The 72,089-nt window shown below is 36.9% G+C and overlaps 1 protein-coding gene across 1 annotated transcript; it reads right to left on the bottom strand.

Moving 5' to 3' along the window:
• Positions 1-28,032: 28,032 nt before the first annotated feature.
• On the bottom strand, positions 28,033-32,334 carry LOC135612648 (multiple organellar RNA editing factor 8, chloroplastic/mitochondrial-like). Its single transcript, XM_065109191.1, has 4 exons — positions 31,894-32,334; positions 30,957-31,054; positions 30,808-30,873; positions 28,033-29,160 (listed from the first exon to the last, which is right to left on the bottom strand). The coding sequence occupies exons 1-4, from the start codon at positions 32,265-32,267 to the stop codon at positions 28,292-28,294; spliced, it is 1,407 nt and encodes a 468-aa protein (XP_064965263.1). The 5' UTR covers positions 32,268-32,334; the 3' UTR covers positions 28,033-28,291.
• Positions 32,335-72,089: the final 39,755 nt, after the last annotated feature.

A 72,089-nucleotide genomic window follows, 5' to 3' on the forward strand; every position in this document is an offset into this window, starting at 1 on the left:
GGAACATGTTAGAAGATTGGACGTCGGGCCGGTGGATCGGTCGACGTATCGACATAAGGCTTCGGGTCGTGGATTTGGGTATCGGGCCAAGAAGAGTAGACATTCCGCCAAGGATATCAGAGTTACAAAGTCAACTAGCCGATTGGGCAATAGGCCGTAGGCGAGGACGATGCGTCGAAGAATCGGACGAAGCGTCGAGGGACCAATGACATGCCGAATAACTTGATTAATGCTTAGTATTAATTGTCTAGATCAAAGTTTGTTTTACATGTATAGGATTAACTATGGTGGCAGTAAGATATGCAGCAAGAGTTACGCTAGAGTCAAGACCATGATCACGTTGGGGGTTCGAGAGTTCGACGGAAGTCCGGACGGTCGTCGGAGGTTCTACGGGAACAAATCTGAGAAGTCCAGGAGCTTGCCAAAGAAGCTCATCGGAACTCGCCAAATGGATCATCACAAGTCCAGGAGTTTACCAGAAGTCCACCGGAGCATCGCCGAGGGTTCGTCGGATGTTCGCTGGAAGAAGCGATTGACGCATCGAAGCAAGTTGTAATATTAATGTCTTAAATATCGTAGTTAGCATGTAGATTAAGTATGAATAGGAGGTGATCCCATTAATTTAATCTAGAGGCAATTGGGCTCTTGACAGACCCAAATTGGGCCAAACGAATCAACTCATTCGGACCCAGAATTCCTGGCCGATGGTGGCACCGCCTAGGAGCTCAGTCTCCCAAGAATGCTAGGTAGTGGTACCGCCTTTATCAAGCATTGACACCGCCTAAGCTCGGTCTCCGACTAGTGTCAGGCGATAGTACCACCCAGTTCTGGCGATGGTACCGCCAAAACCCCGGAAATCTAGGAGATGACACATTTGAGCTCCAAATTCAAACTGATTGGGACCTATATAAACCCCACCCTTTCTGCATGAAAGGGCAATCGAAAGCTTACATTTATTCTGAGAATTTGAGAGCTTAAAAGTATTGTAAAAGGCTAGAAGTTTTTCTTCCTCTTTTCATCTAAGTTTTGATCATTCAAGAGAGGAGTGAAAATCTTTAAGGGTTGTCTCCTAAGCCCGTCAAAAGGACTAAAGCTGTAAAGGGTGGTTGGCCTTCGCCTATTGAAGGAAGACCTCTAGTGGACGTCCGTGACCTCATCGAAGGAGGAAGCCAAAAGTGGATGTGGGTCAAGATTGACCGAACCACTCTAAATCTCAGTTTGTATTTACATTCTGCTCTCTATCTTAATTACAAACTGCCTCCGTTGCTTTACTTCAACTATACTTTTGGTTGATCTTAAGTTGAAGAATTTTTCGAAATGGTTTTCATCGAAAATGCTTTCATCGTACAAATGTCGTTTTAAACCAACGAAAGTTTTTTGCTGTACTAATTCACCCCTCCCCCCCCCTCTCCCCCTCTTAGTGCTTTTGATCCTAATAACTTCAACTCATCATGCATAATTTCAAAATTTAAAATCATCAAACATGATCAAATCATTTATTTTCAAAACATTCATCATTATTTTTAACTTATTCAATTTGTCAAATCAACAAAATTCCTTTCAAGAGATTCAAAATAAAATGAAGAGATTTATTGATCACTTGAAATGCTAGTGATTTCCTTTTTCACCTTTGTCGTTGTAAATAAGAAGGAAGAAGGAAAGAACATAATGGAGTAAATGTTCAAGTCATCACAAAAATACAAAGGTGTCATATGAAAATCATGACATGAAAGATATTAATATCAAATTATGAATGCCACAAGACATGATTGATTTCAATAGATCTCTTCTTTCATAAATAGCAAAAAGAAGCATAGGAAATCAAATGATATAATATATTGATTCAAGCATAAGAAATTTCAAGTTATAAATCTCAAAAAATCAAGATAAATCTCATTCAAATTCAAATCATCAAATCAAAATCATTTTCAAGAGATTCATAAAAAAAACATAGATAGATTCATTAATCTCTCCTTGAAAACTCAATAAGATAGGGAATGAGAAGTTTTCAAGAAAAATATATTTTCTATTTTATTTCATACAAGTATGCCTTTGTTATTTATGCCAAATCAAAACATGCATCATGTTTAAAACCAAAAAAGCAACTTTCATTACGACAAAGATCGATAAGCCATAAATTAGAAGAATCATCATGCATAATTTTGAAATATAAACTCATTAAGCATGATCATTATGCATCATTACTTTGGGCATGATACCAAAACATAGTTTCAAGTTTTAAGATATAACATGCACAATTTCAAACTATAAACTCATTAAGCATGATATCAAACCTCTTAACATTTTCATGAAGACATCAAGCATGGTTTCATTAGACATAAAGCATTTTCAATCAAAATCGGAAATCATCAAGATACACATTATTTCTTCTTAAAAACATACATAGGATTAATCATTAGATTTAAATCTAACATTTTATTCCTTTATCATAAAACATGTAATTTTCATGATCATTTTTTCAAAATAAAAAGAAGCATGATCTAACCTTTTTATAATTTTTATATTTTACTAACTAATTTAAAAATAACTCATGAAAAAGCATCAAGTAATTTCAAAATAAGGCAAAGGGGTTTTGGTTACCATGTCATCGAAAATCATTAAGGCATAGTTTACCACCTTGCCTTTGTTGGTTTATTCTTCATCTTCAGATAAACTTGATTCGTCTCAAGCCACCTTGAGTGTTTTCTTGTTCTTTTGTAGCTTATTCATTTTAAGTTTATTTTTGTTCTTTGATTCTTGTTTTAAATTTTTTTTAAGCTTTATTATGAGGAGTTCAAGGTCATCATCATTATCACTTGAGTCATCACTCAAGTGGTATTCTATTGTTCAAAGTACCAAATCCTTCCTGTTCTTTGGAAGGTATTGAATCTCGGATTTTGATGATGAAGTCAATTGTAAATTATTTGATCTAATTTATATATTGAGAAAAGTGTGTAGGATTAACTACAATAGCAGTAAGACGTAAAGCAGGTGGTGTGTCAGAGTCAAGATCGAGATCTCGTTGGGAGTTCAAGAGTTCGTTAGAAGTCCGGACGTTTATCAGAAGTTTTGCTGGAACCAACCGAGAAGTCCAGTAGCTTGCCAATAAAGCTCATCAAAACTCGCTAAGAAGATCGTCGTAAAGTCCAGGAGCTTGCCGGGAGTCCGCCGGAACATTACCGAGAATTCATTGGATGTTCGTTGGAAGTTCACCGGAAGCTCACTAGAAGAACAATTGACGCACCAAAACAAGAAATACTATGATTATATCTTAGTTATTGTAGTTAGATCGTAAATTAACTTAAGATTGAGAGGTAATCCCACTAACTTAATTAGAGGCCAATTGGTTCTTTAACAGGGCTGAATTGGGCCGAATCGAGCAGCCCATTTAGCACTTGAAATCTTGGCCGGCGGTGGCACCGCTTGGAAGACAGTGTCCCAAGTTGTCTGGGTGGTGGTACTACTAATAGTGAATGCTGCCAGCGGTGGTACTGCCCCTGTTAGGTGGTGGTACCATCCAATGTCAGACCAACGACGGTAGTACCGCCCAGTAACGGTGGTGGTACCGCCAGTACCCCAAAATCTAGGGATGTGACATTTTTTTGCTTCAATTTTGAAGCCATTGAGGCCTATAAAAACCTCACCCTTTTCTGTATGAAAGGGCATGAAAGTGTTTAACATATTCTTGAATCTCTAGGGTATTAAGTGTTGTAAAAGTTAGAAAGAGTCCTCCCCTCCCTCTCTTAGCTTTGTAAACATCCAAGAAAGAGGAGTGAACCTTGTAAGGGTTATCTCCTAAACCCGAGAAAAGGAGAAAGTGATCTAACAAAGTGTTTGGTCTTTACATATTGAAGGAAGGCCTTTAGTGGACGTCGGTGACCTCGACGGAGGAGGAATCCGAAAGTGGATGTAAGTCACATCGACTGAACCACTCTACATTCTGGTTTCCTTTTCATTTGTGTAATTTACATTACTGCAAGCCTCCTTAATCTTCTCTTTGCACTTTTACGAAAGCTTTCAAATTCAATTTCTCTTCGAAACGGATTGAATCAAAATGATTTTTGTCAGAATCAGTTTTAATTGAAACGAAGACTTTTAAAATCGGGAAAGTTTTCTGCTACACTAATTCACCCCCCCTCTTAGTGCCGCTCTTGATCCTAACAATTGGTATCAGAGCAAGGTTCACTCTCATTTGGTTTTAAACCCAAGAGAGATGACATTTACTAGCAATCTAGAGGGTCATTCAATTATATGTCTGCCCATATTCAATGGGATGAATTACACATATTGGAAGACTAGAATGAGAATCTTTCTAATTTCAATAGATTTTGAATTATGAAATATTATAGAAAATGGGTTTCAAAAGTCTTCTCTTCTAATGAATGATTGGAATGGGTTGGAAAAGAAGATTTTCACTTTAAATGTCAAGGCTATAAATGCCTTGTTTTGTGCATTAGATAAAAACGAGTTCAATTAAGTGTTGATTTGTTAAACGACTTTTGATATTTGGCACAAACTCGAAGTGACTCATGAAAGCACTAGTAGAGTGAAGGAGTCAAAAATTAATCTTTTAGTGCATACTTATGAGTTATTTCGGATGACACTGAGTAAGACCATTGGAGACATGTACACCCGATTTACGGATGTCGTCAATGGTTTAAAAGGACTTGGTAAAATTTTCTCGGATTTTAAACTTGTTAACAAAATCTTAAGTTCCCTTCCAAAGAGTTGGAATCCTAAAGTAACGACCATTCAAGAGGCCAAGGATTTAAATAAATTTCCTCTTGAAGAACTAATCAAGTCACTGATGATCTATGAGATAACTTGTAATGCTCATGAAATGCTTGAGAACAACCTTCCAAAGGACAGGAAGGATCTAACACTAAGAACTCAAGAAGACCACTTGAAAGAAAATTCAAGTGATGAGGACCTTAATGATGACTTGGCACTCTTAACAAGAAAGTTTAAAAAATTTATAAAAAGGAATAAATTTAAAAATGATAATAAAAATAAATTTGAACCCAAGAAAGATCAAGTAATATGCTACGAATGCAAGAAGCTGGGACATTACAAGAGCGAATGTCCCCAAGCAAAGAAGAGACAACCAATGAAGAAGAAGGCTCTTAAAGCAACATGGGACGACTCAAGTTCATCTGAAGAAGAGGAGCCAACCAACACCAAGCAAGTTGCTCACTATACACTAATGGCCATTGGAGATGAGATAACAAGTTCATTCGACACAAATTTATTTTTCGATGAGCTTTTAAATACATTTCATGAATTATTTGATGAATGTAGAACCTTGAGTAAAAAGTATAACTTGTTAAAAAAGGAATATGCTTCTCTTATTAGTGATTTTAATAGGCTAAAAATTAAGCATGATGATAGTTTAGCTCCCTGCACAAAATGCTATGAAGTAGAAACACTTAGAAAAGAAAACTTGCTACTCAAAGAAACCTTTAAAAAGTTTGAGGTTGGTAGCAAGTCCTTGAACATAATCCTTAACAATAAGGGTCACGTTCATTGAAAAGACGGAATTAGATTTATGAGTAGCTCTCACCAAAATCCAACCACCTTTGTTAAAAGCCCTACTTTGCATATTTCACCCTGAAACAAATACAACTTTTGTTGCAAATTTAGGCATGTAGCTTATCATTATCCATTTAAGAAATGTAGTCCACACAAATTGATTTGGGTTCCTAAAGGAACCGTAAAGAAATCCATGCAAAATGACAAGTTTGTTAAATCTCGGATTTTGATGATGAAGTTAATTGTAAGTTGTTTGATCTAATCTATATATTGAGAAAAGTGTGCAGGATTAACTACGATGGTAGTAAGACATAAAGCAGGTTGTGCTAGAGTCAAGATTGAGATCTCATTGGGAGTTCGAGAGTTCGACGGAAGTCCGGACATTCGTTGGAAGTTCTGCGGGAACCAATCGAGAAGTTCAGGAGCTTGCCATAGAAGCTCATCTGAACTCACCAAGAAGATCATCGTAAAGTCCAGGAGCTTGCCAGGAGTCCGCCGGAACATTGCCAAGAGTTCGTCGGATGTTCACCGGATGCATGTCGGAAGCTCTATGAAAGAGCAATTAACGCACCGGAACAAGAAGCACTGTAAATTATGGCTTAATTATTGTAGTTAGAGCATAAATTAAGTTAGGATTGGGAGGTAATCCCACTAACTTAATTATGGGCCAACTGGGCTCTTAACAGGGCTGAATTGGGTCGAATTGAGCACGCACTGCAAGGGTCGACGGTGGCATAGCCTGGAAAGCAGTGCCCCTAGATGACATTTGCTGACAACCTAGAGGGCCATTCAATTACACGTCCGCCCATGTTCAATGGGACGGATTTCACACATTGGAAGACTAGAATAAGGATCTTCCTAATTTCAATGGATTTTGAGCTTTGGAACATTGTCGAAAACGGTTTTCAAAAGTATTCTCTTCTAATGAATGATTGGAATGAGTTAGAGAAGAAGACTTTTACTTTAAACAAAAAGGCTATGAATGCCTTATTTTGTGCATTAAATAAAAATAAGTTTAATCGAGTATCGATTTGTGAAAGGGCTTTTGACATATGGCTTTTGACATTTGGCATACACTTGAAGTAACTCATGAAGGCACTAGTAGAGTGAAGAAGTTAAAAATTAATCTTTTAGTGCATTCTTATGAGTTGTTTCGAATGAAACCGAGTGAGACCATTGGAGACATATACACTCGATTTATGGATGTCATCAATGGTCTAAAAGGACTTGATAAAGATTTCTTGGATTTTGAACTTGTTAAAAAGATTTTAAGATCCCTACCAAAAAATTGGGACCCTAAAATAACGTACATTCAAGAGGCCAAAAATCTAAATAACTTTCCTCTTGAAGAACTAATTGGGTCACTAATAACCTATGAAATAACATGTAAAGCTCATGAAGAGCTTGAGGACACCCTTCCAAAGAACATGAAGGATATAGTTCTGAGAACATAAGAAGATTACTTGAAAGAAAACTCAAGTGATGAGAACTTTGATAAGTCTTGGCACTATTAATAAGAAAATTTAAAAAAATTATAAAATAAATAAATTCAAAAATGATACTAAAAATAAATTTGAACCAAAGAAAGAACAAGTAATATGCTATGAATGCAAGAAGCCGGGACACTTTAAGAGTAAATGTCTCCAAGCAAAGAGGAGGCAATCAAAGAAGAAGATGCTTAAAGCTACATGGGACGACTCAAGTGCTTCCGAAGAAGAGGAGCTAATCAACATCGAGCAAGTTGCTCACTATGCGCTAATGGCTACTGGAGATGAGGTAACAAGTTCATTAGACACAAATTTAACTTTCGATGAGCTTTCAAATGCTTTTTATAAATTATTTGATGAATGTAGAATTTTGAGTAAAAAGTATAATTCTTTAAAAAGGGAACATGCTTCTCTTATTAGCAATTTTGATAGAGTAAAGATTGAGCATGAAAATAGCTTAGCTCCCTATACAAAATGCCATGATTTAGAAATACTTCAAACGGAAAACTTGCAACTCAAAGATACCTTGAAGAAATTTGAGGTTGGCAGTAAGTCCTTGAGCATGATCCTTGCCAATAAGGGTCACGTTCATAGGAAAGGCAAAATCGGATTTGTGAGTAGCTCTCATCAAAATCCAATCACCTTTATTAAAAGCCCTACCTTGCATATATCACCTCACACTAAATGTAACTTTTGCTGCAAACCTGGACATGTTGCGTACAAATGTCCATTCAAGAAATATAGTCCACATAAATTGATTTGGGTTCCTAAAAGAACCTCAAATGACTCAACACAATATGATAAGTTATGTAGATCAAAAAGCACCCAAGATCAAATGGGTACCTAAAAATCATATCTTTTTATAGAAAAATGTACCACCATAAGCTAGGAGCAAGAGATGGTACCTTGATAGTGGATGCTCAAGGCATATGACCGGAGATCCATCTCATTTCTCTAAACTCACTAAACTAGACGAAGGATATGTCACATTCGGAGATAACAACAAGGGTAAAATCATTGGCAAAAGAACCATAGGTAACAAATCCAACCTTCTTATTGAAGATGTATTATTAGTTGATGGTGTAAAGCATAACCTTTTGAGTATTGTCAATTATGTGATAAAGGATACATTGTTAGATTTGAATCTAATGCTTGCATTATTGAAAAATTATACAAAAATATATCTATGATTGTATTAAAACAAAATAATGTATACACTATTGACATCAATGATCTTTGCAATGAAATGTGTTTTTTGGTTTTGAATGACGATGCTGGGCTATGATATAGGAGATTTGGTCATGCTAGCATAAAACTAATCTCTCAAATTTCATCTAAAGAACTTGTAAGAGGAATTCCTCTTATCAAGTTCATCAAGGATAATGTGTGTGATGCATGTCAACTAGGAAAACAAATAAAAGGTAGCTTTAAACCTAAAAACCAAATAAATACCTGTAGACCTTTGCAATTGATCCATATGGACTTGTTTGGACCAATTGCTACATCAAGCCTAGGAGGTAGCAAATATGCATTTGTCATTATAGATGATTTTAGTAGATACATATGGACTTACTTTGTAGCACACAAAAATGATTGCTTTAGGTATTTCTCTAAGTTTTATAAACTTGTTCAAAATGAAAAAGGTTTTATGATTTCATCAATTCGAAGTGATCACGATGGTGAATTTCAAAACTGTGATTTTCAAGAATTTTGTGAATCTAATGGATACAACCACAGCTTCCCTACTCCAAGAAATCCTCAACAAAATATAGTAGAAAGAAAGAATAGAAACTTACAAGAAATGGCTAGAACTATGTTAAATGAACATAGCCTACCCAAATATTTTTGGGCCGAAGCCGTAAATACGGCATGCTATATCATGAATAGGGTTCTAGTAAGACCATTACTTTCCAAAACTCCTTATGAGTTGTGGAACAATAAAAAACCCAATGTTTCATACTTTAAAGTTTTCAGATGTAAATGCTTTATATTGAATGAAAAAGATACCTTAGGAAAGTTTGATGCAAAATCCGATGAAAGAAATTTTCTTTGTTATTCTTTCATTTCTAAAGTCTTTTGTATCTTTAACAAAAGAACTTTGATTATAGAAGAATCAATTCATATGGTTTTTAATGAAATTTCTGAAGTTAAAAAAAATAATTTTGATGATGATCTTAATTTTGAAAATTTGAACTTGAATGAATCCCTTTCTCCTTCTAGTAACTTAGATACATCTTCTTCCGAACCTTCTTTACCGAAGGAATGGAAGTATATAGATGCTCATCCTAAGGAGCTAATAATATGAGACACATCTAAAGGGGTTCAAACTCGTTCCTCTCTTAAGAATTTCTATGCAAACGTTGCTTTTCTCTCCTAAATTGAACCTAAGTGTATTGACGAGGCCTTGAAAGATAATTCATGGGTCATCGCAATGCAAGAGGAGTTGAATCAATTTGAGAGAAATGAGGTGTGGAAGCTTGCTCCTAGGCCAAGTGACCATTTAGTTATTGGTACTAAATGGGTCTTTAGAAACAAGTAAGATGAATTTGGTATTGTGGTTTGAAACAAGGCTAGATTAGTGACCAAGGGTTTTAACCAAGAAGAAGGTATCGATTATGAAGAAACCTTCACTCTTGTGGCATGATTAGAAGCCATAAGGATACTCCTTGCCTATGCTAGTAGTAATAATTTTAAGTTATTTCAAATTGATGTTAAAAATATATTTCTTAATGACTTTATTTCCAAAGAAGTTTATGTTAAAAAACCTCCCGGATTTGAGAATGATAATCTCCCTAATCGTTTATTTAAATTGACTAAAGCTCTTATAGATTGAAACAAGCCCCAAGGGCTTGGTATGAGAGACTTAGCTAATTTCTTATTAAAAATAATTTCTCTAAATGCAAGGTCGATACTACATTGTTTATCAAAAATTTTGAAAATAATTTTCTTATTATTAATTATGTTGATGATATCATTTTTTGTTCTATGAATGAATCTCTATGTGAGTCATTTGCTAAAAGTATGAGTCTTGAATTTGAAATGAGTTTGATGGGGGAATTAAGTTTCTTTTTAGGCTTACAAATCAAACAATTAAGTAATAGTATATTTCTTAGTCAAACAAAATATGTTTTAGATTTACTAAAAATGTTTAATATGGATATCTCAAACGCTATCAACACTCCTTTGAGCACCTCCACTAAGCTAGAAATTGATGAAAGTGGAGAAAGCTTTGATAAAAAAGCTTATAGGGGTATGATAAGAAGTTTACTTTATCTCACCGCAACTAGATCGGATATCATGTTTAGTGTAGGACTTTATGCTAGGTTTCAATCTAATCCTTAGATATCTCATCTCAAAGCAATTAAAAGAATACTTAGATATCTTAAAGGAACAACAAATATAGGATTATGGTATCCAAAATCTGAGCACTTTGAGCTAGTTGCTTATGCTGATGCGAATTTTGCTGGATGTAGATTAGATAGAAAAAGCACAACCGGAACATGTCAATTTTTAGGACATACACTTGTTTCTTAGCCTTACAAGAAACAAAACTCAATTGCATTATATACAACCAAAGCTGAGTACATTGCAGCTAGTGCATGTTGTGCACAAGTTGTGTGCATGAAAAACACTTTAGAAGATTATAAGATCCATCTTAAAAATATTCGCATAAAATGTGATAACACAAGTGCAATATGTTTAACAAAAAATTTCATTCAACACTCTAGAACTAAACATATTGATATTAGGCATCACTTTATATGATATCATGTTAATAATCATGATGTAATCTTAGAGTTTATTGATACAAAACATCAATTAACCGATTTTTTTATAAAACCTTTAAGTGAAGAATAATATGATTTTATTAGAAAAGAATTAGGAATGTTAATTTGTTCGAATGCATGAATATGATGTATATCTTTTCAGGACTATCTTCCTTTAATAGATATTTCATGAGCCTATTTCATTTTTATCTTCCTTGGTATCAAGTTTACTTCATACCCTAGCTCTGTCACTTAATTATTTTTAATACATGGAATTAATTGACAAATGCATCTCTCACGGATTTATCTCTTGTGAATTTTTATTGAGAAATGGATTTGATGTGATGATCCTCTCATTATAAAGGCTTATTCACAGAATTTCTTTTATCCTTCATATGATGATTCTTTCACATGAATTCTTTCTTAATGAAGGAAGAATTTTTATGATTCTTTTTTATGAGATGAACACTTGTAAGAATGAGGATTTGATTTCACATGAATATTTTAATCCTTATGAAAATTGAAGCATGATTTAATAAAACTCTTTTATCATTTTTGTTTTGATTCAAATCATTTCACAAAGTTGGTTCTTAATAGATTTTCCTCCTTACTTTCCTTCTTTATGTGAAGTTTTGATGAAAAATAAAAAGAGAGAAGTTGAAGGAAGCTATCTCTTTAATGTTTATAACTTTTAATGTTGAGAACTTATGAATGATACCATGTCATGAATGTTTACCAGACTTGCATTATTGAATCGTTCTCCTTTTTATTGATGACAAAGGGGGAGAAATAATACCAAAATATGGTAAATTGATGATAAATGTATGCAATGTATTTCATCATATATACTTAAAATGTTTGCTTGATAAAATTTGATAAGATATCTAGAGCTTAACTGACTATTTTATAATTGATATCTTGTCATAGAATGATGAATTGCTATCTTTGTCATATTTTATATTTGAAATATCACACTTGAAAATGGATGTCATGCCTTGACATCATTTTGAGAATGTTAGATCATGATAGGAATCATGATGTGTGTATTAATAAGTTTAAATGAACTTAACTTATCAATTTGTTTATTGAATTCGAAGATCTTGAATTCAAGAATGTCTTTTCTCAAGTATGGCATATAAATAGGGGGAGTTAAGGTTAACTCCGTCATCAATTGATTATCATCATCAAAAAGGGGGAGATTGTTGAATCTTGGATTTTGATGATGAAGTCAATTGTAAGTTGTTTGATCTAATCTATATGTTAAGAAAAGTGTGCAGGATTAACTACGATGGCAATAAGACATAAAGCAGGTGTTGTGCCGGAGTCAAGATCGAGATCTCATTAGGAGTTCGAGAGTTCGATGGAAGTCCGGATGTTTGTCGGAAGTTCTGTGGGAACCAACCGAGAAGTCCAGGAGCTTGCTATAGAAGTGTTAGGAACGGGGTCGACACTAAGAGGGGGGGTGAATTAGTGTAGTGGTAAAATAACGTTGGTTTAAAAACTTCATTGTGATAAAACCGATTTCATAAAGATGTTAACTTGAAATTGTATGGAAATGTAGTGAAGGAGGAATTCAATTTGCAATAAAGATAAATAGTGAGAAGTAAATGCAAACAAGATTTTAGAGTGGTTCGGTCGTTGTGACCTACATTCACTTCGTCGATTCCTCTTCCGTCGAGGCCACCGACATCGACTATCAATCTTCCTTTAATAGGTGAAGATCAACCTCCTTCTTACAACCCTCTTCTCCTTTTCACAGGTTTAGGAGTCAACCATTACAAGCACTCACTCCTCTCAAATTATTCTAACACTTAGGCTAGAGGAGGATTCTCATAAGAGATTTCTATAGCGTTTTTTTCCTTTTTTAAATTCTCGGTGCTTGTGTGTGTTAACTAGGGATGAGAGGGGTATTTATAGGCTTCAAGTTGATTCAAACTTGGAGCCTAAAAAGGTCTCATCCTAGGTTTCCTGGGTACTGACGGTACCACCGTCGTTCTTGGGCGGTACTATCGTCGTAGGATCCGGTACTAGGCGGTACCACCGCTGAACAGGGGTGGTACCACTGCTAGCAGCATTGCTACCGGCGGTACCACCACCCAGCCTGGGCAGTACCACTACCCAGGAATCCTGGGGTGTTGTTCCTCAGGCGGTGCCACCGTCAGCTAGGGTTTCAGCACCCTGGTTGGGCCTTGCATTCGGCCCAAACCAATCTCGCTTTAGGCTCAGTTGGCCCCTAACAGAGTTGATGGGATTACCTCCCAATCCCAACTCCAATTATGTGCTAACTACGATTCCTAAGACATAATCTAAGCAAGATAAGTCTGATTTCTTCTACCAAGCTTTCGGCGATCTTTCGGCAAACTTCCGACGATCTCTCGGCAATGTTCCGACAGACTCCTAGAAAGCTCCTGGACTTCATGAAGATCTTCTTGGTGAGTTCCGACAAGCTTCTTTGGCAAGCTCCTAGACTTCTCAGTTGGTTCCGGTAAAACTTCCGACGAACGTCCGGACTTCCGATGAACTCTCAAACTTCCAACGAAATCGTGTTCTTTTCTCTGGGACTTCATTTTGCTTTATGCCTTACAATCATAGTTAATCCTGCACACATAAAAACATACTTTGATCTAGACAATTATTACTAAGAATGAATTATGTCGTCTAGCATGTCATTGGTCCATCGACGCTTCGTCTGATTCTTTGGCACATCATCGTCTCTTGCGGCCTATTGCCCAATTGGCCAGTTGACTCCGCAACTGCAATATCCTTGGTGCAATATTCACTCTTCTTGGCCTGATGCTTGAATCCATGACTCGAAGCCTTCTGTCGATACGTCGACCGATCCTCCGGCTCGACGTCCAATCTTCTGACACGTTTTCCTTCGGCCCAACATGATTCTTCCTGCTTTAATTGTCTCTCCCTAATCAAAGCATCCTACGTCACTCAAAATATAAATTAAATCATAAACACTTATTAATTGATTTTATCATCAAAATATGAGATTCAACAATCTTTCCCTTTTTTATGATGACAACAAATTGATGACGGAGTTAACCTTAACTCCTGGAGTTTAAACAAACTCCCTCTATCAATATACCATATTGATAGAACCTTGAATTCAAACTAAATTCAAGTCATTGCAAATTTCATCATGAATATTTGCAACATATGATCATGCATGACATGATCATACTTCTCCCCCTTTGTTATCAACAAAAAGGAGAAGTTCCAACTATCAAGTGTTTGAGGTATAAATTCAAATCATTGCATGAAAAACATAATATCAAGTTTTATCATCATGCAATTTGAAGCTAGAAAATTTAGCAAGTATTACATCATGCAAGCTATCAAGTCTTAGATATGCAAGGTAATAAGATAGCTAGTTTACAACATATAAGCTAGCAAAAATTTTATAACATTTTAAAATATGCAAGCTAGCAATTTTGAGATGTTCAAGAAAGCAACTCTTGCTTCTTGAAATATAAGTTTTTCTAGATGTGCAAGTTAACTTTTTTTTGCTTCTTGAGATAGGCAAAATAACACTTCTTGGTGATGTTTAAGATAGCAAGTTCTACATCATGCAAGCTAGTAAATCTTATAATATTTTATAACATTCATAATCACTAAATCATCATAAAATTTAATGATGTGCAAAATTATAAATTTTGCAAGTTTGCATTTATGCGTCTTGAGATTTGCAAGATAGCACTTCTTGCTTCTCTATTGATATGAGCAAGCTAGCGAGTTTGCTTCTTTTGTAATGTGCAAGTTTCCAAATTTTGTATCTTGAGCTAACAATATTTCTCCCCCTTTGTCATTGTCAAAAAGAAGGGAATAATACAGTTTTGTAGTTCTTTTTTTCTTTTACAATGATTTTCAAATCATGACAAAGGTAAAATATTCATTCTTATTTCAAAATGTCATAATTGAGATAAACCTTGAATTCAAATAAAAGCAATTTCAATCATGATTCACATCATATGTAATACATCACATACATCATCATAATAAAAAGCATAAGTATTGCATGCATCATTCCAAATCATAAATATTTCACATCATGATGGTATCAATTTGTCAAATTACATCCTACCATGCATGATCATAACTTCTCATTTGTATGCATCAAAATAATATCAAGAGTATTTTCATGCATAATTTCATATCATAACATGAAAAATATCAAGAGAATTTTGGTGATGAGATACACAAATAATGAAGACAAATTGTGAATATCAAGAGACACCATGATTCATTTTAACAAATCTTCTCTTAAATAAATAATAAAAAGAATTCTTAGGAGATCAAATGATATAATATCTTGATTCATGCATAAGAAATCTCAAGTTATAAATTTTAAAAAAAATCAAGATAAAGCTCATTCAAATTCAAATCATCGAATCATAAAAATTACTTTCAAGAGTTTCAAAATGATATAAACAACTTTATTAATCTCTTAGTTAAAAATTGATAAGATAGAAAAAAATAAATTTTCAAGAAAAATGCTTTTCTCTTTTTAGTTGTTTCAATTCACATGATTTATTTCACATGCTCAAGTTTTTCGTATCAAAACAATACATCATGGTTTAAAATCGAAAGAGTAAATCTCATAATAGAAATCATCAAGATCAATAAACTATAAATTACCTAAAAATCATCATTACTTCAAATCATCATGCATAATTTAAATATAAAATCATCAAGTATGATACTTACATTATTTCATATAAGCATGCCTTTTTTTCATTTATGCTAAATAAAAACATGCATCATTTTTAAAACAAAAAAAATCATTTTCATTATGATAAAAATCGATAGTCCATAAATCACTAAAATCATCATGCATAATTTCGAAATATAAATTTATTAAGTATGATCATTATGTATTACTACTTTGGGCATGACATCAAAACATGGTTTCAAGTTTTCAAGGTATGCACAATTTCATATTAAGCATGATATCAAGCCTCTTAACATTTTCATTAAGACATCTAGCATGGTTTCGTTAGACATAAATCATTTTCAATCAAAATCGAAAATCAATACGGAAATCGATATAATACACATTATTGTTTCTACCATACAAGAAATTAATGAATAGATTTAATTCTAACATTTTGTTCATTTATCATAAGACATGCAATTTTCATGATCTTTTTCAAAATTACTAGAATGATAAGCATCATTCTAATTTTTTAGTATTTTCATTATATTATTAAACATGTAATTTTTAAGAAAAATAATTTAACTAAATTAAAAACAACACATTAAAAGCATCATGTAATTTTGAAATAAATTAAGGCAGTTTGGTTTACCTCATTGTCAAAAGCCGTTAAGGCATAGTTTGCCACCTCGCCTTTGTTGATTTTCTCCTTGTCTTCAGAGGAGCTCGATTCGTCTTTTGGCAACTTCTTCTTGTGTTTATAGCAAGTAGTTCCGTTCTTTTTGTTCTTTAATTTTTTTTTAATGAACTTTTTAAATTTCATAGTGATGAGTTCAAGTTCACCATCACTTAAGCTTATGCTCGAGTGGTCTTCAATTATTCTTAGTCTGAAATCCCTCTTGTTCTTTGGAAGGTGGTTCTCGAGTTCCTTTTTTACCACATTGTTCATTTCATAGGTCATTAAAGACCTAATTAGTTCTTCGAGTGGAAGGTTGTTTAGGTTTTTAGCCTTTTATATGATAGTTTCTTTTGAATTCCAATCTTTAGAAAGAGAACGTAAAATTTTGTTTACAAGTTCAAAATCTGAAAAACTTTTACCAAGTGATTTTAAACCATTGACGACATCCGTAAAACGGGTGTACATGTCAATAATGGTTTCGTTTGGTTTCATATGAAACAATTCGAAATAATGTATTAAAAGATTACTCTTTGAAACTTTTAATCTACTAGTGCCTTCGTGTGTGGTTTCAAGAATGTGCCAAATATTGAAAGTCGTTTCGTATAAAAAAACCCGATTAAACTTGTTTTTGTCTAAGGCACAAAATAGAGCATTCATAGCTCTAGCATTTAAAGAAAAAGTATTCTTCTCCAAATCATTCCAATTGTTTATTGGAAGAGAAGACCTATGAAATCTATTTTCGACCATATTACATAAATTTAAATCAATCGAAAGCAAGAAAACTGTCATTCGGGTTTTTCAATAAATGTAGTCCGTCCCATTGAAAAAGGGAGGACGAATGAGAGAAAGTCCCTCTTGAAAGCCGAAAAGAGCCATTTCTCTTGGGTGTTAAACCAAATGAGAAATCATGAGGCTCTGATACGAACTATTAGGAATAGGGTTGGCACTAAGAGGGGGGGTGAATTAGTACAGCGGTAAAATAACGTTGGTTTAAAAACTTCGTTGTGATAAAACTGGTTTCGTAAAGATATTAGCTTGAAATTATACGAAAACGTAGTAAAGGAGGAATTCAATTTGCAATAAAGATAAATAGCAAGAAGTAAATGCAAACTAGATTTTAAAGCGGTTTGGTCGTCGTGACCTACATCCACTTTGTCAATTCCTCTTCCGTCGAGGCCACCGGCATCCATTATCGATCTTCCTTTAATAGGCGAAGATCAACCTCCTTACACCCCTCTTCTCTTTTTCACAAGTTTAGGAGTCAACCTTTATAAGCACTCACTCCTCTCAAATTATTCTAACACTTAGGCTAGAGGAGGATTCTCACAAGAGATTTCTACAGTGTTTTTTTCCTTTTTAAATTCTCTATGCTTGTGTGTGTTAACCAAGGATGAGAGGGGTATTTATAGGCTTCAAGTTGATTCAAACTTGGAGCCTAAAAAGATCTTATCCCAGGTTTCCTAGGTACTAGCGGTACCACCGCCTAGATTGGGTGGTACCACTGCCCAGGAATCTTGGGGTGCTGTTCCCCAAGTGATGCCACCGTCGGTCAGGGTTTCAGCACCCTAATTGGGCCTTGAATTTGGCCTAAACCAGTCCATCTTTGGGTCCAGTTGGCCCCTAACAAAGTTGATGGGATTACCTCCCAATCCCAACTCCAATTATATGCTAACTACGATTCCTAAGACATAATCTAAGCAAGATAAGTCCAATTTCTTCTAGCAAGCTTTCGGCGAGCTTCCAGCGATCTTTCGGTGAACTTCCGACGATCTCTCGGCAATGTTCCAGTGGACTCCTGGTAAGCTCCTGGACTTCACGACGATCTTCTTGGCGAGTTCCAACAAGCTTCTTTGGCAAGCTCCTAGACTTCTCGGTTGGTTCCGGTAAAACTTCTAAAGAACTCTCGAACTTCTAATGAAATCGTGTTCTTTTCTCCGGGACTTCAGTTTGCTTTATGTCTTGCTATCATAGTTAATCATGCACACATAAAAATACACTTCGATCTAGACAATTATTACTAAGCATGAATCATATCGTCCGGCATGTCATTGGTCCATCGAGGCTTCGTCCGATTCTTCGATGCATCGTCCTCTCTTACGGCCTATTACCTAATCAATAAGTTGACTCTATAACTCCAATATCCTTGGTGCAATTTCTCTCTTCTTGGCCCGTGCCAGAATCCATGGACCGAAGCCTTCTATCGATACGTTGACTGATCCTTTGGCTCGACGTCTAACCTTCTAACACATTTTCCTCTAACCCAACATGATTCTTCCTACTTTAATTGTCTCTCCCTGATTAAAGCATCTTGCGTCACTCAAAATGAAGATTAAATCATAAACACTTATCAATTGGTTTCATCATCAAAATCTGAGATTTAACAAATAGCTCATCGAAACTCGCCAAGAAGATCGTCGTAAAGTCCAAGAGCTTGCCAGGAGTCCACAGGGACATTACCGAGAGTTCGTCGGATGTTCACCGGAAGTACGTCGGAAGCTCGCCGGAAGAGCAATTGATATAGCGGAATAAGAAGCACTAGAAATTGTGTCTTAATTATTGTAGTTAGAGCATAAATTAAGTTAGGATTGGGAGGTAATCCCACTAACTTAATTATGGGCCAACTGGGCCCTTAATAGGGCTGAATTGGGCCGAATTGAGCACCCAATTCAGCTCCTGAAAACATGACCGGTAGTGGCACCACCTGGAAAGTAGTGCCCCAGGATTCCTGGGCGGTGGTACCGTCGGTAGCAGAGCTGCCAACGGTGGTACCGCCTAGGGTCATATCAGCAACGGTAGTACCACCTAGTAACGACGGTGGTACCGCCAGTACCCCGGATTCCGGGAATGTGACACTTTTTGGCTCCAATTTTGAAGCCATTGTGGCCTATAAAAACCCCACACTTTTCTGTATGAAAGAGAACGAAACCAATTGGCATAATCTTGAGTTCTTGAGCCTTAAAGTGTTTTAAAAGTTAGAGTTCTCCTCCTTCATCTCTTAGCCTTGTAACCATCCATGAAAGAGGAGTGAAATTTGTAAGGGTTCACCTCCTAAACCCGGGAAAAGGAGAAAATACTGTAAAGAGGTGTTCAGTCTTCACCTATTGAAGGAAGGCCTTTAGTGGACATCGAAGACCTCGTCAGAGGAGGAATCCGAAAGTGGATGTAGGTCATGTTGACCGAACCACTCTAAATCTTGTTTGCATTTCATTTTGAGCAATCTTCTTTAACTGCAAATCATTTCATAGCAAAGTATACTTCTTCTCCTCATCTTGCTTTCACTACAATTACACTCTCTTATGTTTTAAAGTTACTATCTTTTCGAATCAATTTCTTTCAAATATACGAAATATTTTCTGAAATTATAAAAGTTTTCTACTGTACAAATTCACCCCCCTTCTTAGTGTCGCTTTTGATCCTAACAATTCCGACAACATCTCCGACGATTCTTCGGTCTCTTAAATGTCCATCGAACTTGACTCCGGTATTCTTGCTTTATGTTTTCTGATTATCGTAGTTAATCCTACACACTTAACTCAATAATATGGATTAGATCAATTAACCCATCAGTTGATTTTATCATCAAAATCCGAGATTCAACAGGCTTCGGGCCGTGGACTTGGGCATCGAGCTAAGAAGAGCGGGTATTGTGCCAAGGATATCGAAGTTGCGGAGTCAATTGACTGATTGGGCAATAGGCCGCAGGAGAGGACGATGCACCGAAGAATCGAACGAAGCGTCGAGGGACCAATGACATGCCGGACAACTTAGTTAATTGCTTAGGATTAATTATCTCGATCGATGTTTTGTTTTACATGTACAGGATTAACTACGATGGAAGTAAGACATGTAGCAGGAGTTGTACCGGAGTCAAGACTATGATCACGTTGGGAGTTCGAGAGTTCGATAGAAGTCCGGACGGTCGTCGGAAGTTCTGCGAGAACAAATCCGAGAAGTCCAAGAGCTTGACAAAGGAGCTCGTCAGAACTCACAAAGTGGATCGTCGCAAGTCCAGGAGTTTGCCGGAAGTCCGCAGGGGCATCGTCGAGGGTTCGTCGGATGTTCGTCGGAAGATCGTCGGAAGAAGCGATTGATGCACCGGAGCAAGTTGCAGTAAATGTCTTAAGAAATATCGTAGTTAGCATGATGATTAAGTTAGAAATCGGAGATGATCCCATTAACTTAATCTTGGGGAAATTGGGCCCTTGATAGACCCAGATTGGGCCGAATGGATCAGCCCATTCAGACCCAGATTTCCTAGCCAGCGATGGCACCGCTTGGGTCGGCGGTGGCACCGCCCAGGAGCTCGATCTTCGAGCTCTGCCAGGCGGTTGAACCGCCCCAGTCAGGAGGTGGCACCGCCTGAGCTCGGTCTCCGAGCTCTACCAGGAGGTGCAACTACCCCTGACAAGAGGTGGCACCACCTAGGAGCTTGGTCTCCGAGCTTTGCCAAGCGGTTGAACCAACCCAGTCAGGCGGTGCCACCACCTGAGCTCGGTCTCCGAGCTCTGCCAGGAGGTGCAACCGCCCCTGACAAGAGGTGGCACCACCCAGAGGCTCAGTCTTCGAGCTCTGCCAAGCGGTGCAACCGCCCTAGTCAGGCGGTGGAACCACCAGACCCCAGAATTCCGAGAAATGATAGTTTTGAGCTTGGAATTCAAACTGGATTGGGGCCTATAAATACCCCACCCTTTCAGCAATGAAAGGGCACCGAAAATCCAATCTTACTCTATGATTTTTAGAGCTCAAAAGTGTTATAAAGGCTAGAAGTTCTCCTCCCTCTTTTCTTCCAAGTTTTGATCTTTCAAGAGAGGAGAGAAAAGTTTGTAAGCGTTGTCTCCTAAGCCCGTCAAAAGGAGTGAAACTGTAAAAGGGTGGTTGGCCTTCGCCTATTGAAGGAAGGCCTCTAGTGGACGTCGGTGGCCTCATCGGAAGAGGAAGCCAAAAGTGGATGTAGGTCAAGATTGACCGAACCACTCTAAATCTCGGTTTGCATTTACTTTCTGTTCTCTATCTTAACTACAAACTGCCTCCATAGCTTTACTTTAACTGCACTTCGCCTAATCTAAGTTAAAGCAACTTTCGAATCGGCTTTCATACCAAAATCGCTTTTATCGTACGAACGTCGTATTTCGGTTTGCAATTACATTATGTTCTCTATCTTAAATACAAACTGCCTCTATATCTTTACTTTAACTGCATCTCGCTTGATCACAAGTTAAAGTGATTTCCGAATCGGCTTTCTTACCGAAATCATTTTTATCGTACGAACGTCATTTTAAATCATCGAAAGTTTTCCGCTGCACTAATTCACCCCCCCCCCCCTCTTAGTGCTCTTGATCCTAACAGTTGGGCCAGAGAAAAACATGTCAGAAGATTGGACGTCGTGCCGAAGGATCGGTCGACATATCGATAGAAGGCTTTGGGCCATGAGTTCAGGCATCGGGCCAAGAAGAGCGGATATTGCACCAAGAAAATAAGACTTGCAGAGGTCAACTAGTCGATTGGGTAATAGGCCGCAAGAGAGGACGATGCGCCGAAGAATCGGACGAAGTGTCGATGAACCAATGACATGCCGGACAACATCTGATTAGCTTAGTATTAATTGTTTAGATCAAAATATATTTTTATTGTACAGGATTAACTACGATATCAAGGCATAAAGTAAAATGAAGTCTCGGAATCAAGAACGTGATTTCGTTGGGAGTTCGAGAGTTCATCAGAAGTTCGGATGTTCGTCGGAAGTTATATCCAAATTGACCTAGAAGTCCAGGAGCTTGCCAAAGAAGCTCGTCGGAACTCACCAAGAAGATCATCGTAAAGTCCAGGAGCTTGCCGGGAGTCCGTTGGAACATTGCCGAGAGATCGTCAGAAGTTCGCTGGAAGATCACCGAAAGCTCGCCGAAAGAAACCTAGACTTACGGACTTGTTTAGCTTAGTAAATGTCTTAGATTTCATAGTTAGCATATAATTGGGATTGAAATTGGGCCAACCGAATTATGGGCCATTTGGGCCCATGTATGAACTGTATTGGGCCCAATGAAAGGCCCAAATAGTGACCCAATTGGTGGCACCGTCGTGGCACAGTCTCTGAGACTGTGTCAAGCGGTGATTCCGCCCAGTGTCAATGCTGCAGGCGGTGGTACCGCCCAGCACAGGCGGTGGTACCGCCAAGACCCCAACTGGGGATGAGACATTTTTAAGCTCCAAGTTTGAATCAACTTGAGGCCTATAAATACCCCTCTCATCCCTGATTAAACTACACAAGTATTGAGAGTGAAAAAGAAAGAAATGCTGTTGTAATCTTGTGTGAACTACTCTCAAAAGTCTAAGTGTTAGAATAGTTTGAGAGAGGAGTAAGTGAGGGTGTAAGAGTTATCTCCTAAACCCGGTAAAAGAAGAAAGAGCTGAAAAAGGTGATTGGTCTTCGCCTTTAAAGGAAGACCGATAGTAGATGCCAATGGCCTCAACGGAGGAGGAATCGGGAGTGGATGTAGGTCACGATGACCGAACTACTATAAACTCAGTTTGTATTTTCTTTTGAGTAATTTACTTTAACTACAAACCACTTTACTTGCTTACTACTTTCAATAAGTTTATGAACATGCTTTCAAGCTAAGTATATTTCCGAAATCTATTTTAATCGAAACGAAGTTATTTTTTTTAACCGATGTGATTTTACCACTGTACTAATTCATCCCCCCTTTTAGTACTGACTCGTTCCTAACATTATCGAAACGAAGACTTTTCAAAACCAACCATTTTATCCTCTGCACTAATTCACCCCCCCCCGCCCCCCCCCCCCCCCCCCCTCTTAGTGTCGACTCGATCCTAACATACTACAAATCCACACCAACTAAAATCAAGCAAAACTAGCCTCCTAACATACTACAAATCCACACCAACTAAAATCAAGCAAAACTAGCCAACAAGAATACAACCCCACAAGGCATGAGCTCAAGAGGATGGCCCTAGAACAAATAAATTGCTAGCTAGAAATGTTGGCGAATGCCAGCGTGCACAAGGGGAGTCGGTTCCCCACGGAAGGTATAAAAATCACCCCCAAGCATATGCCAAGGGACAGGATTCACTATCAACAAAAATTTGACTTAAGCTTTGGAGAGGTCAAGCTGGAACACCCCCTCCAGTGTTGGCTTGTTGTGTAGGGACTCGGGACTAGAAGCCTCTCGTGAATTCATTGAGAGAGCACCTTAAGAGATGATAATTATGACTCTTCGCTCTTCCTCCTTGAAGCCTTCTTTCAGAGTAACCTTGCGGATGACCTTACACAATCATGACTGAACCAAGCCGTGCCCTTTCCTAAGCCACAACATAAAGAATCACAACAATATCATAATAGAGTTAGTGAAATCAAGAATATAATCAACTATCTCACAAATATGATCAAGTATCTTATTCTTCACAAATCTTATATAACCAATATGCTAGGACTTTAGCTAGGAGAGTCATAATTGAGAGGAACATTCATGTAAAACCTACCTAAGCCGACCCCTATTAAAGAGGTGAAGAGGCCGGCTAGGGTTAGGCGGTTGTTTCTTAGAGAAGAATAAGGAGTTGTAAAGGAATAGGAGTCTTGAGTAGGAGTCCTATTAGGAGTTGGTTAGAAGTATGAGTCTTGAGTAGGAGTCCTATTATGAGTTAGGGTTTAGAAGCCCTATAAATAGTTATGTATTCCTCCTCTTTTGATAAGCAATAGATGAATCTTTTCTGTAGTCTTTGAGCAGCAACTTGGAGGGAGGAACCCCTATAGAGTTCCAAGGAGACCGATCCTCTAAAGAGATCAACCTCAAGTTTAGAATCTACAAGGGTTCTAACACCTGGTATCATAGCAGCGTTCTTGGCGTCTCGCTACCCTTCCACAGCCATCGATCAACCCTCCACAACCATCCAAAGCAATTCCCACAATTGCTTAAAAGATCATCGCCGAATTCCGCCATCATCTCCACCACCGCGGATCATCCTTTGATCTCCCTGTGAATTGCAACAGGTTCTGGTTTCCTACCTTACTGCTGCTGCAATTTAGTTATCCTTATTCGAAAATTCAAAAAAAAAAAATTGTTCCTATATTGCTGCATAAACTTTTCGTCACAAAGTTTTCATCTCTATGATGAAAGATACATTGCAGAATTCCAGCCGCATAGCACCATCTATTTGATCTTGCTACTATGCTTTTTCTATCCAAATTTCTACGAAATTTTTATACCATCTTTGACACTTCCTAATAGTGGATTTCCCTTTGGTTTCATCGAAAAATTCTCAATATAAACTACTGATCTTTTATGTCCAATCTGCTACACTTGAAAATCTATGCTGCAGAAAATTTCAGTAGCATATTGTTGCCTTAACCCATCTATTTGTAATATTTTTTTAATGAAATTTCTTATATACTTTATAGATCATCTTGGCTTCCATCTAAGATTGATCTATTGAGAAATTCATCTCTAAAAATGATTTTGTGTTTCTGCAAATTTTCATCGTAAACCGTTGAAATTTTTCGACGAGAATTCTGTAATCGCAACTTGCACCAATTTCCTTGCTGTTATACTGCCGAAATTTTCTTGATTAAATTAGACATCCTTGCTGTCATATAAACTGTGATTTTTCTATCAATTTCCTCCTCAATTCTCTCAAGTTTTTGGTGGAAATTACGTCGAGAAATCGTTGTTTCTTCGACGACAATTCTACTCTTACAAGCCAGCACATACTTGCTGCAACTTCTACTTATTTCTATCAAACCTTTGCTACCATCTACCACAAATCCAAAACTTTCATCCACAGCCCTTAAACTCCACTAAACCACACCCTCAAACTACACCCAAAACAACCACAAAACAAGCCTAAACCGCAGCCTACATCTACCAATCCACCAACCCTTTCGACCATCACATCTCTAAACTTATACATGCCTTTAACACGACAACAAAAGAGAGATCATAACATCACAGATTTGGAGGCATATACTATGGCATCTGAGGAGGCAATCAATGCTAAATTCGAAGCTTTTGAGGCACGAATGGAGGATACGATTCAGACACTCTTTACTGAACTCAGATTGGGCCGACCACTAAGCCCAAAGAAATCACATCAAGGATAGAGCTCTGCCCAATCGCACCAAGCCCGAAGAGATGACTTCCAAAAGAGGGGAGGTTCTATGATCAATCCCAACTATCCACGCATGAGGGTGGACTTCCCTAGATGGGAAGAAGGAGACTCGATTGGTTGGATTTCGCATGCGGAGTGATATTTTTGGTACCACAAAACCGCGGATGCATCTATGGTGAAAATTACAACTATACATCTTGAAGGGGATTTCATACAGTGGTTTGACTGGTTTGAACACACTTATGGAGTCCTTTCATGGTGACAATTCAAAGAAGGATTGTTGATCCGCTTCAGACCAACCGATTACGAGAATATTGATCTCTACCATTCAGGAGTACCAAACCAGGTTTGAAAGGTTATCTAATCAAACTCATGATTGGTCTCAAAAACAGCTATTGACGACCTTCATTGAGGGCTTGAAGCCAAAGATCTGGGGAGAAGTTAAAGCACGACAACCGTACACGCTTATGGCAGCCATCTCTTTCGCACGACATCAAGAGGAGCGATTGAATCATGAAGCTTGGAGGACTAGAGTTTCTCCTCAACCAGAAATACTGAAGCCCTCAATCATGAAGATTGAATCATGGTACCAAAGAAGTTGACAAGAGAAGAGCTTCAAGAGCAATCTACGAAGCGGTTATGTTGGCATTACGACGAGCCGTGGAGTTACAAGCATTGCTGTAGAAAAGGGAGACTTCTTTTGATTGAACCAGTAGAAGAAGAGGTCATTGAGCATTCAAAAGAGAGCCTTAAACATAACGAAGAAGATGCAGAAGAAGAGCCACAACCGACTGACGTTACAATACACACACTAGCTAGCTACTCAAACCCGCAAACGATGAAAGGGAGACTTCTTATGATTGAACCAATAGAAGAATAGGTCATTGAACATTCAAAAGAGAACCTTGAATATAAAGAAGATGCGGAAGAAGAGCTACAACCGACTGACGTTACAGTACACACACTAGCCGGCTACTCAAACCCGCAAACGATGAAAGTTGGAGACCTTCTCAAACAACAACCGATCACTGTTCTCATCGACACGGGCAGCACTACTAACTTCCTAAATAGTAAGCTTGTTGTTTGGATAGTATTACCTATCGAGAATCACTACAGGTTTGATGTTAAGGTCACTGACAGACGGATTTTGAATTGTGATCGTAGGCGCCCGCAGAAGAAACTATTGCTACAGGATCAAGAGATAATTACATATTTCTTCCTTCTCCCTCTTAACAATCATGAGGCCATGCTCAGAATTAAATGGTTGACGACATTAGGTGATATTTCCTGAAATTTTATGAAACTAATTATAAAATTTTACAGTAAGGAGAAACAGGTGACATTGCACGAGGAACGTGGGGGCGACATAACAACGATTTGCATACAACAAATGGAGAAGGTTTTGCATAAAGCATGCAGCGGCTTTTTGGTACAACTTGAGTAGCAAACTAAGGGAGAGCCAACAGAATTTGAAGATCCAAATCTACTTCCTTTGCTTGCTGAATTTTCAAATATATTTGACGAACCGCGCAACCTACCTCTTACCCGTCGGCATGATCATTGTATAACGATCCTTCCAGGCAAATCTTCAGCAAATGCTCAGCCATATTAGTATCCACATCTCCAGAAGGATGAAATAGAAAGGATTGTAAAAGAGATGCTCGAAACATGAGTTATTCGGCCAAGTTGCAACCTCTACTCTTCACCGGTGCTACTTGTACGCAAGAAGGACGGAACAAGGCAAATATTTGTTGATTACCGAGCTCTCAATGGCATAACCATCAAGGACAAATACCTTATTCCAATAGTAGATGAATTGCTAAATGAAAGGGAGTACAAATCTTTACAAAGCTGGACCTTTAATCCGGGTATCATCAAATACGAGCGTGCGAAGAAGACATACCGAAAACCACCTTTTGAACACACAACAACCACTACGAATTTTTGCTTTCTTCAATAGAAGGTGGAATATCTTGGCCATATCATATCAGAGGAAGGTGTGGCAGTGGACCCCTTTAAAATTGGAGCAATGCAAAACTGGCCGACCCCGAGAAATATAAAATTGCTACATGGCTTTCTAAGTTTAACAGGCTACTACCGTAAGTTCATGAAAAACTATGGAAAGATCAATGCACCACTTCCTTACTGGAAAAAGATGTCTTCCAATGGTTGGACAGAGCCTCTGCTTCCTTCGACAAACTTAAGGCAGCCATGACGACGACACCGGTGCTAACACTACCAGATTTCAACCAACCCTTCATTATTGAGGCTGACGCATCTGGAGTCGGAATTGGAGTCATTCTCATGCAAGATGGTCGACCACTCGCATACACTAACAAGACATTATCTCCCTCCAATCAAAATAAGTCAATATATGATAAGGAGATGCTCGTCATTGTGCGCGCAGCGAGGTGGAGACCCTACTTGATTGGTCGACGATTTCAAATTAAAACCGACCATAAATAGATTTAATTGTTTTATAAAAAATCCATATATACCTGTTGTATGTTTTAATGGGAGAGTAAGACGTGAGAGAATATACAGGAGGAGTTACATCTATTTTTTTCTTTATTTTGAAATTTATTCTTTAATTATTTATCTTGATTTAAAAATTTATTCTTTAATTATTAATCAATGATTTCTCTCCTCTTCCCGAGCGGATGATTACAGTGATGCATTTAAAGAATGATAACAACCACATGAAAGTCGATCATTAAAGAACAAATAGGGGCATCATGGATAAAACAGCCAAATTCATTGATAAATAAATACTGCCGATGAAGCAAAATATTCAAAAAAGCACTACGCGAGTAATTATGAGAAATACTGTTCGTAGCAGTTCCAACTAGATGCAACCACTGGATCACAATTCTAAATCTGATATATTCTTAGATATTATGTTCCAGAAGCTAAAAGATGTCCTTGAAACAATAAACAGTGCAGACGAAGGTAAAATTTCAGTCCCTAAGAGAGTCAACCCGCATGTCATTGTAACAGAAGAAACTCTAGCATTTTATACCAATTCTGCACACGATACGTAGAATGCCGCTTATTGATCTCTTCCAGGCATGTCTCTTCCTTGATAAGGAGCCCCACGTTGGTACCCAGGTCCACCACCCTGCTGATAGTTGGGGCTGCTTCCTTCATAACTAGAGTTTTCAGATTGATTACCAGATAAGCCACCTTGATAAGGTGGACTGCTTCCCTGATAACGCGGGCTACCTCCTTGATATGCAGAGCCACCTCCCTGATAACCTGCAGGGCTGCCTCCTTGATAACCTGGGCCACCTCCCTGATAACCACCAGGGCTGCCTCCTTGATAACCTGGGCCACCTCCCTGATAACCACCGGGGCTGCCTCCTTGATAGACTGAACCACCTGGCATAATGCCTCCTGCATTTCCACCAGCAGTGCCGCCTCCTTGATAACCACGGGAATCTCCCTGGTAACCAGGGCGGCCACCTTGATAACCAGGACCACTTGGCATATTGCCTCCAGGATAGCTGCCCTGGTACCCTTGACCACCCCCTTGATAACCAGGGCCTCCTTGATAGCCTTGTCCGCCCCCTCCATAGCTACTTCCAGCATTTGGCATGTAGTTAGGTGGTGGCATGGTATGGGGATCACGATTAGGTGTTGGAGGAACATCTCTAGAAGGCATAGGACTCTGGGCATTTTGTGGCATTGCATTCTGTGCATCACGATTCTGGAACTCCTGCTGGTTTTGCATTGGTGGTGCTTCTCTATTCTGGAAGTGCTGCATGTTTTCCCTTCTCCTCTCAAAGTTCCGTGATCGATCAAAATTGCGAGGCCTATCGTTCCGCCTCGACCTCTCTTGTGCACGTGCATTATTCCTCACCCACTCTTCATGGTATTTAGGGTCATAGGGAACAGCTGTACCATCTATGAATGGTTCTCCTGAAAAAAGATCAATATGGTTTATCTTATGGTGAACTCAGCTTCAGAATTTGCAAATTGAGAAGTACCAACTAAGGAAAGAAAAAGGCCCATACAGAAGCAATCAAGTCAAGTTATCATCCTCTGTTCATGCTGTAAGCAGCAATATTCAACACTCAAAAGCAGTCAGGGATGACAAATAACCAAATAAAGTACAATATTAACAATCTAAAGTGTACTAAGAATCTCAATTAGCATCTTGCTAAAAGTTGATGCAAGTAGCTAGCACTATTTCAACAAACTCAACAATATGTTATTTTCATCTATGTGCAGAAACTAATTCAGTCCTAGTACTGCAAAACCTAATGGAACAAAAGCAGCAACTGAAGCAGCACATAATTTTAAAACCAAAGAATATGAGCAACATTACCTACTACATACATATAAAAGTAAAAATTATATTGACATATAGAAGGGAAAATTAATGCTGCAGATACAATGTTGTCTTGTATTTTCACTAACTGATCTCATAATAAAGCCTATTAAATGAAATCTAAACTCCATCCTATGCAACATCGTGGAGAAAAACCATCAGTCAAGCCAGCATAGATTTCTCCAGCACCATCATACACTGATGTGTGCTTGACCACAAAATGCAATTGGTGGATGCAGTTATGCCAGCTTATAGAACAAAACATACTCATACATAAACATGTTTCTTTTCCCATGTTGATCATATATACCTACTTTAATTAATGAAATGAGCTGCTTATAAAGAGAATATTCAATTCATGTTCTATATTCAAAATTTTATCATATACGATGTGGTAGAAATTTTGAGTTGGATCAATTACCTCTCTATAGATGTATTTGTAAATTTTTTGACCCATCTTGTCACTTGTTATTTCAAACAATTATCAATCAACTAGGTTCAACAAACGTTAACAGCTTACAAATTATAGATTGAAAATGTTCAGAGAAGATCAAGAAAAAATTTGTTAGTGATAAAGAAATTACTGAAGCAATCCTAAACTCCAGTAAAAGATGCTTCACTGTACATATATATTCAGAGTAAACAACCATAAGCAATATGCAGTAACAACCATGTCCGCTTACATTTGACCAAAACTCATTTGACATAATACAATCATGAAAGAGACCATAGTAAAATCTTATGATAGCAATCCTCTTAACGGCCATGAAATTACACTTCTTTAATGAAATGCTTGTTAAGGTAGCTTAGCTTGTTAGATTTACCATGGACCAATGCAAATCTTGTAAACCTTTTGAATGAAATTGTGCATTGTATATTGAAAAAACTGCTCTGACAATCTCCAACTGGGTAACCTCCTCATTACTATTGTGTGTTTTATATGCTCATCTATGACTAAATGTGATAATCATATTTTATTACAGCTATGAGATACAAGAACGGGGAAGCTATAGAAGGCAATAACCAAAGCAAAGCCAGTAAAACGATGCATTTTATTGTAGAATAAACAAAAGAAATATGAGAAGGAATTAACCAATCATAATGGTAACAACCTGAGAGACCACATGTTAACAGTGTATAAGCACGATATACTGTTTTTTTATCTTTATGTTATTTATAGAGAAGAAAAGGATGCAAAAAAAGGAAAAGCATATAAGTTTTCTTCTGGTATTTACCTCCATAATCTTTGTTCTTCACATCTAAATATGAGTCAGGCAGGACCCAACGGACCTTCGGCAAAGCTGCATTATACATGGAAAATTTAAAGGAAAGAACAAACATATTTACGGAAGTATAAAATAAGAACTAAGTAAAACAAACATACGCTTGATCTTATATGAGATCTCTTCAGATACTTTGCACCCAAAAGCAAAGTAATGCTTTGTCGACACCGAATAAATTGACATCCTCGCTTCTTCTTCACTGTAACATAATATTAATTGAAGGGCAAAGAGATGAGACAAAAGTCATCAAATGTAAAGGAGATTACAATGCACGACAACAAATACTAAATCAATGCCTTTCACAATGAACCTAACAGGTGCACGATGCATAAATTGTCAAGAGAACATACAAGACATAAAACATCGGAAGACCTAAATGGATATTTGCAAAAAGTTAGATCAAAGAAAAGTATTGTAGCTTTAATAGTTTATGGAGCTTCATCTACTTCATTTGTAAAATCAGCTTACACAACCTAAATTTGACACAGAACAGTAACAGATGAAATAGTTCACATTTGAAGGAGACAAGACTAAGGATAACAAGAAGACAAGAAACTATAGAGCTCACGTGAAAGAATATCCATAAATCATACATGACACTATGTAATCAGCGGCAGAAAATAAAGCTAAAATCCGGCCCTTGAGACAGACACATGTTTAAAAATACAGACAACATTCTACATAAACCACCTCCATATATTAATCTAAACAACCTTGAATTTTTGTTGCAACCTAGCAACAAATAAACAAGAGTTGAGGGTTCAAAACCTCATCTGATATATTTTTATTATGTGTATACCTTAAATATTGGTAAAATAGCGGTGTACAAAATCTTCTTATCAAAGGTTGAGGGTTTGAAACCTTATATGATATATTTTCTTTGCAAAAAAAAAAGGGAAGATCGCAAATAATTACTCAATAATTTGATAGAGGAGAGAGGATGTAGAAGGGTCTTGATATAAATATTTTATACAAAATAAGATAGAAGAAAGGAGGGAGAGAAAAGGAGGGGAAGGGGGAAAGAAAAGAAAAGATCACCTTCCAAGAACCTGGGACAGGGTCTTGATGTAGCTATCGATGATCTCGTCGCGAGTGAGGGAGGGATCGGCGGGCTCCATGACGACAAGCCAGTGCTCGAAGTCACAGCCGTCGAGTAGGATGGTCTCCTTGGGAGGGCGGTTGCTCCAGTTCGGTGACGGATCGTTGAGTGAAGACGTCGTCGGCCGGGTGGAGAAGCATCTGGTCCCTGAGGCGTCGGCGACTGAGTTGAGGCGGAGCAGGGGGTATTCAGTGGCGACGGCGACGAGGGGACGGAAGCGGAGAAGAGGGGAAGGGCAAGCGCGGGGGAGCGAGAGAGCCCGCGAGGACCGGCAGAGGGTGTGGAGCTTAGCGATCAGTATTCGCCGCGTCATCGCTAAGAGGGTGTGAGGTAAAACCCTAAAAATATCGGCTGCGAACGGAATGGGAGGGCGAAGAGTACTGACCAGCAAGGGTTTTAGATGGACAGTGGTCACGTGTTATGCGCATGAGTTTGTAACCCCTTTCCCGACGGGGTTGCAGCCCAGTAAATGTGACATGTTTTGCCAATGTAATTAAATGCAATTACTATATAGTACCTGAAAAGTAGATTTTTCAGAATCATGCCATGGCAGGAGAATGCAGGAGGTCCGAAGATGTCAACAATATATCCAGCAATCACACTAGGTACTTCAAAAAAAAATTTATAAAAGTAATTTTAATATTTATAATATATATATATATATATATATATATTAATAATTTAATATAAAATAATAATATATTAATTTATTATAAAATTTATATTAAAAATAATAATAATTTTTATATAATAAATAAAATCATGTATCAATTATATGCAACGTGCATACACAATAGTTAAACAATAAAAGTGTACATGATAGTTTATTCTTTTAACAACGGATGGAGAAATATATTTTATGAGATATATTTTTCTTAATAATTTAATAACGAAAGAGAGAATTCATATCGCACTTCCAACAACAATCAAGTGGAGAATTATCTAACATCATGTTTAGCGACCCATTAAACCCTAAAGAAAATCATCTTACCTAACCTTAATAGAAATACATAAATAATCATGATTATTTATTTATATATATATTTAAAAAATAATATAATAAAATATTATGAGGGAATATGTTTGATGTATGATTTGTCAGACTATATCCATTAGTGGCTTTACACTATGATGAGCCCATAGTTATTTTGCATGTTATACTTCCAACCAATCATATGTATTATATAATAACAATAATATCGATATCATAAACTTGATCTAAAAGAAATAGTAAAAAATTAATAATTATTTTTAAATTATAAATATTTAATAAATTTTTTAAGTTGATCAAATCATAAACATATAGGACATCAATCTCTCAATAATCCTCGATCAACAAGAATAATGATTAGAATAATCCAATTGACTTAAACAAAAGTCAATTCAATTAAGATCTAAACGATGAACCTCAAATCCATATAAAATCAACTTTGCTGAATTGATCAAACTAGGCTAGCCCAATCTTGGCCCATGGATTGATCATGTGCGTCGCATGTGATCGCCTATGATGGTTGAGCTAGGTTAGCCTACGGGCCAGAGCTTGACTCGTGGGTTAGGCCTGGCCTACGGGCTGGGCTTGATATGTTGATTGGGCCTAGCTAGTGGGTTGTGGCCTGACCTATGGGTTGGGCATGGCCTGTGAACGATTTCAATCCAATTCATATCCAATTTCATACCATAACATATATTTACAATTATATATAAAAAAAAGATAATAACACATTAAAAGATAAGATTAAGAAATAAGCTTTAATATAAGGAAATAACCTTTTAAATTTAATAAGAATTATAAATCATACTTTCAACACATGTATAATTTCAACATATTCTAGTCAAATAAATTTTAAATCTTTTATAATATCAAAAATTTTAGATAATATATTTTAATCTAATAAAAATTTTAATCCAGATAATATTAAAGATAAGTTGTAATGCTAGGAAATATCGTATATTTAATATATAAAACATATAAATTTTTAACATGTTTAGATTAAAAATAAAAACCTCAAGTAGGGATCAAAGAATATTATAAAATTTTCAACTGATAGTTATTAATACAATAATAAAAATTTTGACATTTACAGAATTGATAAATATTTTTTAAACTATAAAATTTTCAACATTTAAATAATCATAATAAAAACTAAAACTTTTATTTTCAAGAAAGATAGAAAAACCTACCTCTCGTCAACAGGGTATAACCCCTCGTTCCTCCCGCTACTAGGCTCGGCTAAGTGAGGAACGAAGAAGAGAATTCCCTCCCCTTAAATAGGAGGAGGTGAGCCTCTATTAAAAGAAATTTATTTTGATTTTTATATTTATTTAATATGAATTATTTCTATTTAATATACTAACAAATATAATATCATCCTATTTGGAATGCTTAATAGTTATTTCTTAATTCGTAATAGCAAACAAGGAAATAGATTAAGATTTTCTAAAGTATAATGGTAAGTAAGGAAAAAATTAATTCCTAACTTAACTATTTGATTTGATTACATTTCTTCCCTCCTATAGGAAATTTGGTTCTCAAATTTAGTTCACTTTAATAGAATAAATGAGGATATTGCTCTCGCATATCTTCTTTTCTTTCCCATGTTGCCTCTTGGACTGAATGGTGTTACCAACAAATATTTACCAAAAGTATAATTTTATTTCTTAGAACATGTTCTTTCCTTTCCAAGATCTAGGTTGATTGTTCTTTAAAAGTGGTATCATCTCTTAATTATAGAGGTTGGTAAGATATGACATGTGATGGATTTCTGATATATCTTTGAAGCATAGATATGTGAAATACATTATAGACGCTAGCTAAAGCCAAGGGCAATGCCAATCTGAACGCCATAGGCTCGACCTTTTGTAAGATCTCAAATGACTCAATGAATCTTGAGGCTAACTTTCCCTTTTGACCAAATCTCATAACTTCATTCATTGGTGACACTTTAAGAAGACGTGCTCACCAACTTCGAATTCTAGATCTCTTTACCTTCGATTTGCATAACTTTTTTGAAGACTTTGAGCTGTTAATAATCTTTGGCCTATAATTCAAACATTATCATCTTTTTGAATTAATTGAGGCCCCAAAAGTTTCTGTTCTCCTACCTCATCCAATATACAGGTGATTTGCACTTTCTTCCATAAAGAGCTTCAAATGGAGTCATTTGTATATTAGAGTATAAGTGCATATCCCAACTTCCACTAAAGTCCAAAGCACATACTCTTAAGAGATCTTCAAAAGTTTGTATTGTCCTTTTAGATTGGCCATAAGTTTGGGGGTGAAAAGTTGTACTAAACTTTAACTGTATGCCCAAAGATTTTTGTAGACTTCCTCAAAACTTAGAGGTGAACCTTGGATCTCTATCTGAGATAATGCTAACTAGCACCCCATGATATCGAATAATTTCCTTAATATATAGGCTTGTTGGTTTATCCAATGAATACTTCTTGTTAATAGAGAGGAAGTGAGCAGATTTAGTAAGTCTGTCTACTACTATCCAAATTTCATCATATTCTTTCGTAGTTTTGGGTAATCTTATCACAAAATTCATAATGACTTGCTCCCACTTCCATTCAGGAATCCAAATCCTTTATAATTTTCCCATAGGTACTCGATGTTCTACCTTCACCTATTGGCATATCAGATATTTAGTAACAAACTCTACTATATCTCTCTTCATACCACGCTACTAGTAGTTTTAGCATAAATCTCGATACATCTTAGTAATCCCGGGATGGATATTAAATTTTGATATATGTGCCTCCTCCAATAATTGCATCTTTACTATATGGCTTTTAGAAACACAAAGTCGGTTATGGAATGTAACAGAACTATCTTCAGCTTAGAGGAATTCAAGTATAGATCCTTGAGTTATCTCCTTAACTATCATTTGAAGATATATATCTTCCTTTTGACGTTCTTTAACCTTTTCTACCAAATATGATTATACTATCAAACACACAAGAAAACTTTTATTTATCTCTGATAAAAGTTTAAGTTTTAAGTCTGCCAACTCTGTCATCATAGAATTCCTTTAAATATTCATATAGGCTACAAGACTATAAGTATTTCTACTTAAGGCATCAGTAATAACATTAGCCTTCCCAGGATGGTAGTTGATATTAAAATCATAATCCTTTAGAAAATTCAACCATCTTCTTTGTCTCATATTTAAATATTTCTGTGTGAAAATATATTTGAGACTCTTATGATCTATGAAGATTTTAAAAGTCTATCCATAGAGATAATGCCTCCAAATTTTCAGTGCAAAAATGATAGCTACTAGCTCTAAGTCATGAGTAGGATAGTTCTTTTCACGAGGCTTTAATTGCCTAGATGCATAAGCAACTACCCTTTCGTTTTACATCAGAACACAACTGAGCCTTTGTAGTGAGGCGTCGCTATACACTACAAACCCTTCTCCTCCTGAAGGAATTACCAAGATAGGAGTGCTGGTTAATTTTTTCTTCAATTCTTGAAAACTTTATTGACATTTATCATCTCACATGAACTTTATATTCTTTTGTGTCAACTTGGTCAATGGTGCTGTTATTTTTGAAAAGCCTTATACGAATATTTTATAGTATCCGGCCAAACCCAAGAAACTTCTAATCTCCGAAACATTAGAAGGTTGCTTCCATTTTATCATAGCTTCAATCTTGTGAGGGTCAACAAATATACTAACACTCGAAATTACATGACCGAGAAACATAACTTCATTGAGTTAGAAATTATACTTGCTTAATTTGACATATAGTTTCTCTTACCTTAGGACTTCCAGAACTGTCTTAAGATTGTGTTCATGCTTTACTATGCTTTTGGAGTAGATCAAGATATCATCAATGAATACAATTACAAATTTATCAAGATAAGGGTGGAACACCTTATTCATGAGATCAATGAAGGTAGCCGGTATATTTGTAATTCTAAAAGGCATTACTAAGATTCATAATGACCATGTCTTATTCTAAAAGTAATTTTCTATATGTCTCCTTCCCTTATCTTCAGTTGATGATACTCGGATCTCAAATCAATATTCGAGTATACCTGAGTACCTTGAAGTTGATCAAATATGTCATTTATTCGGGGAAGGGGATATTTATTCTTTATGGTCACTTGGTTGAGTTGTCTATAATCGATGCATAGTCACATAGATCCATCTTTCTTCTTCACAAATAGGATAGGGGCACCCCAAGGTGATACACTAGGTCGAATAAAACCTTTGTCCAAAAGCTCTAGAATATGTTTCTTTAACTCCTCCAACTCAATTGATGCCATTCTATACAGGGGTTTAGAAATAGGTGTAGTGCCAGGTAGAAGATGAATTATAAATTCAATCTGCCTGTTTGGTGATAGTACAAGTAGATATTCAGGAAAAACATCTAGAAAATCCCATATAATGGGGATATCCTTTAATATTAGCTTCTTAGATTATTCTCTAGAAATGAAGGCCAAGTATCATTGATATCCTTTCAGTAATAGTTAGTAGCACTCGTGGATGAAATAATAGGAGGGAGCTTTTCTTGAATCCCAATGAACTTAAAAGGTGGTTAATCTAGGGGTGAGAAAGTAACAATCTTTTGGGAATAATCAACACTTGCATGATATGCTGAAAGCCAGTCCATACCCAAGATAGTATCGAAATCTTGAAATTCTAATAGAATAAGATCTACTAGTAAATCGTGACTTTCAATAGTAATAACATAGTTTCTATATATCTGACCAACTATCAAAGAGTTTTCAACTGGTATTACTACCATTAATGCATTACTCATTATCTCACAATTCCTATGTAATTTTATAACAAAATAAGGTGATATAAAATAATACGTAGTGTTGAATCTTGGATTTTGATGATGAAACCAATTAATAGTGTTTATGATTTAATGTGCATTTAAGTGACGTAGGACTAGCTTCGATCAGAAAAGGTAAATCAATTAAAGTATGAGGAATCAAACGTTGGGCCGAAGCAAACATTTCAGAAGATTGGACGTTGAGCCGAAGGATCGGTCGACGTATCGGCATAAGGCTTTCGTCCATCAATTTGGGCATCGGGCCAAGAAGATCGGATATTACACCAAGGAGATCGGATGTTGCGAGAAGATAACATGCTGATTGGGCAATATGCCGAAGGAGAGGATGATGCGTCGAAAGATCAAACGAAGCGCCAGAAGAACCAATGATATGCCGGACAACATAGGATTCACTTGTAATCAATTATGTCTAGATCGAGTTAGTTTAGAGTCTTATTGAGTCGGTTTAGAATGTAAGTAGGCCAACTCAATTAGAAGCCAACTGGGCCCAACTTTGGGCTGTGTTGGGCCAAGTGGAAAGCCTAAATAGTGACCCAACAAGTGGAACCGTCGTGGCACAGTCTCCGAGATTATGTTAGGCAATGGTACCGCCCAAACACAGTCTTTAAGAGACTGTCAAGCAGTGGTACCGCCATAGCTCGGTCTTCGAGCTCTGTTAGGCAGTGGTACTGCCAGATTGGGTGGTAGTACCACTTAGTGTCAGTGCTACATGTGATGGTACCGCCCAACATAGGCGGTGGTACTGCTAGTATCTTAAAAATCGGGGATGAGACACTTTTAGGCTCTAAGTTTGAATCCACTCAAGACCTATAAATACCCCTCTCATCTCTAGTTAACAAACATAAGATTGAAGAGAAAAAATGAAGATAAACTATGTTGTAATCTTGTGAGAACTCCTCTAAAAGCTTTAAGTGTTAGTCTTGTTTAAGAGAGGAGTGAAAGGGGTTGTAAAGGTTCTCTCCTGAACCTATCAAATGGAGAATTGAGTTGTAAGGGTAGTTGATCTTTGCCAATTGAAGGAAGATCGTTAGTGGATGCCGGTGGCCTCGACGGAGGAGGAATCAGAGTGGATGTAGGTTACGACTATTGAATCTCAGATTTTGATGATGAAATCAATTGTCATTTGTTTATCTAATCTATATGTTGAGAAAAGTATACAGGATTAACTATGATGGCAATAAGACATATAACAAGTGTTATGCCGGAGTCAAGATCACGATTACGTTGGGAGTTCGAGAGTTCGTCAGAAGTTTGGACATTCGTCGGAAGTTCTGTGGGAACCAGTCGAGAAGTCTAGAAGCTTGCCATAGAAACTCATCGAAACTCGCCAAGAAGATCGTCGCAAAGTCCAAGAGCTTGTCGGGAGTCCACTAGAGCATCGTCGAGAGTTCGTTAGATGTTCGCCGGAAGTATGCCGGAAGCTCGCCGGAAGAAGCGATTAACGCACCGGAAAACGAATTGCAGTAATGATGTCTTAATTGTCGTAGTTAGAATATAGATTAAGTTCAGATTGGGAGGTAATCCCACTAACTTAATTAGGGGCCAACTGGGTCCTTAACAGGCCCAAATTGGGTCGAATGGAACAGCCCATTTGGCTCCTGAATTCTTGGCCAGCAGTGGCACTGCTTGGGAGACTCGGTCTCCTAGGAATTCTAGGCGGTGGTACCGCCCTTGTCAGGCGGTAGTACCGTCGGCAGTTATTGTTGCCAGTGGTGGTACCGCCCTTGTCAGGCGATGGTATTACCAAAGCTTAGTCTTTGAGCTCTGTCAAGCGGTGGTACCGCCTAGACTGAGCGGTAGTATCGCCCAGTGCTCGATGATAGACGGTAGTACCACCCAGTAATGGTGGCGGTACCACTAGGACCCTAGAAATCCGAGAATGGACACTTTTAGGCTCCATTTTTAAACTCATTGAGGCCTATAAAAACCCCACCCTTTCCTGCATGAAAGGGCAACGAAAACTTGACATTCTCTTGAGTCTTTGAGGCCTTAAAATGTTGTAAAAGCTAGAGTTATCCTCCTTTCTAAGTGTTGAGATCATTCAAGAGAGAAGTGAAACTTGTAAGGGTTGTCTCCTAAGTCCGACAAAAGGAGAAAAGCTGTAAAAGGGTGGTTGGCCTTCGCCTATTGAAGGAAGGCCTCTAGTGGACGCCAATGACATCGTCAAAGGAGGAAGCCGATAGTGGATGTAGGTCACGTTGACCGAACCACTCTAAAATCTTGGTTTGCATTTACTTTGAGCAACTTTTCTTTATAGCAAACTGCCTCTCCTCCTTACTATGCCTTAACTACGTCTACTTATGCTTTGATGTAAATATTTTTCGAGATCGGCTTTAATCGTACGAAGACCGTATAAAATCGACGCTTTTTATTTGTGTACTTTACTTTGCTGCAAATCACCTTCATCTTTTCTTGCTCTTTCAGGAAAGGTTTCAAGTTCAAAGTTCTTCCGAAAAGGATTGAGTTGAAACCATTCTTGTTGAATCAGCTTTAATCGAAATAAGTTTATTGAAATCGTAAAAGTTTTCCGCTGCACTAATTCACCCCCCCCCCCCCTCTTAGTGCTCTCTTGATCCTAATAATTGGTATCAGAGCGAGGTTTACTCTCAGTTGGATTAAAACTCAAGAGAGATGACATTTGCCGGAAACCAATAGGGTCACTCAATTACATGTTCGCCCATGTTCAATGGGACGAATTACACCTATTAGAAGACTAGAATGAGAATCTTCCTAATTTCTATGGATTTTGAGCTTTGGAATATTGTAGAAAATAGATTTCAAAAGTCTTCTCTTCCAATGATTGATTGGAATTAATTGGAGAAAAAGACTTTCGCTTTAAATGCTAAGGCTATGAATGCCTTGTTTTGTGCTCTAGATAAAAATGAGTTCAATCGAGTTTCAATTTATAAAATAGCTTTTGATATTAGGCACATACTCGAAGTGACTCACGAAGGCACTAGTAGAGTGAAAGAGTCAAAAATCAACCTTTTAGTACATTCTTATGAATTATTTCGAATAAAACCGTGTGAGACCATTAGCGACATGTACACCCGTTTTACGGATGTCGTTAATGGTCTAAAAGGACTTGGTAAAAGTTTTTTAGATTTTGAGCTCGTTAATAAAGTTTTAAAATCCCTTTCAGAGAGTTGAGACCCTAAAGTCACGGCCATTCAAGAGGCCAAAGATTTAAATAACTTTCCTCTTGAAGAACTAATTGGGTCGCTAATAACCTATGAAATTACATGCAAAGCTCATGAAGAGCTTGAGGACACCTTTCCAAAGAGCAGGAAGGACATGGTACTGAGAACACAAGAATACCACTTGAGAGAAAACTCAAGTGATGAGGACTTTGATGATGACTTGGCACTTTTAACAAGAAAATTCAAAAAAAATATTAAAAAAGAAATCTAAAAATGTAACTAAAAATAAATTTGAATCCAAGAAAGATCAAGTAATTTGCTACGAATGCAAGAAACCGGGACACTACAAGAGTGAATGTCCCTAAGCCAAGAAGAGGACACCGAAGAAGGAGGTGCTTAAAGCAACATGTGATGACTTAAGCGTATCCGAAGAAGAGGAGCCCAACACCGAGCAAGTTGCTCATTATGCACTAATGGCCATTGGAGAGGAGGTATCAAGTTCAATTGATGCAAATTTATCATTTGATGAATTATTAAATGCTTTTTATGATTTATTTGATGAATACAAAATAATTAGTAAAAAATATAAATTATTAAAAAAGGAGCATGATACTCTTGTTAGTAATTTTGATAAATTAAAAATTGAGCATAATGATAGCTTAGCTCCATGTATGAAATGTCATGATTTAGAAATACTTCAAAAGGAAAACTTGCTACTCAAGGACACCTTGAAGAAATTTGAGGTATGTAGCAAGTCCTTGAATATGATCCTTGCCATCAAGGGTCACGTTCATAGGAAAGGAGGAATAGGATTTGTTAGTATCTCTCACCATAATCCAACCACCTTCGTTAAAGGCCCTATCTTCCATATTGCACCCCAAAACAAATGCAACTTTTGTTGCAAACGTGAACATAAAGCTTATCATTGTCCATTTAAAAAGGTTAGTCCACACAAATTGATATGGGTTCCTAAAGGAACCGTAAAAAATTCAATGCAACATGATAAGCAATTTAGATCGAATTTTGAGGCACCCAAGGTCAAATGAATACCTAAAAATCATCCTCTTTTGTAGAAACGTAAACCATGAGATAGTACCTTAATAATGGATGCTCAAGGCATATGACCGGAGATTCATCTCAATTCTCTAAGCTCACTAGCATAGATGAAAGATATGTCACATTAGGAGACAACAACAAGGGTAAAATCATTGGCAAAAGAACCATAGGTAACAAATCCAACTTCTTTATTGAAGATGTTTAGTTAGTTGATGGTTTAAAACATAACCTCTTAAGTATTAGTCAATTATGTGATAAAGGATATATTGTTAAATTTAAATCTAATGTTTGCATTATTGAAAAACCACACAAAAATATATCTATGATTGTATTAAAATAAAATAACTTATACACCATTGACATTAATGATCTTTGTAATGAAATGTGTTTTTCGGTTTTGAATGATGATGCTTGGCTTTGGCATAGGAGATTAGGTCATGCTAGTATAAAACTAATCACCCAAATTTCATCTAAAGAACTTATAAGAGGAATTCCTCATATCAAGTTCGTCAAAGATAATGTGTGTGATGCTTGTCAATTAGGAAAACAAATAAAAAGTAGCTTTAAACTTAAGAATCAAATAAGCACATCTAGACCTTTGCAATTGATCCATATGGACTTGTTCGGACTAATTTCTACATCAAGCCTAAGAGATAGTAAATACGCTTTTGTTATTATAGATGATTATAGTAGATACACATGGACTTATTTTTTAGCACACAAAATTGAATGCTTTGAGTATTTGTCTAAGTTTTGTAAACGTGTTCAAAATGAAAAGGATTTTATAATTTTGTTAATTTGAAGTGATCACAGTGGTGAATTTTATAACCATGATTTCCAAAAATTTTGTGAATCTAATGGATACAACCGCAACTTCTTTACTCCAAGAAATCCTCAACAAAATGGAGTAGTAGAAAGAAAGAATAGAAATTTACAAGAAATGACAAGAACTATATTGAATGAACATAGCCTACCCAAATATTTTTGGGTCGAAGCCGTAAACACGGCATGCTATATCATGAATAGAGTTCTAGTAAGACCCTTACTCACCAAAACTCCTTATGAGTTGTGGAACAACAAAAAACCTAATGTTTCATATTTTAAAGATTTTGGGTATAAGTATTTTATCTTGAATAAAAAAGATGCCTTAGGAAAATTTGATGCTAAATCCGATGAAAGAATTTTTATTGGCTATTCTTCGATTTCTAAAGCATTTTGTATCTTTAATAAAAGAACCTTGATTATAGAAGAATCCATTCATGTTGTTTTTAATGAGGTTTTCGAAATTAAGAAAAATAATTTTGATGATGATGTTAATTTTGATACTTTAAATTTAAACAAAACCACTTCTCCAACTAGTAACTTGGATGCATCCACTTCCGAAACATCCTTACCCAAGGATTGGAAGTATGTAGATGCTCATCCTAAGGAGCTATTCATATGAGACATATCCAAAGGGGTTCAAACACGTTCTTCCCAACGCTGCTTTTCTCTCTCAAATGGAACCTAAATGTATTGACGAAGCCATAAAAGATGATTTATAGATTATCACCATGCAAGATGAGTTAAATCAATTTAAGAGAAATGAGGTATGGAAGCTTGTTTCTAGGCCAAATAACCATTTAGTTATTGTACTAAATGGGTCTTTAGAAATAGGTAAGATGAATCTGGTATCGTGGTTAGAAATAAGGTTAGATTAGTGGCCAAAGGTTTCAACCAAGAAGAAGGTATCGATTACAAACAAACCTTCGCTCCTGTGGCTCGATTAGAAGCTATAAGAATGCTCCTTGCCTATGCTAGTAGTAATAATTTTAAGTTTTTTCAAATGGATGTTAAAAGTGCTTTTCTTAATGGCTTTATTTTCGAAGAAGTTTATGTTGAACAACCTCTCGGATTTGAGAATGATAGTCTCCCTAATCATGTGTTTAAATTGACTAAAGCTTTCAATGGTTTAAAACAAGCCCCAAGGGCTTGGTATGAGAGACTTACTTTATTTTTTATTGAAAATAATTTCTCTAAAGGTAAGGTCAATACTACATTATTTATCAAAAAATTTGAAAATAATTTTCTTATTGTTCAAATTTATGTTGATGATATTATTTTCGGTTCCACAAATAAATTTCTTTGTGAATCATTTGTTAAAAGTATGAATCTTAAATTTGAAATGAGTTTAATGGGAGAATTAACCTTCTTTTTAGGCTTATAAATCAAACAATTAAGTAATGACATTTTTCTTAGACAAACAAAATACACTTTAGATTTGCTAAAGAGGTTTAATATGGATAGCTCAAAGGCTATCAACACTCCTATGAGCATTTCCACTAAGTTAGAAATTGATGAAAGTGGAGAAAGCTTTGATCAAAAAGCCTATAGGGGTATGATAGAAAGTCTACTATATCTCACAGCAACAAGACCAGATATCATGTTTAGTGTAGGACTTTGTGCTATGTTTCAATCTAATCTTAAGATATCTCATCTTAAAGCAGTTAAGATAATACTTAGTTATCTTAAAGGAACCACAAATCTAGGATTATGGTATCCAAAATTTGAAAATTTTGAGCTAATTGCTTATGCTGATGCGGATTTTGCTGGATGTAGATTAGATAGAAAAAGCATATCTGAAACATGTCAGTTTTTAGGACACGCACTTGTTTCTTAGTCATCCAAGAAATAAAACTTGGTTGCACTATCTACAATCGAAGTTGAATACATTGCAGCTAGTGCATGCTATGCACAAGTTGTGTGGATGAAAAACACTTTAGAGGATTATAGGATTCATCTTAAAAAGATCCTCATAAAATATGATAACAAAAGTGCAATATATTTAACAAAGAATCACATTCAACACTCTAGAACAAAACATATTGACATTAGGCATCACTTTATATGAGATCATATCACTAATCATGATATAATCCTAGAATTTATTGATACAAAACATCGATTAGCCGATATTTTTATAAAGCCTTTAAGTGAATAAAAATTTGATTTTATTAGAAGAGAATTAGGAATGTTAATATGTCTAAATGAATGAATTTGTTAAATTTCATTTTCGGACTTTTCTTGATTCATTAATCAATCACTTAAATTTTATGATACAAATTTTACAAGATGATAAGGTTTTGTACTTCAATAACATGTTTACTTTGAAATTGAAAATTTTGTACCTTGATGCTAATAGTTTCATGAGCATGTTATCATACATTGATGCAATATCATGTTTACTTTCATGATTATGATTGAATATTAAAAAGTTTTAATCATACATCGGATTCTTAATCTTTGAGTACTACAAAGCACTAATTATTTTGCCTCATGCAAGTAGTGATAAAAAGCTATAACAAAACACTTTATAAATACATAAATTTGATGCATATTTTCTTTCCGGACTATCTTTCGCTTAATATATTTCTTGAATGGAGCTTTCATGAGTCTATGCCATATCAAGTCTATTTTTGATACATAGAAGTCATTGACAAATGCATCTCTCATGGATTTATCTCTTATGAATTTTTAATTGAGAAATGGATTTGATATAATGATTCTTTCACATGAATTCCTTCTTGATGAAGGAAGAATTTTTTTTTAGATGAACACTTGCAAGGATTTAATTTCACATGTATATCTTGATCCTTGTAAAAAATGAAGCATGATTTAATGAAATTCTCTTACCATTTTTAACTTCATTTAAAGTTGGTTCTCAATGGTTTTTACCTTCCTTCTTTCCTTCTTCATGCAAAGTTTTGTTGATAAGTAAAAGGAAAGAAGTTAATGAATGATATCATGTCATCAATGTTTGAAAATAATTGGTATGAATTTCTTTACAAGTTGAAAAATGACATGAATTTTTATCACAATTACATATATTGTAGAATCGTTCTCCTTTTTATTGATGACAAAGGGGGAGAAATATGTGGCAAATTGATGATAAATATATATAATTTTACACTTGAAATGTTTGCATTATGATAAGATATCTAGAGCTTAATTTAAAATATTACAAATTGATATCTTGTCATAAAATGAATTGCTATGATTGTTATCCTTCATATTTGAAATATAAGACTTGAAAATGTATTGCTATGATTGATATCAATTTCAGAAAGGTACATCATGATAGGAATCATGATGGGTGTATTGATAAGTTTAAATGAACTTAACTTATCAATATATCTCTTGAATTCAAAGGCTTTGAATTCAAGAATGACTTTTCTTAAGTATGACATATAGATAGGGGGAGTTAAGGTTAACTCCGTCATCAATTGATTGTTATCATAAAAAAAGGAGAGATTGTTGAATCTCGGATTTTGATGATGAAGTCAATTTTATTTGTTTATCTAATCTATATGTTGAGAAAAGTGTGCAGGATTAACTACGATGGCAGTAAGACATGTAGCAGGTGTTATGTCGGAGTCAAGATTAAGATCACGTTGGGAGTTCGAGAGTTTGTTGGAAGTCCAGCCGTTTGTTGGAAGTTTTAGGGGAACTAACCGAGAAATCTAGGAGCTTGCTATAGAAACTCGTCAGAACTCGCTAAGAAGATCGTCGCAAAGTCCAGGAGCTTGCCGGGAGTTTGTTAGAGCATCGCCGAGAGTTCGTTGGATGTTCACCGGAAGTATGCCGGAAGAATCAATTGACGCACCGGAACATAAATTGCAGTAATTATGTCTTAATTGTCATAGTTAAAGTATAGATTAAGTTAGGATTGGGAGATAATCCTACTAACTTAATTAGGGGCCAACTGGGCCCTTAACATACGCAAATTGGGCCGAATGGAATAGCCCATTGGGCCCCTGAATTCCTGGCCAACGGTGGCACTGCCAGGGCCGATGGTGGCACCGCTTGGGAGACTCAGTCTCCCAGGAATTCTAGATGGTGGTACCGCCCCTATTAGGCAGTAGTACGGCAAGTAGTTATTGCTACCAGTGGTGGTACCACTCCTGTCAAGCGATGGTACCGCTAGAGCTCGGTCTTCGAGCTTTGTCAAATAGTGGTAACACCCAGACTGAGCGGTAGTACCGCCCAGTGCCCGATGACGGATGATAGTACCACCTAGTAATGGCGGTGGTACCACTAGGACCTCGGAAATCTAGGAATGGACACTATTAGGCTCCATTTTTGAACTCATTGGGGCCTATAAAAACCCCCTGACATTCTCTTGAGTTTTTGAGGCCTTAAAGTGTTGTAAAAGCTAGAGTTCTCCTCCTTCTTTCTAAGTGTTGAAATCATTCAAGAGAGGAGTGAAACTTGTAAGGGTTGTCTCTTAAGCCTGGCAAAAGGATAAAAGCTATGACTCGAAGGCCTCTAGTGGACGCCGGTGACCTCATCGGAGGAGGAAGCCGATAGTGGATGTAGGTCACGTTGACCGAACTACTCTAAAAACTCGGTTTGCATTTACTTTGAGCAACTTTCCTTTATAGCAAACTGCCTCTCCTCCTTACTATGCCTTAACTACGTCTACTTACGCTTTGACGTAAATATTTTGTTGTGAGTTCGAGAGTTCGATGAAAGTCCGAAGGTTCGTCGGGAAGGCTGCCGGAACTAGCCGAGAATGAGTAGGGAGCTTGCCGAAGGGTTTTTCGGAAGCTCGCCGGAAGGTTCATTGGAAGTTCGCGGAGCTCACTGAGAAAGATCAGAGTTTGCCGAAGAAGCTTATTGGAACTCGCCAAGATCAAATCGTGAAGTCTAGGAGCTTGCCGGGAGTCCGTAGAATGGTTTCCGAGAGTTCGTCGGAAGACCGTCGGAAGTTCGCCGGAAGCTCGCCGGAAAAAGTCTTGACTTGCGGACTTTGTAATAGCTTAGAAAATATCTTTAAATTTATAGTTAGCATGTTAATTAGGGTTAGGATTAGGTGTTAATCCTATAACTCAAGTAAGGGCCAATTGGGCCCGAGTTCGGACTGGTTTGGGCCAAGTTTGGAGCCCAACTAGTGAGCTGAAATAGTGTAGGCGGTGGCACCGCCAGATTAGGTGGTGGCACCACCTAGAACCCGAGAACCAAGCGGTAGCACCACCCAGCACCCGAGAGCCAGGCGGTGGCACCGCCTGTACATTGTCAGTGTCAGACACTGACAGGCGGTGGCACCGCCAGCATCGGGAACCAAAGAGAATTCAAATTTTGGAGCCCAAATTTGAATCCTCTTGAGGCCTATAAATACCCCTCAATTCTCAACTGAGAATACAACTTTTTGAGAAGCAATAGATTGAGAAAAAGGTCTTAGAAAAGTCTTAGCAAGTCTTATTTTCAATTTGCTAGAGTGTTCACCTTTTTCTTTCTTGCTGAAAATTTGTAAGAGTGTGAACCGCTTGTAAAAGGTTGTAAGAGGGGTATTTGTCCTTCCCCTTCAAGAGATTTGCTAGTGGAAGGTGGGAGCCTCATCGAAGAGGGCCTCGCAAGTGGATGTAGGTCATTTGACCGAACCACTTTAAAATTGGCGTGATCTCTGGTTTGCATTTTCTTATTGCTATTTATATTACTGCAAACCTTCTTACGTGCTTTATTTCCTCATTACCTTTGCTACATACCTTCACGAACACGCATTCAAGTTAAGCTTTTCAAGTTCGGTTTTTATTGTATGAAAGATTTGTCGAAACCAATGTTTTAATCCCTACACTAATTCACCCCCCCCCCCTCCTCTTAGTGTCGCTCCGATCCTAACAATTGGTATCAAAGCCCGGTATTTCTCATTTCGGATTTACACACGAGAGAAATGGCTCTTCATGGCTTTCAAGAGGGCTTATCAGTTTTTCGTCCACCGTTGTTTAACGGATTGGACTACACTTATTGGAAAACTCGAATGAGAGTTTTCTTGATTTCTATGAATTTGGATTTATGGAATATCGTTGAAAACGGTTTTCAACTTCCCTCTAAACCGATTAACGAATGGTCGGATTTGGAGAAGAAATATTTTTCTTTAAACGCAAAGGCTATAAATGCCTTATTTTGCGCTTTGGACAAAAATGAGTTCAATCGGATTTCTACGTGCGAAACGACTTTTGATATTTGGCGAACACTTGAAATCACGCACGAGGGAACTAGTAGAGTCAGAGACTCGAAAGTTAATATTTTATTGCATGATTTTGAGTTTTTTCAAATGCAACCAAGCGAGACTATAGGCGACATGTACACCCGTTTCACGGATGTCGTCAATAATCTAAGAGTTCTTAGTAAATCTTTTTCGAATTTTGATCTCGTAAGCAAGATCTTAAGATCCCTTCCAAAAAGGTGGGATCTTAAAATAACCGCAATACAAGAAACAAAAGATTTAAATATTTTTTCACTTGAAGAACTAATTAGTTCGTTGATGACATATGAAATGGTGCACAAAACACATGATGAATATGATGAACAAAATCACCTTCCAAAGAACAATGATGAACTTAACCTTCGAACACTAAATCTTAATAAGTTTATTAAAAAAAATCTAAAATAAACAATGAACTTGAACGAAGGAAGAGGCCAAAGAAGAGGAAGGCAACCAAGGATGAATCAAAAACTTCCAAAGGTGAAACGGCGAATTGGGCTTTGACGAGCTTCGACTACAAGGTAAGTAACTCAACTCTCTTGAATTATTTTGAAATTACATAATACTTTTCATGAGTTATTTTTAATTTAGTTTAGGATTAAATACATGAAAATAAAAAAAATTAGAAATCATGCTTATCATTCTAGTAATTTTGAAAATAATCATGAAAATTGTATGTATATGATAAACAAAATGATTTTGATTAAAAATGCCTTATAAAATATGATATCATGCCTAATAAATTTATTTTTTGAAGCTATGCATGATGATGATGAGTTTTGGGTAATTTATAGTTTATTGATTATTGATGATTTCCACAATGTTCTTTTACAATTTATGGATTATCGATTTATATCATGATGAAAGTTGCTTTCGAAAATGATCCACGGCTTTTGTATGCAAACTAAGCATGAAAAGATAGATTCATCTAAAAAGAAAAATGTATGACTACAACAAATAACAAATGATTTTGGTTGAAAATACTTTATACTCAATGAAACCATCATTGATGAATATGCTTTATGTTTAATAATTTTTTTGGCTTATATGCTCTATCATGATAAATATTTTGAAAATAAATGAAATCATGTTTGATTTGAAGTAATGCATAATGATCAGATGCATTTTTTTGATTTGACATAAAAGTGACTTTAAAAAATGATATATTTTTTGATTTGACATAAATGAAATAGGCATGCTTATATGAAATAGTGAAGTGTCATGCTTGACAATTATATACTTAATGATGCATAAAGTTGTAATGAAAATATCAATATTTTAATACTATGATTTGATGATTTTATGCATGACATTGTAAAGTTATATATAATGATGCATAATGATGAAATTATGTAATAAAAATATTAAACATTTTGAAACCATGTTTTAGTGTCATGCATATTGATTTTTACCATAATGAATCTCGAAATTATGCATGATGAATCTTATGATTTATGGATTATTGATTTTTACCATAATGAAAGTACATCTTTGTTGAAATAAAACTCTTTCGGTTTTAAACATGATACATGTTTTTATTTGGCATAAATGAAACAAAATCATATATTTTGAAACAATCGAAAAGAGGAAAACATTCTTGAAAATTATTTTGCTCAATCTTATTGATTTTGATGAATCCATTTGTATCATCTTTGTGAATCTCTTGGATTTTGATAATGATTTTGATGATTTAAATTGAATAAATTTTTATCGAAATCATGATCTTGATCTCTTGAAATTTATAACATGAAATCCTTTATGAATCAAGATTGTTTTCTATTTAAAAAGGAGATTTGTCGAAATGTTTCATAGTCTTTTAGTATTCATGGTCTTGATAATTATGTTTTGAAACTTTATGTAACCCAAGAATGTTCATCATGATTCTCTCTTTGAATATTTAAAGAGGAGAACGTTCTAGATGAATCATGATTTTGATGATTGAATATTTGATGTACATGAATTGAGATCTTACTCTCCTACTATTCTTTTTGCTATTCACCAAAAGGAAGACTAATTCTAATAAACCATGATATGCTATATGAATTTTATTGTATTCATGAAGTAATATCTCATCACTAATTTTTGTTTATATTCCTTTATGTGATGATATGAATGTATGAAACACTTATGATATGATTTTTTATACAATTCCATGTATTCGTGAAATATTTATCTCATCACCCAATTAATTCCTCTTGATACTCCTAATGTGATGAAGTGAAATTATGCATGAAATATAAATGGGGAGAAGTTTTGATCATGCATGATAGGATATAATTTGACAAATTGATACCATCATGAAACATTTATGATTTGCAATGATGTATGCAATACTTGTGCTTTCTAATTATGATGTGATGTATTACATATGATGTAAATCATGATTTAAAATACTATGAGTTGTTGCTAAAATGATGTATTATAAATATTGATTTAATGTTTTGTATCATGAATACTCTAAATGATGAATGTTTGGTATCATGATCAAAATGTTGACAAATAGTTAAAAATTTTAGTATCATGTATGATATCCTCACAATGTTGATTGATTTATTCAATATCGTGCATGAATGAATATAAGGTTTTTGAAAATGTGTATATTCTAATTTGAAAATATGATGATGCATAAATAAGATTGATACTTACCTTTGTCATAATTGATGTAAAGGGTCTTCCCTTCTTTTTGACAATGACAAAGGAGGAGATAGCTAGCTTGCACAAGTCAAGAAGATGCAAAAACTTGATTGCTAGCTTGCCTATCTTAAGTAGCAAAGATTGCTAACTTGCTTATTTCAAGAAGCAAAAGTTGTCTTCTTGAACATCACTATCTTGCCTATCTCAAGAAGCAAGACTTGCAACCTGCACATTACAATAGGAAGCAAGAATCGATAGCTTACACATTTCAACAAGAAAGCTATCTTGTATTTGCTTTCGAAATTTTTGCCAACTTGTATGTTGCAAAACTTGATCACTTTTTCAAACACTTTGCTAGCTTGCACTTTGTAAAGGAAGCGAAAATAGCACTTCTCAAAAGAGAAAAAGAACTTACTATCTTGAACATCACAAAAATTTGCTACCTTGCATGATGTAAAATTTGCTAAGATCACTATCTCAAGAGTTGCTATCTCAAAAAAAAAGCAAATGTACTATCTTGCCTATCTCAAAATACAAAACATGCTAACTTGTTACGGAAGCAAAATTGCTAGCTCAAACATTGCAAAGGAAGCAAAAATTTGCTAGCTTGCAACTTGCATATCATGAAAATTGTTAGCTTGTAGTCTAAAAGAGAAGCAAATAGTTGTTATCTCAAGAAAAGCAAACATGCTAAACTTACACATTTTTAATTTCTAGATTACATGACGATAAAATTTGATACTATGTTCTTCATGCAATGTATGGAACTTTTTATCTCTAAACACATAAGAGTAGAGCTACTTCTCCTTTTTGTTGATGACATAGGGGGAGAAGTATATTGATGACTTCATGCATTGAATTGAATATTATATATATATTTGCATGATGGTTTAAATATTTTTCATAACATGTGATGAAAGTTACTTGGATTTGGGATAATCCAAGTGTTCTATCAATGACATATTGATAGGGGGAGTTTGGTTAAACTCCGGGGAGTTAAGGTTAACTCCGTTAGTCATCAATTAGTTGTCATCACAAAAAAGGGGGAGATTGTTGAATCTCGGATTTTGATGATGAAACTAATTGATTGTGTTTATATGTTTAACTGCATTTTGAGTGATGCAGGTCTACTCGATCAGGTTTAGACAGTTAACGTAGGAGGAATTGACGTTGCGCCGGAGGAGATCACGTTAGGATATTGGATGGCAGAAGGCTTCGGACGTCGGGCATCGGGCTAAGAGCGGAATTGCGCCAAGGATATCGGGGTTGAGGAGGTCAACCGTCGATTGAGCAACAAGCCACAAGAGAGGACGATGCGTTGAAGAATCGGACGAAGCACCGAAGAATCGGACGAAGCGCCAACCAATGATGTGCCGGGCAACAGAATGTCAATTCGCGATTTAATAATTATCTAGATTGGAGTAGAGTTTTGGCTTATGTGTGCAGGATTAACTACGATAACGACGAAGACATAAAGCAAAACAAAGTGTCGGAGTCAAGCGCGAAGGATTTGTTGTGAGATCGAGAGTTCGACGAAAGTCCAAAGGTTCACTGGGAATGCTGCCGGAACTAGCCGAGAATGAGTAGGGAGCTTGCCGAAGGGATTTTCGGAAGCTCACCTGAAGGTTTGTTGGAAGTTCGCGGAGCTCGCCGAGAAAGATCGAAGCTTGCCGAAGAAGCTCATTGGAACTCGCCAAGATCAAATCGTGAAGTCTAGGAGCTTGCCGGGAGTCCGTAGAATGGTTTCCGAGAGTTCGTCGAAAGACCGTCGGAAGTTCGCTGGAAGCTAATCGGAAAAAGTATTGACTTGCGGACTTTGTAATAGCTTAGGAAATGTCTTTAAATTCGTAGTTAGCACGTTAATTAGGGTTAGGATTAAGTATTAATCCTATAACTCAAGTACGGGCCAATTAGGCCCGAGTTCGGACTGATTTGGGCCAAGTTTGGAGCCCAACCAGTGAGCTGAAATAGTATAGGCGATGGCACCGCCTAGAACCCGAGAACCAAGCGATGGCACCACTTGGCTAGGCGGTGGCACCGCCAGTATACTGTCAGTGTCAGACACTGACAGGCGGTGGCACCGCCACTGACAGGCGGTGGCACCGCCAGCATCGGGAACCAAAGAGAATTCAAATTTTGGAGCTCAAATTTGAATCCTCTTAAGGCCTATAAATACCCCTCAATTCTCAGCTGAGAATACAACTTTTTGAGAAGCACTAGATTGAGAAAAAGGTCTTAGAAAAGTCTTAGCAAGTCTTATTTTTAATTTGCTAGAGTGTTCAACTCCTTCTTTCTTGCTGAAAATTTGTAAGAGTGTGAACCGCTTGTAAAAGGTTGTAAGAGGGGTATTTGTCCTTCCCCTTCGTCGAAGAGGGCCTCGCAAGTGAATGTAGGTCATTTGACCGAACCACTTTAAAATTGGCGTGATCTCTGGTTTGCATTTTCTTATTGCTATTTACATTACTACAAACCTTCTTACGTGCTTTATTTCCTCATTACCTTTGTTGCACACCTTCACGAACAAACGTTCAAGTTAAGCTTTTAAAGTTCGATTTTTATTGTATGAAAGATTTGTCGAAACCAACGTTTTAATCCACTACACTAATTCACCCCCCCTCTTAGTGCCACTCCGATCCTAACAGTTTCAAGTTCAAAGTTCTTCTAAAAAGGATTGAGTTAAAACCATTCTTGTTGAATCGGCTTTAATCGAAATAAGTTTATTGAAATCGTAAAAGTTTTCCGCTGTACTAATTCACGCCCCCTCTCTTAGTGTGGATCCTAATAACGATGACCGAACTACTATAAAATCTGGTTTGTATTTATTTCTTGCTATTTACTTTTATTACAAATAGTATTCTTACTTTGACTATGTTAGGAACGAGTCGGCACTAAGAGGGGGGTGAATTAGTGCAACGGTAAAATTACGTCGGTTTGAAAATCTTTCGTACAATAAAACCCGTTTTGTAAAGATGCTTAAATTGAAAGCATATGGAAGAGTATAGCAAGTGATAAGAAGACAGTTTGTAGTTGAAGTAAATTGCTCAAAAGAATTACAAACCAGATTTTTATAGTGGTTCGGTCGTCATGACCTACATCCATTCCACCGATTCCTTTTTCGTCGAGGCCACTGACATCCACTGTTGGTCTTCCTTCAATGGGTGAAAACCAACTACCCTTTTACAATCCTTTACTCCTTTTTCATAGATTTAGGAGACAACCTTTACAAGCACACACTCCTCCCTAAACAAAATTCTAAACTTAGAACTTAGATGAGAGGATTTCTCAAGTGATTACTACAGCGTTTTCTCACTTTTAAACTCTTTGTACTTGTGTGTTTTAACCAGGGATGAGAGGGGATTTTATAGGCCTCAAGTTGATTCAAACTTGGAGCTTAAAAATGTCTCATCCTAGGTTTCTAGGGTATAAGCGGTATCACCACCTGCATTGGGCAGTACCACCACTTGCAGCCTGACATTGGGTGGTACCACCACTTGACAGTCTCTTGGAGGCTGTGTCTAGGCGGTACCATCGCCCAGACTGGTGGTACCACCACCCAAACTGACGGTACATGGTGCCACTCGTTGGGTCACTATGTGGGCCTTTCATTGGGCCCAACATAGTCCATACATGGGCCCAACTAGCCTCTAATTGGGTTGGCCTAATTCTAATCCCAATTATGTGCTAACTATGAAATTCAAGACATTTACTAAGCTAAACAAGTACATAAGTCTAGGTTTCTTCCAGCGAGCTTCCGACGATCTTCCGGTGAACTTCCGACGATCTCTTGGCAATGTTCCAATGGACTCCTAGCAAGCTCCTAGACTTCTCGACAATTTTTTTGGTGAGCTCCGACGAGCTTCTTCGGCAAGCTCCTGAACTTCTCAGTCAATTCCGATAAAACTTCCGATGAACTTTTGTACTTCTGACGAACTGTCGAACTCCCAACGAAATCTCATTCTTGACTCCGGGACTTCATTTTGCTTTATACCTTGATCACTATTATAGTTAATCCTGCACAAATAAAACATACTTCGACCTAGACAATTATTACTAAGCTAATCTAATGTTGTCTTGGCATGTCATTGGTTCATTGACGCTTCGTCCGATTCTTCGACGTATCATCCTCTCTTGCGGCCTATTGCCCAATCGGCTAGTTAACCTCTGTAACTCCGATTTCCTTGGCACAATATCTGCTCTTCTTGGCCCGATGCTTGAACTCATGGCTTGAAGCATTCTATCGATACGTCGACCGATCCTCCGGCTCGACGTCCAATCTTTTGACATATTTTTCTCCGGCCCAACATGATTCGTCCTACTTTAATTGTCTCTCCTTGATCGAAGCATCCTGCATCACTCAAAATATGGGTCAAATCATAAACCCTATCAATTGGTTTCATCATCAAAATCTGAGATTCAATAGACTATGCTTCTACATGCTTTCAAGTTAATATCTTTCTGAAATGGATTTTATCGAACGAAGAAATTTTAAACCGACGACGTTTTTATCCGCTGTACTAATTCACCCCCCACCCCCCCTATTGCCAACTCGATCCTAACAGTTGGTATCAGAGCCATGTTTTTCTCCTTTAGTTTAACACCAAAGAAAAATAGCTCTTTTTGGCTTTCAAGAGGGCTTTTCTATCATTCGTCCTCCCATGCTCAATGGGACAGATTACACTTATTGGAAAACTCGAATGAGAGTTTTCTTGCTTTCTATGGATTTAAATTTATGGAATATTGTCGAAAGCGATTTTCAAAAGTCTTCTACTCTAATGAACAAATGGAATGATTTAGAGAAGAAAACTTTTTCTTTAAATGCTAGAGCTATGAATGCTCTATTTTACACCTTAGACAAAAATGAATTCAATTAGGTTTCTACTTGTGAAATGACTTTTGACATTTGGCACACACTCAAAATCACTCACGAAGGCATGAAAAGAGTTAAAGAGTCTAAGTCAATCTTTTGATGCATGATTTCGAGTTATTTCGTATGAAGCCAAGCGAAACTATTGGTGACATGTACACTCATTTTACGGATGTCGTTAATAGTTTAAAAGCTCTTGGCAAAAGTTTTTCAAATTTTAAACTTGTTAATAAAATTTTACGATCACTTTCTAAAAGTTAGGATTCGAAAATAATGGCAATACAAGAATCAAAGAACTTAAATAATTTTCCGATTAAAGAACTTATCGGTCATTAATGACCTATGAAATGACGTGTAAGGCATATGATGCACAAAATAAACATGAGAACTACCTTCTAAAGAACAAGAAGGATTTGACACTTAGAACAAAGAAGACCACTTGAGAGAAAACTCAAGTGATGGTGATAATGATGATCATGATGATCTTGACCTCTTAATAATAAAAGTTAAAAAATTCTTTAAATAAGAATTAAAAAATAAAAATGAACCTAAAAAGTAGAAGCTACAAAAGAAGAAGAAAATACTCAATGTGGTTTGGGACGAAACGAGTTCATCCGAAGATAAGGAGCATGTTAGGATCGAGAGCACTAAGAGGGGGGGTGAATTAGTGCAGCGGTAAACTTTCTGCGATTAAAACGAAACTGCGTTCAAATGATAAAAACGATTTCTGTGTAAAATCCGATTCTAAGCAAGATGATATTAAAGTTAATCTAGGCAGTTTGCATCTATGATGAAAACCAGAATATAGGTGCAAACTGAAATCCGACGTTCGTACGAAGAAACTGATTTACGTCTAAATGCTGATTTGTAAATCACTTGATTAGGCAAGATGCAGTTTAAGCAAGAGTATGAAGGCTGTTTGTAGTTATGGTAAAGCTCAAAACATAAACGCAATCTGAAATATGATGATCGTACGAAAAAGGCAGATTTACGTCTAAACGCAGATTCGAAAAGTAAAAGGTTGAAACCCGATCGTAAAAGTGCAGAAGGCAGTAAGCTTCAGAGGAGGTTTGCAGTAAAGATAATATGCTCAAAGTAAATGCAAACCGAGATTTAGAGTGGTTCGGTCAATCTTGACCTACTCCACTTTTGGCTTCCTCCACTGACGAGGTCACCGACGTCAACTAGAGGCCTTCCTTCAATAGGCGAAGGCCAACCACCCTTTTACAGTTTCACTCCTTTTGACGGGCTTAGGAGACAACCCTTACAGAATTTTCTCTCCTCTCTTTACAACTCAGAACTTGGAAGAAAAGAGGGAGAAGAACTTTTGGCCTTTACAACAATTTTGAGCTCTAAGAATCATAGAAAAAGATCAAGATTTCGGTGTGTGTCTGTATTGTTTCAGTGCTGAATGGGTGGGGTATTTATAGGCCCCAACCCAGTTCAAATTTGGAGCTCAAAACTGTCAATTCTCGGAATTCCGGGATCAGGCGGTTGCACCTCCTGACTGGAGCGGTTGCACCGCCTGGCAGAGCTCGAAGACTGAGCCTCTGGGCGGTGCCACCTCCTGTCAGGGGCGGTTGCACCTCCTGCCAGAGCTCGAAGACTGAGCTCAAGCGGTTGCACCGCCTGCCAGAGCTCGAAGACCGAGCTCAAGCGGTGCTACCTCCTGTCAGGAGAGGTTGCACCGCCCAGTCTCGCTTGGAGACTGAGCCCAGGCGGTTGCACCTCCTGGCTGGGGCGGTTGCACCGCCCAATCTCTCTGGGAGACTTAGCCCAGGCGGTTGCACCTCCTGGCTTGGGCGGTTGCACCTCCTACAGTAATCAGGGTCCGAATGGGTAGATCCATTCGGCCCAAATTGGGTCTTTCAGGGGCCCAATTGCCCCAAGATTAAGCCAATGGGACCACCTCCCATTACCAACTTAATCATTGTGCTAACTACGATAAATCCTAAGACAATTTCTGCAGCTTGCTCCGGTGCGTCAATCGCATCTTCCGGCGAGTTTCCGGTGAACTTCCGTCGATCATCCGATGAACCCTCGGTGATTCTCCTGCGGACTTCCGGCAAACTCCTGGACTTGCGACGATACACTTGGCGAGTTCCGACGAGCTTCTTTGGCAAGCTCCTGACTTCTCGGATTTGTTCCCGTAGAACCTCCGACGACCGTCCGAACTTCCGTAGAACTCTTGAACTCCCAACGTGATCATTGTTTTGACTCCGGCGCAACTCCTGCTGCATGTCTTTCTTCATCGTAGTTAATCCTGCACACTCAAAACAAAAACTTCGATCGAGACAATTAATCCTTTGCAATTAACCAAGTTGTCTGGCATGTCATTGGTCCCTCGACGCTTCGTCCGATTCTTCGGCGCATCATCCTTTCCTGCGGCCTATTGCCCAATCGGCCAGTTGGCTCCGCAACTCCGATATCCTTGGCACAATACCCGCTCTTCTTGGCCCGATGCTCGAGTCCATGGCCCGAAGCCTTTTGTCGATACGTCGACCGATCCACCGGCCCGACGTCCAATCTTCTGACATGTTCCTCTGGCACAACATGTTTTCCTTCTTTAATTGTCTCATCCTGATCGAGGCATCCTGCGTCACTCAAAACGCATATTAAATCATAAACATATATCAAGTAGTTTCATCATCAAAATACGAGATTCAATAGAGCAAATTGATGAAGACGAAGTGGTGAACTTCACATTGATGACTCTCGACAATGAGGTAAACAACTCAAACAAAACTCCTTTACTTTATTTTAAAATTACTTGATGCATTTTCATGAGTTATTTTTAAATTAGTTAGTAAAAATAAAAATTAAAAATAAAAAATTATAAAAAATATATCATGCTTCTTTTTCTAGTTATTTTGAAAAATGATCATGACAATTACATGTTTTATGATAAAAGAATAAAAATGTTAAAAATGTATTGCTTGTATACCAAATAAGATTGCTTCTATGAATGCTTAAATGTTTATCTTGATGATTTTTCGTGATAAAGATTGTTTTTTGGTTTTAAACATGATGGATGATTTTCATACAAAAAACTTGAGCATACTTATATGAAATCAATCACATAAAATGAAATATATAAAAAGGAAAATGTATTATCATTAAAATGATAAATTAAATCTCTTATTTAAAGAAGCCTTATGTTTAATATGTTATAATTTTTGTCATGGTGATTTTGATGATGAAATTTATTTTTCAGTTTTAAACGTTGATGCATATTTTGATTTGGCATAAAAACTTTGGCATGCTTGTAAGAAATCAAATCATTTAAATTGAAACAACTAAAAAGAGGAAAGTATTTTTATTAAAAAAAAATTTCTCTATCTTATTGATTTTTTTTTTAGAGGATTGATGAATCTATTTATTTGAATCTCTTGAAAATAATTTTGATTTGATGATTTGAATTTGAATGAGCTATATCTTGATTTTTCGAGATTTACAACTGAAGATTTCTTATGTATGAATCAAGATATTATATCATTTGATCTCCTATGTTTCTCTGTGCTATTTATAAAAGAAGATATTTATTGAAATAAATCATGTCTTGTGGCATTCATGATTTGATATTAATATCTTTCATGTCATGATTTATTAATGATATTCCTTTATATTCATAAATTGTATATCTCATCACCAAATTAATCTTTTTTGTGATGACTTGAACATTTATACTAATATGTTCTTCCCTTCTTCTTGCTTGTTTACAAAGACAAAATGGGAAAAGAAAATAGCTAGCATCTCAAGAGAACCAAATTTGCTAGCTTAAATGATAAACTTAGATATGTTAAATCTCCCAAATACATAAATTCTACTTATAAATTTTTCGAAACATGATCTTGACTTCTTGATTTTTATGACTTAAGCCTTCTTTTTGAATCAAGATTGTTTCCTATCATGCTTTCTATTTACAAAAGAAACTTGTCAAAAATGATATATGGTCTTTTGACCATTGAAGTAAAGGAAAATGAATTGCACTATTGTACTAATTTCCTACTCAAGCCCTCTCACCCTGCCCAAATGCTAGGTCGGCTTTGATACCAAATGTCATGACCCGAGTCTGATGAGCTAATTGGCCAATAACTCCATTTTGGTCCTTCAACCAAGGATCAAAATGCTTAAGCGGGAGTTAACATAATACACTCATCAGGCCCATATAAGCTAATCATACACATTGTCCACTTCTGATGTGGGACTAATAGGATGTTACAAAAAGGGGGGAATGAATTACTAGCACGTACATCATGAAAAGAGGCAAACTTGCTAGCTTGCTCATCTCAAAGAGAAGCAAGAAGTGCTATATTGTAAATCTTAAGAAAAGTAATGTTTGCTATGTTAGGATCGAAGCGGCACTAAGAGGGGGGGGTGAATTAGTGCAGCTGATTAAAACGTTGATTTCGACAAATTTTTCGTACGATAAGAACGGAACTTGAAAAGTTTAACTTGAAAGCGTATTCTTAAAGTTGCGCAACAAGGGTAATAAGGAACTAAAGTAGTAAGAAGATTTGCAGTAATGTAAATGACAATAATGAAATGCAAACCAGAGATTACGCCGATTTAGAGTGGTTCGGTCAAATGACCTACATCCACTTGCGAGGCCCCTCTTCGATGAGGCTCCCACCTTCCACTAGCAAATCTCTTGAAAGGGAAGGGTAAATACCCCTCTTACAACTCTTTACAAGCGGTTCACTCTCTTACAAATTTTTAGCAAGAATGAAGGAGGTGAACACGAGCAAAATGAAAACAAGATTAGCTAGGAATTTTCTAATGCCTTTCTCTCAAACACTTGCTGCTCAAAAAGTTGTTCTCTCAGCTGAGATTTGAGGGGTATTTATAGGCCTCAAGAGGATTCAAATTTGGGCTTCAAAATTTGAATTCTCTTTGGGTTCCCGCTACTGGAGGTGCCACTGCCCAACCAAGCGGTGCCACCGCCCAGTGCTCGGGTGCTGGGCGGTGCCACCGCCCAGCCAGGAGGTGTCACCGCCTAGCTCTCGGGCACTGGGCGGTGCCACCGCCCAGCCCAGGCGGTGCCACCGCCTACAGTGTTTTCAGCCCACTAGTTAGACTTCAATCTTGCCCCAAACTAGTCCGAACTTGGGCCCAATTGGCCCCTACTTGGGTTATAGGATTAACACCTAATCCTAACCCTAATTAACGTGCTAACTACGAATTTAAAGATATTTTCTAAGCTATTACAAAGTCCGCAAGTCAAGACTTCTTCCGGCGAGCTTCCAGCGAACTTCCGACGGTCTTCCGATAAACTCTCGGAAACCATTCTGCGGACTCCCGGCAAGCTCCTAGACTTCACGATTTGATCTTGGCGAGTTCCAACGAGCTTCTTTGGTAAGCTCCGATCTTTCTCGGCGAGCTCCGCGAACTTCCAACGAACCTTCCGGCGAGCTTCCGAAAAACCCTTCGGCAAGCTCCCTACTCATTCTCGGCTAGTTCCGGCAGCATTCCCGACGAACCTTCGGACTTCCGTCGAACTCTCGAACTCCCAACGAATCCTTCGCGCTTGACTCCAGCACTTTGTTTCGCTTTATGTCTTCATCGTTATCGTAGTTAATCCTGCACACACAAACCAAAACTTTACTCCGATCTAGACAATTATTATAAAGCGAATTGACATTCTGTTGCTCGGCACGTCATTGGTTGGCGCTTCGTCCGATTCTTCGGCGCATCATCCTCTCTTGCGGCTTGTTGCCCAATCGGCGGTTGACCTCCACAACGCCGATATCCTTGGCGCAATTCCGCTCTTGGCCCGATGCCCGACGCCCGAAGCCTTCTGCCATCCAATATCCTGACGTGATCTCCTCCGACGCAACGTCAATTCCTCCTGCGTTAATTGTCTAATCCTGATCGAGTAGACCTGTATCACTCAAAATGTAGTCAAACATTTAAACACAATCAATTAGTTTCATCATCAAAATCCGAGATTCAACAATCTCCCCCTTTTTGATGATGACAACTAATTGATGACTAACGGAGTTAACCTTAACTTCCCGGAGTTTAACTAAACTCCCCCTATCAATATGCCATTGATAAAACACTTGGATTATCCCAAATCCAAGTAACATTCATCACATGTTATGAAAAACATTTAAACTATCATGTAAATATATAAAATATTTAATTCAATGCATGAAGTCATCAATATACTTCTCCCCCTATGTCATCAACAAAAAGGAGAAGTAGCTCTAGCTATTTTAAAAGATATGCAAGTTTTTGCAACATAAAGCTAGATTTTCATCACAACATATAAGCACAAAATTATAGCAAGATTCTTAAGTTCAATCATGGCAATTCAACACTTGCTTCTTGTGCAAGATTGCACTTTGCTTTTCTTTGCAATGTGCATGATAGTATTTCTTTGTAATATTCAAAATAGCAAATTGTACATCATGCTAGCTAGCATATTAAAGATGTTCAAGACAGTAAGTTTTTCTTCTCTTTTGAGAAGTGTTATTTTTGCTTCCTTTACAAAGTGCAAGCTAGCAAAGTATTTGAAAAAGTGAGCAAGTTTTGTAACATACAAGCTAGTAAAAATTTCAAAAGCAAATACAAGATAGCTTTCTTGTTGAAGTGTGTAAGCTATCGATTCTTACTTCCTATTGCAATGTGCAGGTTGCAAGTCTTGCTTCTTGAGATGGGCAAGATAATGATGTTCAAGAAGACAACTTTTGCTTCTTGAAATAAGCAAGTTAGCAATCTTTGCTACTTAAGATAGGCAAGCAAGCAATCAAGTTTTTGCATCTTCTTGACTTGTGCAAGCAAGCTATCTCCCCCTTTGTCATTGTCAAAAAGAAGGGAAGACCCATTACATCAATTATGACAAAGGTAAGTATCAATCTTAATTGTGCATCATCATATTTTCAAATTAGAATATGCACATTTTCAAAAACCTTATATTCATTCATGCATGATATTGAATAAATCGATCAACATTATAAGGATATCATACATGATACTAAAATTTTTAACTATTTGTCAACATTTTGATCATGATACCAAATATTCATCATTTAGAGTATTCATGATACAAAACATTAAATCAATATTTATAATACATCATTTTAGCGACAACTCATAGTATTTTAAATCATGATTTACATCATATGTAATACATCACATCATAATTAGAAAGCACAAGTATTGCATATATCATTGCAAATCATAAATGTTTCATATCATGATGGTATCAATTTGTCAAATTATATCCTACCAAAAACTTATCCCCATTTGTATTTCATGCATAATTTCACTTCATCACATTAGGAGTATCAAGAGGAATTAATTGGGTGATGAGATTAATATTTCACGAATACATGGAATTGTATAAAAAATCATATCATAAGTGTTTCATACTTTCATATCATCACATGAAGGAATATAAACAAAAATTAGTGATGAGATCTTACTTCATGAATACAATAAAATTCATATAGCATATCATGGTTTACTAGAATTAGTCTTCCTTTTGGTGAATAGCAAAAAGAGTGGTAGGAGAGCAAGATCTCAATTCATGCATATCAAATATTCAATCATCAAAATCATGAACCATCTAGAAAATTCTCCTCTTTAAATATTCAAAGAGAGAATCATGATGAACATTCTTGGTTTACATAAAGTTTCAAAACATAATTGTCAAGATTATGAATACTAAAAGACTATGAAACATTTCGACAAATCTCCTTTTAAATAGAAAAGAAAATGTTGATTCATAAAGGATTTCATGTTATGAATTTCAAGAGATCAAGATCATGATTTCAATAAAAAATTATTCAAATTTAAATCATCAAAATCATTATCAAAATCCAAGAGATTCACAAAGATGATACAAATGGATTCATCAAAATCAATAAGATTGAGCAAAATAATTTTCAAGAATGTTATCCTCTTTTCGATTATTTCAAAACATATGATTTTGTTTCATTTATACCAAATAAAAACATTTATCATGTTTAAAACCGAAAGAGTAAGATTTATTACAATAAAAATCAATAAGGTACTTTCATTATGGTAAAAATCAATGATCCATAAATCGTAAAAGATTCATCATCCATAATTTCGAAATTTATTAAGCATGATCATTATGCATGACACTAAAACATGGTTTCAAAATGTTTAATATTTTCATTGCACAATTTAATCATTATGCATCATCATATTTTCAAATTCGAACATGCACAATTTCAAAACTATATCTTTTATTTTTCATGCATGATACAAATAAATAAATCATCAATATCGGCATATCATACATGATATTCAAGCATTCATGATAAATCATTTTGGCAACATGATCATAGTTATTCAAATGATAGTATCTAAATGTCAAAATTCATTACATCCTATCATGCATGATCATTAACTTCTTATTTGAATTTCATGCATTATTTTGTTTTATCACATAAGGAATATCAAGAAGAGTTATTGGGTGATGAGATAAATATTTCATGAGTACAAGGAATTGCATGAAAATCATATCATGAAAAGATAATAATAGAAGACACGTTTTGTTTTGAAAAATCTCCTCTTAAATAATCAATAAAAAATCTTAGGAGATCATGATATAGATAAAATTCATTCAATCTTAGAATAAGATATTAATTCAAGCATATAAAATTTCTCAATTCATTATGAATCATAAAAAGAATTGTGGTTCCGAAATATCACGATTTATTTAGAAAAATTTTCTCTTTAGTGCATGATAAGAAGAAATATAGCAATGATACCAATCATAATTCATTTGGATAATAGATGCTAAAAAGGAACATTGAGGATACAAGATCTTGATTTTTATAGAGTAAATCTCAAGTTATAAATCTCGAAAAATCAAGATAAAGCTCATTCAAATTCAAATCATCAAATCAAAATCATTTTCAAGATATTCATAAAAAGATGATAAAATAGATTCATCAAACCAAGAATTTTCAAGAAAAATACTTTTATCTATTTAGTTGTTTCATATGCCTTTGTCCTTTTTGTGCCAAAAAATATATATATATCATCAATCATTTAGGATCGAAAAACAAATTTCTTCATAACAACCATCAAGATCATTATGTATAACTTTTAAAATCTCATGCATAAAATGGTATTAAAACATTTAATATTTTCATTCCATCATTTTGCATTTTTATTGAGCATAATTTTGAATGATTCTTATAGATAACTAAAACTTCTTTAGTTTTAATTTATATGATTAACTTTATCTTAGCATGCTCAAATTTTGTTCATATGTCAAAACCATACATCATGTTTGAAAACCAAAGACAAGGTTCAAAAAAAAAATCATCAAGCCTTCCATTCAAAAGTCATGCATCGTCATTGAAAATCAATATGGAAATCGTCAAAATACAAATTCTTTCTTCTCAATCACATATATAAGATTAATCTTACTAGGTGTATAAGCATTAAATTTATATCTAACATTTTACTGCATTAACATAACACATGCAATTTTCAAGAAAATTAATCCTAAACTAAATTAAAAATAACTCAAGAAAGTATTATGTAATATCGAAATAAATTAGTGGGATTTTGATTACCTCATTGTTGTAAGAGGGTGAGGCATAGTTTGCCACCTCGCCTTTCTTGATTTTCTCCTCGTCTTCGGAAGAGCTCAATTCATCCCAACTTTTGTTCTTCTTGCGTTCAAAGCAAGTAGTTCCATTCTTTTTGCTTTTTAATTTTTGTTTCATTTGTAGTTTAAGTTCACCATCACTTGAGCTTATGCTCGAGTGGTATTCATGTGTTCTATGTCCCAAATCCTTCCTATCATTTGGAAGGTTGTTCTCGAGTTTCTTTTTTGTCACATTGTTCATTTCGTAGGTCATTAGAGACCCAATAAGTTCTTCGAGAGGGAATGTTTTAAGGTCCTTGGCCTCTTGAATGGCCGTAACTTTTGGATCCCAAATTTTTGGAAGGGATCTTAAGATTTTAGTGACTAGTTCAAAATTAGAAAAACTTTTACCAAGAGCTTTGAGTCCATTGATGACATCCGTGAACCGGGTGTACATGTCTCCGATGGACTCACTTGGTTTCATCCGAAAAAGTTCGTAAGAATGCACAAGAATATTGATTTTGGACTCTTTCACTCGGCTAGTGCCTTCATGAGTGACCTCTAGAGTTCTCCAAATATCAAAAGCCGAGTCACACATCGAAACACGATTAAATTCATTTTTGTCAAGTGCACAATATAAGGCATTCATAGCCTTTGCATTTAGAGAAAACATCTTCTTCTCCAAATCATTCCAATGATTCATTGGGAGAGAAGACATTTCAAATCCATTTTCGACTATGTGCCATAAATTCAAATCCAAAGAAAGTAAGAAAACTCTCATTCGAGTTTTCCAATAAGTGTAGTCCGTCCCATTGAAAAAGGGAGGACAAATGAGAGAGTGACCCTCTTGAAAGCCGTAAAGAGCCATTTCTATTTGGGTGTTAAACCAAGGTAGAAAAACGTGGCTCTGATACCAATTGTTAGGATCGAAGCGGCACTAAGAGGGGGGGGTGAATTAGTGCAGCTGATTAAAACGTTGATTTCGACAAATTTTTCGTACGATAATAACAGAACTTGAAAAGTTTAACTTGAAAGCGTATTCTTAAAGTTGCGCAACAAGGGTAATAAGGAACTAAAGCAGTAAGAAGATTTGCAGTAATGTAAATGACAATAATGAAATGCAAACCAGAGATTACGCCGATTTAGAGTGGTTCGGTCAAATGACCTACATCCACTTGCGAGGCCCCTCTTCGATGAGGCTCCCACCTTCCACTAGCAAATCTCTTGAAAGGGAAGGGTAAATACCCCTCTTACAACTCTTTACAAGCGGTTCACTCTCTTACAAATTTTTAGCAAGAATGAAGGAGGTGAACACTAGCAAAATGAAAACAAGATTAGCTAGGACTTTTCTAATGCCTTTCTCTCAAACACTTGCTGCTCAAAAAGTTGTTCTCTCAGCTGAGATTTGAGGGGTATTTATAGGCCTCAAGAGGATTCAAATTTGGGCTTCAAAATTTGAATTCTCTTTGGGTTCCCGCTGCTGGAGGTGCCACCGCCCAACCAAGCGGTGCCACCGCCCAGCCAGGAGGTGTCACCGCCTAGCTCTCGGGCACTGGGCGGTGCCACCGCCCAGCCCAGGCGGTGCCACAGCCTACAGTGTTTTCAGCCCACTAGTTAGACTTCAATCTTGCCCCAAACTAGTCCGAACTTGGGCCCAATTGGCCCCTACTTGGGTTATAGGATTAACACCTAATCCTAACCCTAATTAACGTGCTAACTATGAATTTAAAGACATTTTCTAAGCTATTACAAAGTCCGCAAGTCAAGACTTCTTCCGGCGAGCTTCCAGCGAACTTCCGACGGTCTTCCGATAAACTCTCGGAAACCATTCTGCGGACTCCCGGCAAGCTCCTAGACTTCACGATTTGATCTTGGCGAGTTCCAACGAGCTTCTTTGGTAAGCTCCGATCTTTCTCGGCGAGCTCCGCGAACTTCCAACGAACCTTCCGGCGAGCTTCCGAAAAACCCTTCGGCAAGCTCCCTACTCATTCTCGGCTAGTTCCGGCAGCATTCCCGACGAACCTTCGGACTTCCGTCGAACTCTCGAACTCCCAACGAATCCTTCGCGCTTGACTCCAGCACTTTGTTTCGCTTTATGTCTTCATCGTTATCGTAGTTAATCCTGCACACACAAACCAAAACTTTACTCCGATCTAGACAATTATTATAAAGCGAATTGACATTCTGTTGCTCGGCACGTCATTGGTTGGCGTTTCGTCCGATTCTTCGGCGCATCATCCTCTCTTGCGGCTTGTTGCACAATCGGCGGTTGACCTCCACAACGCCGATATCCTTAGCGCAATTCTGCTCTTGGCCCGATGCCCGACGCCCGAAGCCTTCTGCCATCCAATATCCTGACGTGATCTCCTCCGACGCAACGTCAATTCCTCCTGCGTTAATTGTCTAATCCTGATCGAGTAGACCTGTATCACTCAAAATGTAGTCAAACATTTAAACACAATCAATTAGTTTCATCATCAAAATCCGAGATTCAACATGCTAAGTTACACATTTCAAGAAGATGCAAAAAAATAGTCTATATTTCATTTCTCAAAAGAGAAAGAAAATTACTAGCTTGTATGATGATTATGTTTATAATGCAATGATTTGAAATTATATATCAAAAACTTGCTGGATGCATTTCTCCTTTTTATTGATGACAAAGGGGGAGAAGTTATGATAATGATTATGCATGGATGATGTATTGAAATTTTGATTATGCATGATTTTATGATGACATGTTGCTTGGATTAATGATTAAAATTTCCTTGACTTAAATTTATTTTGAATTCAAGGTTCATCTCACATATGTCATATTGATAGGGGGGGTTAAGGTTAACTCCATCATCAATTGGTTGTCATCATAAACAACAGGGAGATTATTGAATCTCATATTTTGATGCTGAAATTAATTAATTATGTTTATGATTTAATGTGTATTTAAGTGACGCGGGACTAGCTTCGATCAGAAAAGGCAAATCGATTAAAGCAGGAAGAATCAAATGTTGGGCCAGAGCAAATATGTCAGAAGATTGGACGTCGGGCTAAAATATCGGTCGACATGTTAGCAGAAGACTTCCCGTCTGTGAATTCAAGCATCGGGCCAAGAAGATAGGAAATTGCGCTAAGAAAATCAGATATTACGAGAAGACAACTGTTGAATCTCAGATTTTGATGATAAAACCAATTGATAGTGTTTATGATTTAATCTGTGTTTTGAGTGACACAGGATGCTTCGATCAGGGAGAGACAATTAAAGCAAGAAGAATCATGTTGGGCCGGAGAAAAACATGTTAGAAAATTGGACGTCGAGCCGAAGGATCGGTCGATGTATCGATATAAGGCTTCGGGCCATGAGTTTGAGAATTGGGCCAAGAAGAGCATATATTGCGTCAAGAAAATTGGAGTTGTGGAGGTCAACTGGCCGATTGGGGAATAGGCCACAAGAGAGGACGATGAGTCGAACAATCGGATGAGGCGTCAATGAACCAATGATATGCCAGACAATATTTGATTAGCTTAGTATTAATTGTGTAGATCAAAGTAAGTTTTATATGTGCAGGATTAACTGCGATAACAAGGCATAAAGAAAAATGAAGTCTCGAAGTCAATGACGCGATTTCGTTGGGAGTTCGAGAGTTCGTTAGAAGACCGGACGTTCATCAGAATTTCTGCTGGAATTAACCAAAAAGTCCAGGAGCTTGCCGAAGAAGCTCATTAAAACTCACCAAGAAGATCATCATGAAGTCTAGGAACTTGCTGGGAGTCTACTGGAACATTGCCGAGAGATCATCAGAAGTTTACCGAAAGATCGCCGAAAGCTCGCTAGAAAGAAACCTAGACTTATGGACTTATTTAGCTTAGTAAATATCTTAAAATTCATAGTTAGCATATAATTGAGATTAGAATTGGGTCAACCCAATTAGGGGACAGTTGGGCCCAAGTTTAGGCTGTGTTGAGCCAAGAGAAAGGCCCAAATAGTGACCAAATAGGTGAAACCGTCGTGGCACAGTCTCCAAGACTATGTTAGACGGTGGTACTACCAGTCTAGGCGATGGCACCACCCAGACACAGTCTTCTAAGTGGTGGTACTGCCAGACTGGACGGTGGTACCATCCAGTGTTAGGCTGCAGGCAGTGGTACTGCCCGTACCCTAAAATTTTAGGGGATTTGAATTTTGACTCCATTTTTAAAGCCATTTGGGGTCTATAAATATGCTAGCTATTCCTGCATGGATAAGCAAGAAAAGTGAACAAAAACTCTATGTTTCTAGAGTTAAAAACCCTTATAAAGTATAGAGTCCCTCCTCCTAAAGTTTAGAGACCATTCTAAGGGAGAGTGTGAGGGAAGCTTTGTAAATAGGGGGTGTAAATGTTCTATCCTGAGCTTACAAAAGGAATATCGAGTTATAAGTGTTAGAGCTAGCCCTAGGAAATTTACCACAAGGTAATTTTGGCAACCCAACAAGACAATAAAACAGAAAGAATAAAAGCGAGACAAGAACACCAGAACACCAGATATACGTGGTTCGGTCAATTGACTTTGACCTACATCCACGGACGAAAGAGGAGCAAATTACTACTGCAAAAGAGGGACAATTACAAATGCCTTAAGAAGATGTTCCTAGGCCATAAAATACCCGAAAATACTAAACAAGAAAAACCAAACTATAAGTCCAAACTATTTAACTGAGTATGGACTTAAACCAAACAAACACTTAGGTTTTTCTTGTAGTGCCACTTATGGTACCTCTTGTGGTGCGACTTGTGGTGCATCTGACTTCAAAGCTCAGACCCTTATTTATAGTTCCAATACGAGACAACAAGTCTGATTTTCCCGATGTGGGACTATAGGACTTGCCAAACTAACAAATCTCCACATTGGCATGTCCCAACAAAACTTGCTCCACTTTCTTCATAAAAGCCCCAACGGGCAATCACCAACAATGAACACCAACCAAGTCCAAGCACTGCTTGAACTTGTAAACCGGAAGAGGCTTCGTAAACATATCAGATGGATTGTCCTTCGTATGAATTTTCTTAACAAGGACCTTTCCCTTAGCAATGATATCCCATTTGCATCCAACAATTTTTTTACCCGAAGGCGGCTTCACAAGATCCTAAGTTCTATTCCGATAGAGAGACTCAATTTCTTCATTCATCGCAATCAACCACTTAGCGGAATTATCACAAGAAACTGCATCTGAGTAGGAAGTAGGCTCACCAACTTCACTTGTCTCTTCTGCAACAGACAAAGCATATGCAACCAAATTTGCATATATTTGTGGTGGTCGAATATTTCTCCGTGGTCTATCCTTGGCTATGGAATATTGCTCTTCCTCTGGATCATCTGCGTCAGTAGACTCGGGACCACCTACTGGCATTCTTTGAGTAGAAGAGTTCGACTTAAAAGAATCTGAACTACCAATCTCAAGCTCCACCTGCTTCTGCGCACAATCATTTGTACAACTAGTAGAATCCTCTTTGGAAGATAACATAAATAATTCATCAAAAGTAACATCTCTACTGATTATAAATTTTGGGGATTTGGGATCAGAACACCATAATCTGTATCCTTTCACCCCAGAAGCATACCCAAGGAAAATACACTTTTTAGCCCGAGGCTCTAATTTTCCTTCATTTACATGCATGTATGCTGGACACCCAAAAATTTTTAAATCAGAATAATCAACAGGAGTACCTGACCAAACTTCCTCCGGAGTTTTAAAGTTAAGTGCTGCAGAAGGAGCGCGGTTGACAACATAACAGGCCATATTAATCGCCTCTGCCCAAAAGTCCTTTGTTAACCCTACATTTGAGATCATACACCTTGCTCTCTCCAAGAGTGTTCTGTTCATACGTTCGGCCACACCATTTTGCTGAGGCGTTATCCTAACAGTGCGATGCCGAACGATTCCTTCATTTTTGCAGAATTCTTCAAAATCACCTTCAAAAAATTCCATGCCATTATCTATTCGAAGCCGCTTAATCTGTTTACCTGTTTGTTTCTCAATCAAAGCCTTCCATTGT

The sequence above is a fragment of the Musa acuminata genome, chromosome BXJ2-5 (assembly GCF_036884655.1).
Source record: "Musa acuminata AAA Group cultivar baxijiao chromosome BXJ2-5, Cavendish_Baxijiao_AAA, whole genome shotgun sequence".
Lineage (NCBI taxonomy): Eukaryota > Viridiplantae > Streptophyta > Magnoliopsida > Zingiberales > Musaceae > Musa > Musa acuminata.

What these genes read in the sequence shown, in the direction of transcription:
- LOC135612648 (XM_065109191.1), bottom strand. Translation starts at nt 32,267, where the DNA reads ATGACGCGGCGAATACTGATCGCTAAGCTCCACACCCTCTGCCGGTCC. An exon ending in GATCTCATATAAGATCAAGC is followed by an intron (nt 30,874 to 30,956) that starts GTATGTTTGTTT and finishes TGTATAATGCAG; the next exon opens with CTTTGCCGAAGGTCCGTTGG. An exon ending in GAAGAACAAAGATTATGGAG is followed by an intron (nt 29,161 to 30,807) that starts GTAAATACCAGA and finishes ATCTTTTTTCAG; the next exon opens with GAGAACCATTCATAGATGGT.